The 72,089-nt window shown below is 35.1% G+C and overlaps 4 protein-coding genes across 4 annotated transcripts; 1 reads left to right on the top strand and 3 right to left on the bottom strand.

Moving 5' to 3' along the window:
• Positions 1-28,536: 28,536 nt before the first annotated feature.
• LOC139841484 (uncharacterized) lies at positions 28,537-29,790 on the bottom strand. Its single transcript, XM_071831701.1, has 3 exons — positions 29,383-29,790; positions 29,081-29,312; positions 28,537-29,000 (listed from the first exon to the last, which is right to left on the bottom strand). Exons 1-3 carry the CDS (start codon positions 29,788-29,790, stop codon positions 28,537-28,539), a joined length of 1,104 nt encoding a protein of 367 aa, XP_071687802.1.
• A 467-nt stretch (positions 29,791-30,257) lies between these two features.
• LOC139904490 (uncharacterized) lies at positions 30,258-32,345 on the bottom strand. The gene is made up of 3 exons (XM_071886411.1): positions 32,041-32,345; positions 31,204-31,521; positions 30,258-31,103 (listed from the first exon to the last, which is right to left on the bottom strand). The coding sequence occupies exons 2-3, from the start codon at positions 31,519-31,521 to the stop codon at positions 30,405-30,407; spliced, it is 1,017 nt and encodes a 338-aa protein (XP_071742512.1). The 5' UTR covers positions 32,041-32,345; the 3' UTR covers positions 30,258-30,404.
• Positions 32,346-32,489: 144 nt separating this feature from the next.
• Positions 32,490-38,116, top strand: LOC139904489 (mitogen-activated protein kinase homolog NTF4-like). The gene is made up of 6 exons (XM_071886410.1): positions 32,490-32,762; positions 32,892-33,021; positions 34,385-34,522; positions 36,420-36,752; positions 36,912-37,092; positions 37,700-38,116. The coding sequence occupies exons 1-6, from the start codon at positions 32,539-32,541 to the stop codon at positions 37,876-37,878; spliced, it is 1,185 nt and encodes a 394-aa protein (XP_071742511.1). The 5' UTR covers positions 32,490-32,538; the 3' UTR covers positions 37,879-38,116.
• A 409-nt stretch (positions 38,117-38,525) lies between these two features.
• LOC139843677 (APO protein 4, mitochondrial) lies at positions 38,526-40,439 on the bottom strand. The gene is made up of 2 exons (XM_071833797.1): positions 40,173-40,439; positions 38,526-39,772 (listed from the first exon to the last, which is right to left on the bottom strand). The coding sequence occupies exons 1-2, from the start codon at positions 40,436-40,438 to the stop codon at positions 39,052-39,054; spliced, it is 987 nt and encodes a 328-aa protein (XP_071689898.1). The 5' UTR covers position 40,439; the 3' UTR covers positions 38,526-39,051.
• Positions 40,440-72,089: the final 31,650 nt, after the last annotated feature.

Genomic DNA, 72,089 nt, shown 5'->3' with positions numbered 1-72,089 from the left:
AGGGTTGTTATATCGACGATGTTCAACAGCGGGTGCAAGACGAACCGATAAGAGTGGCCTAAGTGGATTATAAGACTATTTGTATTACCCAAAAAATTTTGTGAGTGAAGTGAAAATTTTGTGAGAGAAGTTGAGACAATGTTGGAACTTCCAAGGATTTTCTCTGATTGCGCGTCCTTTGACCGCACTGACTCACAAGGGCAAGAAGTTCATTTGGGAACCCGCACACGAATCAGCATTTCAAACTTTGAAGAAGAAGTTAACCTCCGCACCTATTCTATCACTTCCTGAGGGTAGTGACGACTTTGTTGTTTATTGCGATTCTTCAAAAAGTGGTTTTGGTCGTGTACTGATGCAACGATCAAAAGTTATTGCCTATGTCTCCCGCCAATTGAAGATTCACGAGCGGAACTACACTACTCACGATCTTGAACTTGGAGCCGTTGTCTTTGTACTCAAATTGTGGAGACATTATCTGTATGGAACTAAGAGCACTATTTTCACCGATCACAAGAGTCTCCAGCACATCTTTGATCAGAAGCAACTGAATATGAGACAGCGTCGATGGATCGAGACGCTCAACGACTACGATTGTGAACTCCGTTATCACCCTGGCAAGGCCAATGTTGTAGCTGACGCTTTAAGCCGAAAGGAGAGGACGGCACCTCTTCGTGTTAGGGCTCTGAACATCACCATCCATTCGAACCTCAGCAGTCAAATCAGAGTAGCCCAAGAAGAGGCTCTCAAGGAGGAGAACATATCTCACGAGCATTTGAACATACTTGTCTCTCGATTCGAGGTTAGAGAGTCTGGACTCCGATGTTATGCCGGAAGAATTTGGGTACCTTATTATGGAGATCTACGAAACCTGATACTTGATGAAGCATACAAATCGAGATATTCGATTCACCCCGGTGCGGGTAAGATGTACCACGACCTTAAAGAACAGTATTGGTGGCCGAATCTTAAGAAGGACGTTGCAACTTATGTTGGGAAGTGTTTGACTTGTTCGAAAGTTAAGGCCGAACATCAGAGACCTTCTGGGTTACTTCAACAGCCGGAAATCCCACAATGGAAGTGGGAAAGGATCACAATGGATTTCATTACTAAGCTGCCGAAGACGGTGGGCGGATGCGATACTATTTGGGTTATTGTTGACCGCCTTACCAAATCTGCACACTTCCTAGCGATGAAGGAAACTGATACAATGGAAAGACTTACTCAGCTGTACATCAAGGAGGTTGTATCTCGTCATGGTGTACCTTTATCGATCATTTCCGATCGCGATCCCCATTTTGCTTCTAGATTTTGGCGTTCTTTGCAAGAAGCCATGGGAACTCGTCTCGACATGAGCACTGCTTATCATCCCCAGACTGACGGGCAAAGTGAACGAACGATTAAGACCTTGGAGGACATGCTGCGTGCATGTGTCATTGATTTTGGAAAGGCCTGGGAAAGACATTTGCCACTCGCTGAATTCTCCTACAACAACAGTTATCACTCTAGCATTAATGCTGCACCTTTTGAAGCATTGTATGGCCGTAAGTGCCGATCTCCTATTTGTTGGGCCGAAGTAGGCGAAAAGCAAATCACCGGACCCGAGGTAGTCCACGAAATGACGGAGAAGATTGCTCAGATTCAAGCTAGACTTAAGACTGCCCGTGACCGCCAAAAGAGTTATGCCGATCTTAAACGTAAGGACTTTGAATTTAATGTTGGTGATCGTGTAATGTTGAAGGTTGCACCTTGGAAAGGTGTGATCCGTTTTGGAAAACGTGGAAAGTTGAACCCACGATACATTGGTCCTTTCGAGATCTTGGAACGTTTTGGACCAGTTGCATACCGTTTGGATCTACCAGCACAATTGAGCTCAGTTCATCCTACCTTCCATGTATCGAACTTGAAGAAGTGTCTTGCTGCACCCGAACTTATCATACCATTGGAAGAACTTACTATTGACGACAAACTCCACTTTGTGGAGGAACCAGTTGAAATTATGGATCGTGAGATCAAAACTTTGAAACGCAACAAGATTTCGATTGTACGGGTACGATGGAATGCCAAACGAGGACCTGAGTTTACTTGGGAACGAGAGGATCAAATGATGCGAAAGTATCCTCACCTTTTCCCGACTCCTCCATCTACCTCAGCTTAAAATTTCGGGACGAAATTTTCTTTAACAGGTGGGTAATGTAACGACCCTGGATTTTCCAACGTTTATTTATTAATAATTGTTATTATTAATACGTGTGATAAAACGAATGTATGTTATTACATTTACTTGTTACCATGATTGCCCGTACTTGACTTTAATTGCCCGAAACGTCTTTGTGACACACGAAACTTCACGAATAATATTTTCAAGTATTATTTACATTCATGATTAGCTTTATTAATCATTTTAAGTAACTATGGTGATTAGTTAGTTACTTGGGCTTTAATTGGGTTTATTTGTTAATTAAGTGAACTTGGGCTTTGTTAGTGTTATGGACTTATGACTTTGGGCTTATAAGCCCACCCTACATTATTAATGGACTTAGTTAGCCCATGTCATTCACTTGTAAGTATTATTTAGTGAAAGGAACTAGTTAGTTAAGAATTGGAATCTAGTTTGCATGTAATCCCCATGAAACCCCACCTATTAACCACCTTTGTAAGACTTTTCATGCAAGAGACCACTAAACAACTCTCCCCCCCTCCCCTTGATGAAAACCAACGGCCATATGGCCATATGGGGAGTTCAAAATCTTTTTTTTTTACTACTTATTCTCATGTATCTTCATTTCACTCACACACACTTACTTGCTACTTCACTTTTCTCTTATCTTTTCTCTCTTTTTTCTCTAAAAGATTGTAAGTAACTTGTGACTTTTCTTCTCTTCTTTCTCTTGCAAAACCATAGCACTAAACCCTCATCATCATCATTCTTTTGTTTAATGTTACTTGTCTTTGATTATTATTTACTTACTTGTAGTTACTAGTTGTTGTTCTTTACTAGTTTCAAGAATCTAACTTTCTAGTTTGATTCATCCTTTATCTTGTTTTAACAAGAACAATCAAGAACTAAACTCTCTAGTTTAGGTTCTACATATAATGTTTCAAAGATTATAAAGTTCTTGTGTTGATTAAAGACATACTTGTAAGTCATGGAAGTAAACTTAAAGTTTACTTTACTTAAAGATCAACTTTGGTTGAATCTTTAAAAGTATGAACAACCATGAATCTTTTCTTGTTTATTTAAGTTTACTTCTTCAATTTATGCACTTTAATTTCATGTAGTTAGTTTATATGGTCAAGTACTACAAGTTAGTCTTGATCTCATATCTCTTGAACAAATTAAGTTTACTTTGAAAGTTCAAGAACACACAAATAAGTTTTCTTTAAATATAACTTTGGATCTAGACTTTTGAGTCTTGGATCTTCAAGATCAAACTAAGAACTATGTTCTACTACTTATGATCTTGATTAGTTAGTTAACTTTCAAGTTTATAGTTCATGTATGTGTTAGATCTAAAACTTTGATGTAACTTTGGTTCATCAAACTTCATACAACTCTTAAGTGAGTTGTGCTTCATGTCTTAGACTTGCACATGGGTTATGATGGTCAAGACTTGGTTAAGATGATGTAGATACATCAATGTGTTGTACACTTGAAGTTATATGCATCAAGGATGAGAACCATGATGAACATCAAGCACCAAGACCACCGGAACCCTTTTTAAACTCACTGTTCTGTCCAAAACCTACTGACCTGATGCTTCTGGAACAGACCAGTAGACCTGGGCTGTTCTAACCTTGATTTTTAGATAGAACTTTTCGAGTAGATAACTTTTCATATAGGACTCGTCTTAATCCGAGTTACGGTTTAGGATTTATGGCCCTCCGATCGTTACTATGTCCTTTAATGTTGTGCAGAAATTTCTGACCTACTCGCACTTAGACCGTTGCCACGGTCAAACCAAGACGAGTTTGCTTCTGTAAATGTTACCACACTTAAGGGACTCATAGACGAAGCCGTGACCACTAGTCTCACCTTAATTCAGTAAGGGTAGAGGCTGTGGTGACTGACTGAAGTCAGACTTTGTTTTAAGCTACTTTCATAAACGAAACCTACTTTACGCCTTTTGTTTAATGATGATTGATGATGACCCTTAAGACCTTAAATACATACTTTTAAACCTATTAAGACGATTTACTAACTTAGTACTATTTGACTTAGGTTGAGGACTTCAGACCATTTACTTGCACACCTTTCCCGACTACTACTTCACCGCTACATATCATTGTGAGTTATAGCATTCCCTTTTTACCTTAAACTTATTTTGGGAACTGAGAATACATGCGGATTTTATGTTTTACATACTAGGCACGAGTACTTAAACTTATATATGGGTGGGTTATATAACGGCAGAAACATTCCCTTTAGCTCGGTAACGTTTAATCATTGGTTTTTGAACCGTGAACGCGAATCTTAGATATGGATCCATAGGGTTTGACATTCCCACTCGGGCTAGTAGCGCTAGCATTTAATGAGTGTTTGAAACTTCGTAGACATACGCACTTGCCAAGTGTACTTTCAGGGGGTATAAATGTTAAGTTAGTTACCAAGTGCCCACGGTTAACATATACTTTATCATACTGTTTTGAAACGCTCTTTGTAGCACTGAAATCTCGTGGCCTACCTTACATACTGTTATACTTAAACTATAGCTCACCAACCTTTGTGTTGACGTTTTTAAGCATGTATTTCTCAGGTGCTTGAGGTTGCTTCCGCTGTGTACTAGTCGTGATGTAGAACCCGCTGCTTAGAGTTGTTATCGCATGACTACTTATCTTGCATTCAAACTTATTTACTTTTGAAACTATGTTATGTAACGACCTTTGGGGTCACGTACACTTATTTATTTGCTTCTACTTAGTGAAGCATGCTTTTGAAATGTAAAACATTTGATGTCGGTTATGACATCACCTTTTTATCGTGAATGCAACTTCTTTAATTACATCATATGGTACTTAACCTTGTAATGATCCTGTTGTTTATGATTCGTACACGATAGTTTTGTACGGGGCATCACATTTGGTATCAGAGCTTTGGTTGTAGGGAATTAGGTTGCATTAGTGAGTCTAAGACCGACCCGAGTAGGATTAACTAATAGGACTAATCTACAACTTGCTAGTTTACGTGTTTCCGCTGAACTTACTGCATGCTGCTGCTTACTTTTTCCACTATATGCCGTATGCTACTACATGATTTCACTACTGCATGATGCTACTTGCTTTTGACTGCATGCTACTTTCATACGAATTGCTGTTATTGCCATGCTAGTTACCGTTATACATGATTTAAACTGTTGGCCTATTATTTGCTTGCTTTATGACATACTGACATGGAAAATTTATTTTTCCTTGTTCAGATGTCGGATGTTCCACCTGCTAGCATTTCGGGCAGTACAGACTCAGACCCCATCGCCCTACCTACTGCTACACCTGCTGCTGCTACTGCCGATACACCGGCCCCGACACCCACTAGTGATCCTGGTGCTTCTACTTCCAGAGCTGGTACTAGTGCACCTGCCCCAGTGTCTGCTCCCGGACCCTCGAGGTCACAGCCCTGCATTGGAGGTATTGAGATCCCCGCGGAGTTCGGGGAAGGGCCGTTTCGTAACCACATGCGCACACCACGCACTCCCGACGGACGTTTAGTTGTGATTCCTCCAGGCAGACACAGACAGATGTTGGCCACCTTCGGACGCTTCGGATTACCAGCTCAGCCACCAGTGTCACCACCACACGATTCGGATGACTCATCATCCGCCGATTCTTCATCATCAGATGACTCCCGCGATGATGAGGATCCTGCTGATAGACCTATTCAGGCACCCTCCACCCCGCCGAAGAAGCGGTACCATTCCGACGGCACCGTCATTCCAGGGGTGAATGGAGGTCGTGCTTTTACTGACGCTTTTAGCCATCGTCGTAGGGTTACTGCTCGTAAACGAGTTGTGCCATACCCTGCCGACCCACAGATACGTAAGGTTCCCCGTTATGTATTGACTATTCCTGGAACCGTATCACCTAGATTTAGATACGGACCACTTACATCTAGGGACGTACCGTCTACATCCGGAGCCGGACCATCTACATCAGCACCACCGGCACCACCCGCACCACCCGCCCCACCTGCACCGCCTGCCCCACCAGCTCCCTCTAACGAGGAACTGATGAGGGAGACTGAGACTCTTCGAGCTCGAGTCACTGAGCTTGAGGAGCAGTTGGCTCAAGGAGCAGTTCACCCGCCTTCACCGTAGGACCTTGTATTTAGATTTCATGATGTAATCTAGATATAGTTTCATGTATTTCATATGTATTGTACGAACTTATTCAGATGTATGAAACTTATTATTATTAATGAATGGAACTTTGCATTATTTAATTCTTGCACGATGTTCTATTTGCATTGCTGTACGATGATTCTGTGGTATTTGTACCTAGATGCATTATTTAATAACATGTGATGTTTTGATTCCATGTTGGTCACTATATACTGTATTACTACTACTTGCATACTGGATTTTGACTTGGGTCAAAATTTTTGTTTAGAATATCATGGCTAACGGAAGATCCACACCTACCGCCGCCCAGATTGAGGACATGATCAACGAACGGTTAGCTGCAGCCCTAGCAGAAAGAAATCTCGAAGCTCCACTGCCACCACCACCTGTTATTCCACCCGTTCGAAATGGGTGTACATACAAGGAATTCCAGAGCTGCAAACCGCATAACTTCAGCGGCACCGAGGGACCAGCTGGTTTCACCAGATGGTTCGAGAAACTTGAATCAGTATTCCGAGTTAGCAACTGTTCGGAGGATAATAAGACCAAGTTTGCATCTTGCACGCTATCTGACGGCGCGCTAACGTGGTGGAACACGTTAGCTCAAGCGAAAGGTATCGATGAGGCGTATGCTACGCCATGGGAGGAATTCAAGGCGGCTATGATTGATGAGTATTGTCCGAGAACCGAAATTCAGAAGATGGAAATTCAATTCATGCAGTTGAAGGCCGTAGGGAACGACCTTAACCGTTACAATCGTAGGTTTTTGGAGTTAGCACTGATGTGTCCGACCATGGTCACCCCCGAATTTAAGCGCTTGGAGAAATACTTCTCGGGACTTCCTAAGTCCATCAAGGGTAATGTTACCTCATCCAAACCACCGAATGTTCCCGAAGCAATGCGCATGGCGCATACTCTCCTGAATCAAATCATCCTTGACGAGCCAGATAAGGCTAAGTTTGAAGCCGGTAGTAGTGAAAAGAGGAAATGGGACAACAACCACAACAACAACAACAACAACAACAACAACAACAACAACAACAACAACAACAACAACAACAACAACAACAACAGGGAGAGAAACTACGATCAAACCCCCGCCAAGAGGCACAACAACGGTGGAAACCCTAATCCCAACAACAACACCAACACCAACCCGAACTACAAAGGAACCTTACCACAATGCAAGCGGTGCTACAAGCACCATACTGGATATTGCAATGTTGTCTGTGAGAAGTGCCAACGGGCTGGGCATATCGGAAAGGACTGTAAGGTGTCATAACCCGACCTTAACCATAAGGACGAATACAATAACATATGATTTCATCGCGAGGTATTGACCTCTATATGCGACATTTTTCAAAAACTGCATTCGTTTTTACAATACAAACCATAGCTTTTATTACAAATACAAGGTTTAAACAACTTAATAATGATTATAGTTTAGCAATAATCTTAGACTTACAAACTTTACATGTGATAATAACAATACGACCTCCAACATATTTTACATTACAAATCCTCCGATATGCAGTTTTATTTTTGACACAAATATGCATACTCAAGATCTTGCTTAAATTCAACATGTTGCAGCGGAAGCTTTTAGTTATCACCTGAGAATAAACATGCTTAAAACGTCAACATAAAGTTGGTGAGATATAGGTTTAATGCCGGCAGCATTATAAATATAGACCACAAGATTTCATATATAAAAGTTTCAATAAAAATATTCTAAGTTGTTGAGCACTTGATAACCATACTTAACATTTAATCAACGTCGCATATTCCCTTTATTATGAAATCTTACTACACCGTACCAAGTGTAGTCACCGAAACGAAGTACTGTGCAACCGTTGAATACTGGTTGTCCAGTCCGGTTGGGGTTGTCAGGCCCGATAGATCTATCAACAGGATTCGCGTTTACAATACCGCATGTAAATAGTAGTTACCAAGTTACAGGGAGATATGCCAGTGGTACAACTCAACGTAGAATATATTTTTAAGTACTTGTGTCTATAACGTAAATCATAAAATGCATGTATTCTCATCCCGAAATATTTAGAGTTTAAAAGTGGGACTATATACTCACCTTTTCCTTGAAGGTATTTAACTCGACTTGGTCTCCGATAGATATCACGAACCTAACCATATATATGATATATCAACATATTTTCTTTTTAAGAAATAAACGTTTCATATATATACTTTTAATACTTTTAATAATTTCTTAGTCCGTAGTTAGTAGTCCGATGTTAGTAGTCCACAATTAGTTGCTAAAAAAAATAAAGACCCCATCGTATTCATGTTGATCGGAATTAATCTTGACCCACGGTACCGTGTTGTCAAATGACGTGTTGCGTACATAAAGTACCGTGTTGTCAAATGACGTGTTGCGTACGTACATGAGGTCTTATGATTAATCTTCTCGTGTTGTTTACGGGTGGTCTTGAAATATATAAAATTAAATCATGAGTAAATATATATGAAATATCATATTAATTAGGAAAGATATGATTTATTTAATTTTTCTCCAATTATTTTCGTTGTTAAACAAGCTTTGGATACCTGATCTTATTTTAGTCGTAGTTTCTTCGTTACAACTCCGTTTTTGTTGATTCAACTTGCCACTTCCTTGGATCGAGTCAAATTTTAAGAATATGAACTGTAAATACCTTGGTTTACATTTGGAATCACAGGTTATAGTCCAAACTCTAGGTGAATCTTATGAAAGTAATCATTTTTGTCATAAAAACAACATTTAATGGTCATTTTTCTAAAAATACTTATACTTTGAATTAAACCATGAAATTTTTATGTGTTAACATATTCATAATAAATATCATTTTTCCAGAACATGAACTTCTAATTCAAAGTTCAAGATGGTTTTTAATTATCCAACCCAAAACAGCCTCCGGTTACACTCCGACGACATAGATTCAGTTTTAAGGTGTTCTTTGTAAAAACAAGTTGTATCTTGTTAAATTAGCATATCATTATGATATATTACAAGTCTTGAAGTATTTTAAAAGTTAAGTTAGAAGGATCTATTTAGTTTGCGAACAAATTTAAAATCATTCAAACTATGTTCTTGTTGTTAAAATTTTATATCACAAAATAAGATAGCTATATAAATATGAATCGAATAAAATTATGAACAAGGTTACTACCTCAAGTTACTTGGACAAGATTGCTGTAAAAGATGAGTAAAATCCTAGAACCAAAAGAGTGGTGGAGTTGAATCAAAAGGTTGGAAGTAAACTTGTAAATTTGGAAGGATTTTTGAAGTGTTCTTGGAAAAATTTTCTTATGATGTTTAAGTGTTGTTTTTGAAGCTAGATCTTCATGGTTGTTTGCTGAGATGTTTAAGGTGTTTAAGGCTCATGAATATGTGTGTGTTTAGCTAGGAAATGAAGGTAAAAGATTGAATTAGAAATGGAATGGGGGGGAGGTCTTAAAAACGTGAAAATGGGGAACATGGACAAATTTTCATTTTGTTATTTTGTAAAATTAGTCATGCATACTTCCAATTCTAATTACCTAGCCTTAAGGGCATGAACAAGAGCTGAATAGATGTTGATTTAACATGGATATACCAATAGTAAATACATCTAGAAGATGGGTATGATACCGGTACATATACCCTAGGTATACGTATAGAAATCTTTGAGAAAACGGAACGAGAATTCAAATATAGCTATCTTTTGTAAATATACTTATATTGTTTTATGTATGTAAGCCCTTTAAAAGTGATTAAATACATATCTATACGATGCATGTATAAGTATTATAGATTATAAGTATTTATGTCAAAAAACGTTACGTATAGTTATCGTTTTGAAAACTTAAGTTAGTAGTTTCAAAATATACCTACAACTCATTGTTATTAGTACACAATGAGATGTTAAACATCCTTAGATCATGTTAAATATATATAGATACATATATATACCCAGACGTATAATTATCGTATGTTATATAGTTCGTGATATCATCGGTCAAATTGGACGGTCAAACGTTGTGTAAAACTCTTTTCAAAAACATAAATCTCAACAATTTAGATTGCTTATCATGTTGGTAAGGTTTAATTTATGTAAATATTAATCTTATATGCAATAAACGATCGGAAAAATCCTGGTCGTTACATTACCTACCCGTTAAATAAATTTCGTCCCGAAATTTTAAAATTGTACCTATTTTGCGTCATCGGGAAACAAATGTGGGTACTTTTGTTTCGTTTGATCTTCTCGTTCCCAAGTAAACTCGGGACCCCTTCGAGCATTCCAACGAACCTTGACGATTGGTATGTTGCTCTGCTTAAGCCGTTTAACCTCACGGTCCATGATTTCGACTGGTTCTTCTATGAATTGTAGTTTCTCGTTGACTTGAATTTCTTCAAGAGGAATGGTGAGATCTTCCTTTGCAAGACATTTCTTAAGGTTTTAGATGTGAAATGTATTATGTACTCCGGCGAGTTGTTGTGGTAATTCGAGTCGATAAGCTACCGGTCCAATGCGTTCGATGATCTTGAATGGGCCTATATACCTTGGGTTCAGTTTACCTCTTTTTCCAAAACGTATTACACCTTTCCAAGGTGACACCTTTAACATAACCATGTCACCGATCTGAAACTCTAATGGTTTCCTTCGGACATCGGCGTAGCTCTTTTGGCGACTACGGGCTGTTTTCAATTTCTCCTTGATTTGCACTATCTTCTCAGTAGTTTCATGGATGATCTCGGGTCCAGTTAATTGTCGATCTCCTACTTCGTTCCAACAGATAGGGGATCTACACTTCCTTCCATACAGTGCTTCGAATGGTGCAGCTTTAATGCTCGCATGATAACTATTATTATACTAGAATTCTGCTAATGGTAGATATTTATCCCATCCGTTTCCAAAATCGATCACACATGCCCTAAGCATGTCTCCAAGAGTCTGAATTGTTCTTTCACTCTGCCCGTCAGTTTGCGGATGATATGCGGTACTCATATCCAAACGAGTTCCTAGGGCCTCCTGTAGTGATTGCCAGAACTTTGATGTAAATCTACTATCACGATCGGATATAATGGAAATAGGTATTCCATGCCTTGAAACAATTTCCTTTATGTATAATCGTAATAGTTTCTCCATTCTCTCTGTTTCCTTTATAGGCAAGAAATGTGCAGATTTGGTGAGACGATCAACTATTACCCAAATGGTGTCATAACCCCAGGCAGTCTTAGATAATTTTGTGATGAAATCCATGGTAATACCATCCCATTTCCATTCTGGGATTTCTGGTTGTTGAAGTAATCCTGACGGCTTCTGGTGTTCTGCTTTGACTTTGGAACAAGTTAAACATTCCCCAACATATGTTGCAACGTCTGTCTTCAAATTAGGCCACCAATAATGCGTCTTAAGATCTTGATACATCTTTCCAACTCCAGAATGTATCGAGTATCTTGTCTTATGTGCCTCATTCAATATTAACTTCCTTAATCCACCCAACTTTGGTACCCAAATACGGTTTGCAAAATATCGAATTCCATCTTCCCGCATAATGAGTTGTTTCCCATACTTCTTCATTATTTCATTTCCTATGTTTTCTTTAGTAAGAGCTTCTCGTTGAGCCTCTTTGATTTGTGAGTTGAGATTCATGCGAATTTTTATGTTCATTGCTCGTACTCGAATTGGTTCTCGTTCCTTTCTGCTTAAAGCGTCGGCCACTACATTCGCTTTCCCGGGATGATAGCGAATCTCACAATCGTAGTCGTTTATCAGCTCGACCCACCTAAGTTGCCTCATGTTCAGCTATTTCTGATCGAAAATATGTTGAAGGCTTTTATGATCAGTAAACACAGTGCATTTAACTCCATATAAATAGTATCTCCATATCTTCAATGCAAACACTACTGCCCCCAATTCTAGATCATGCGTCGTATAATTCCGCTCGTGAATCTTCAATTGTCGGGATGCGTATGCAATAACTTTCTTTCGTTGCATAAGGACGCAACCAAAACCTTGTCGCGAAGCGTCACAATATATCTCAAAATCATCGTTCCCTTCAGGTAACGATAAAATAGGTGCCGTGGTCAACTTCTTCTTGAGTAATTGAAATGCACTCTCCTGCTCAAAGGTCCATTCGTACTTCTTCCCTTTTTGTGTTAACGCTGTCATTGGTTTAGCTATTCGGGAAAAATCTTGAATAAACCTTCTATAATAACCGGCTAAACCCAAAAATTGGCGTATCTGCGTTGGTGTCTTAGGAGTCTCCCATTTTTCAATGGCCTCAATTTTAGCTGGGTCAACCTGAATTCCTTTGCTACTAACAACATGGCCAAGAAATTGCACTTCTTTCAACCAAAACGCACACTTAGAAAATTTGGCGTATAATTGTTCTTTTCTTAACAATTCTAATACCAATCTTAAATGTTGTTCATGCTCTTGCTCACTCTTGGAATAGATAAGAATATCGTCAATGAAAACGATAACAAACTTATCTAAATACGGACTACAAACTCGATTCATGAGGTCCATGAATACAGCTGGCGCATTCGTTAATCCAAACGGCATGACCAAAAATTCATAATGACCGTAGCGTGTCCGAAAAGCAGTTTTCGGAATATCTTCTTATTTGACGCGTAGTTGATGATAGCCCGACCTTAGGTCGATTTTCGAGTAAACACATGATCCTTGCAATTGATCAAATAAGTCATCAATTCTCGGTAGTGGATACCAATTCTTGATAGTTAACTTATTTAATTCACGATAATCTATACACATTCGGAAAGATCCGTCTTTCTTCTTGACGAATAAAATCGGAGCTCCCCACGGCGAAGTGCTAGGTCGAATGAAACCACGGTCCAGTAATTCTTGTAACTGGCTTTGTAACTCTTTCATCTCAGATGGTGCAAGTCTATATGGAGCACGAGCCACTGGTGCAGCTCCTGGTACTAGATCTATTTGAAATTCTACAGATCTAAATGGAGGTAATCCCGGCAACTCTTCCGGAAAGACTTCAGGAAAATCTCTTGCCACAGGCACGTCATTGATGCTCTTCACTTTCTCCTTCGTTTCGACTTTATTAACATGTGCTAAGATAGCATAGCACCCTTTCTTCAAGCACTTTTGAGCTTTCAAATAACTAATGAGTTTTAGCTTTGAGTTACCCTTCTCTCCATAAATCATTACTGGCGTTTTATCCTTACGAGGAATGCGAATTGCCTTCTTGGCGCACACAACTTCAACTCCTATTTTGGACATCCAGTCCATGCCGACTATTACATCAAAACTTCCTAATTCTACGGGTATCAAATCAATCTTAAATGTTTCTCCGGCTAAATTTATTTTACAATCACGGCAAATTTTATCGGCTTTAATTAGTTTACCATTAGCTAACTCAATCATGTACTTAGCATCTAGAGGTAATGATGAACAATTCAATTTAGCGTAAAAGTCTCTACTCACGTAACTTCTATCGGCACCAGTATCAAATATAATAGATGCGGATAAGTTATTAATGGTAAACGTACCCGTAACAAGCTCCGGGTCTTCACACGCCTCTCTAGCATTAATAACAAATGCTCTTCCACGTGCAGATCCATTATTCTTCTCTGGATTCGGACACTGGCTCTTATAATGACCCTGTTTCCCACACCCATAACAAGTAACAGTGGCCAAGGCAGTTCTATTTGCATTGGTGGCAGGAGTCTTGGTACCATTTGTATTTGTAGCGGGAACCCTACAATCTTCAGCAAGATGACCTTTTCGATTACAATTGTTGCACACCACGTTACAATAATCAGAGTGATGTTTGTGGCATCTGTTACATAAAGGATTTCGTCCTTTGTAACCTGAGTTTGAACCGCTACCCGCACCTTGCATGGTTTCTTGTTTCTTGTTGGATTGTTGATGATTACCTTCCCACTTTCTTTTGTTTCCCGATGTCTTGACATTGGTGTTCTTATCCAGAATAATCTGGTCCATCAATTCATTCGCCATGGTGATAGCTTCATGAATAGTCTTGGGTTTGGATGCTGTAACATTTGCCTTGACCTTTTTAGGCAAACCGTCTTTGTACAGTTCAATCTTCCGTTCTTCGGTTGGTACCAATTCGGGACATAGCAAAGCTAATTCCATGAATCGCTGATTGTAGTTGGTGAGTTCAGTACCAACAGCTTTCAGGCTTCGTAATTCAGCTTCCAACTTCCTAACCTCGTTCCTTGGACAATATTCATTGATTAGCATTGTTTTGAATTCTTCCCAAGGAGTATCATAAGCTACATCTCCTCCTACGGCCTTCACATAGTTTTTCCACCACGTGAGTGCACTATCTTGTAGGGTGCACGATGCATACTTGGTCATGTCCTTCTCAATATAACCACTGATTTTAAACACAGACTCAATCTTTTCGATCCACCGGGTTAAACCGACCGGTCCTTCTGTTCCACTGAATGATGAGGGCTTGCAACCTTGAAAAGTTTTGTAAGTGCACCCCACACGAGGATTTGGGTTAACTGCAGCACTTCTTGCAGCCTCGACCCATAACATTCTGTCGTTCACTCGCTGATTGATGAGTTCCTGGATTTCTTGTTCCGTCATTCGGTTCAATCGCGCCATAATCTTCAATAAGAATGAAAAAAAAATAATTATTCACATGGAATATTATAGATGTGGTATGTATTTACAGTACATCGTAGCTTATTAATAATATGAACCAGTTATTATTATAAAAGCCTTTTCTTCTTATTAGCATTTTATAATTATATCTAGGGTAGTACCTACCCGTTAAAGTTCATACTTAATAGCTTAGTACGAAAATCAATTACTACCACCCAAATAATACTTAACCATGGAAAATTATTGCATTTCACACTTCACTATTTTACATATGCTTATCTTACATCAAACATTAAGCAAACCACACTAGTAATATTATACAAAACATTATATGATCCCATGGTTTAAAACAACAGCGCATCATTTAACCCAAAGCGTTTGTGTTCAAAGAAATCGCTTAAAGGTTATCCTGGTTGTCTCCCTGCGTTTTGGCTGAGGAACCGAAGAACTGGATGTCGGGATAGAACTAATAGGAATAGCGAGAATAGGTGTGGAAGTATCTGGTGGAGTTGGTTCCACAACATCCTCTCTAGACTCGGAATTTAGATTTTCCATTTCAGTAGCCTTTCGTTTCTTTCCTCGTTCGAACTTGTCTTTCGTAATTTCCTGTATTTCTTCCTCCTCAGGATCACTTTCCGGTTCCTCTTCAATTGATTCATCTGGAACTTGTGAGTCCTCCCCAAAGGTGTCGTTTTCATCATCGGATAGATTAATGACTGGAACACCATCTGAAGAGTCTGGTTCGGAGTCGCTGAATGTGATAATAAGTTCTAAGCCAGACATCTATCACATAACAACTAGCACGTTAATACTACATAATATTTACATATTAATTTTTAACCAACAAGGATAAGCAATAGTTTTCGAAATCAAACACGGTCAAAGTCCAGACTCACTAATGCATCCAAACAAACACGATAAGACAGACTAATGCAAATTCTCTGGTTCTCTAAGACCAACGCTCTGATACCACATGTCATAACCCGACCTTAACCATAAGGACGAATACAATAACATATGATTTCATCGCGAGGTATTGACCTCTATATGCGACATTTTTCAAAAACTGCATTCGTTTTTACAATACAAACCATAGCTTTTATTACAAAAATACAAGGTTTAAACAACTTAATAATGATTATCGTTTAGCGATAATCTTAGACTTACAAACTTTACATGTGATAATAACAATACGACCTCCAACATATTTTACATTACAAATCCTCCGATATGCAGTTTTATTTTTGACACAAATATGCATACTCAAGATCTTGCTTAAATTCAACATGTTGCAGCGGAAGCTTTTAGTTATCACCTGAGAATAAACATGCTTAAAACGTCAACATAAAGTTGGTGAGATATAGGTTTAATGCCGGCAGCGTTATAAATATAGACCACAAGATTTCATATATAAACGTTTTAATAAAAATATTCTAAGTTGTTGAGCACTTGATAACCATACTTAACATTTAATCAACGTCGCATATTCCCTTTATTATGAAATCTTACTACACCGTACCAAGTGTAGTCACCGAAACGAAGTACTGTGCAACCGTTGAATACTGGTCGTCCAGTCCGGTTGGGGTTGTCAGGCCCGATAGATCTATCAACAGGATTCGCGTTTACAATACCGCATGTAAATAGTAGTTACCAAGTTACAGGGAGATATGCCAGTGGTACAACTCAACGTAGAATATATTTTTAAGTACTTGTGTCTATAACGTAAATCATAAAATGCATGTATTCTCATCCCGAAATATTTAGAGTTTAAAAGTGGGACTATATACTCACCTTTTCCTTGAAGGTATTTAACTCGACTTGGTCTCCGATAGATATCACGAACCTAACCATATATATGATATATCAACATATTTTCTTTTTAAGAAATAAACGTTTCATATATATACTTTTAATACTTTTAATAATTTCTTAGTCCGTAGTTAGTAGTCCGATGTTAGTAGTCCACAATTAGTTGCTAAAAAAAATAAAGACCCCATCGTATTCATGTTGATCGGAATTAATCTTGACCCACGGTACCGTGTTGTCAAATGACGTGTTGCGTACATAAAGTACCGTGTTGTCAAATGACGTGTTGCGTACGTACATGAGGTCTTATGATTAATCTTCTCGTGTTGTTTACGGGTGGTCCTGAAATATATAAAATTAAATCATGAGTAAATATATATGAAATATCATATTAATTAGGAAAGATATGATTTATTTAATTTTTCTCCAATTATTTTCGTTGTTAAACAAGCTTTGGATACCCGATCTTATTTTAGTCGTAGTTTCTTCGTTACAACTCCGTTTTTGTTGATTCAACTTGCCACTTCCTTGGATCGAGTCAAATTTTAAGAATATGAACTGTAAATACCTTGGTTTACATTCGGAATCACAGGTTATAGTCCAAACTCTAGGTGAATCTTATGAAAGTAATCATTTTTGTCATAAAAACAACATTTAATGGTCATTTTTCTAAAAATACTTATACTTTGAATTAAACCATGAAATTTTTATGTGTTAACATATTCATAAGAAATATCATTTTTCCAGAACATGAACTTCTAATTCAAAGTTCAAGATGGTTTTTAATTATCCAACCCAAAACAGCCTCCGGTTACACTCCGACGACATAGATTCAGTTTTAAGGTGTTCTTTGTAAAAACAAGTTGTATCTTGTTAAATTAGCATATCATTATGATATATTACAAGTCTTGAAGTATTTTAAAAGTTAAGTTAGAAGGATCTATTTAGTTTGCGAACAAATTTGAAATCATTCAAACTATGTTCTTGTTGTTAAAATTTTATATCACAAAATAAGATAGCTATATAAATATGAATCGAATAAAATTATGAACAAGGTTACTACCTCAAGTTACTTGGACAAGATTGCTGTAAAAGATGAGTAAAATCCTAGAATCAAAAGAGTGGTGGAGTTGAATCAAAAGGTTGGAAGTAAACTTGTAAATTTGGAAGGATTTTTGAAGTGTTCTTGGAAAGATTTTCTTATGATGTTTAAGTGTTGTTTTTGAAGCTAGATCTTCATAGTTGTTTGCTGAGATGTTTAAGGTGTTTAAGGCTCATGAATATGTGTGTGTTTAGCTAGGAAATGAAGGTAAAAGATTGAATTAGAAATGGAATGGGGGGGAGGTCTTAAAAACGTGAAAATGGGGAACATGGACAAATTTTCATTTTGTTATTTTGTAAAATTAGTCATGCATACTTCCAATTCTAATTACCTAGCCTTAAGGGCATGAACAAGAGCTGAATAGATGTTGATTTGACATGTATATACCAATAGTAAATACATCTAGAAGATGGGTATGATACCGGTACATATACCCTAGGTATACGTATAGAAATCTTTGAGAAAACGGAACGAGAATTCAAATATAGCTATCTTTTGTAAATATACTTATATTGTTTTATGTATGTAAGCCCTTTAAAAGTGATTAAATACATATCTATATGATGCATGTATAAGTATTATAGATTATAAGTATTTATGTCAAAGAACGTTACGTATAGTTATCGTTTTGAAAATTTAAGTTTGTAGTTTCAAAATATACCTACAACTCATTGTTATTAGTACACAATGAGATGTTAAACATCCTTAGATCATGTTAAATATATATAGATACATATATATACCCAGACGTATAATTATCGTATGTTATATAGTTCGTGATATCATCGGTCAAATTGGACGGTCAAACGTTGTGTAAAACTCTTTTCAAAAACATAAATCTCAACAATTTAGATTCCTTATCATGTTGGTAAGGTTTAATTTATGTAAATATTAATCTTATATGCAATAAACGATCGGAAAAATCTGGGTCGTTACACAAGGTCACCACTTTGAATGGGAAACCGAACACCAATGGACCGAAGAAGTGCTACGAATGTGGACAGACGGGCCATTTCAGAAACGCGTGCCCAAACAAGCGAAAATACGGAGGACCACCCTGAGGTAGAGCCTTCAATGTTAATGCAAGGGATGCACGCGATAACCCCGACTTGGTGACAGGTATATTCAAAATCAACAATCTTTTAGCTTCTGTCTTGTTTGATACTGGTGCGGATAGAAGTTATGTATGTAGACATTTTTGCGATAAGATTAATTGGTCATTAGTCCCGTTAAAAGAAAGTATGCTTGTCGAGGTCGCAAATGGAAAACTTGAAAAAGTTGACCACATTAGTCGAGGAGCTATTATCAACATAGCTGGTGCAGAGTTCAAAATTGATTTGATACCTATCAAACTGGGAAGTTTTGACGTGATCGTTGGTATGGATTGGTTGAGCAAGATAAAGGCCGATATTATCTGTGGAGATAAAGCACTTCGCATACCACAAGGAGATGGCGAACCACTGGTTATCTATGAAGAGAGATGTACCTCGAAGTTGAACCTCATTAGTTGCGTGAAAGCGCAAAAGATTATGAAGAAGGGACGTTTTGCTGTCCTAGCACATGTGAAAGCGGTAGAAACTGAGGTGAAGAGCGTGAACGACGTTCGAATTGTGAACGAATTTTCCGATGTCTTCCCAGAGGAATTGCCTGGATTACCGCAGCAGAGAGCAGTAGAGTTTCAGATTGACTTAGTACCAGGAGCTGCACCTGTAGCTCGCGCACCTTATAGACTCTCACCTTCCGAGATGCAAGAATTATAGAGTCAACTACAAGAGCTTTTAGATCGTGGATTTATTCAACCAAGTTTCTCGCCTTGGGGCGCACCTGTGTTGTTTGTGAAGAAGAAGGATGGATCCTTCCGTATGTGTATCGACTACCGTGAACTCAACAAATTGACAATCAAGAATCGATATCCACTTCCACGAATTGATGATCTTTTTGATCAACTACAAGGATCGAGCGTTTACTCAAAGATTGATTTGCGATCCGGATATCACCAGTTGAGGGTGAAGGAAAGTGACGTGATGAAAACTGCATTCAGAACCCGCTATGGTCATTATGAGTTTCTTGTGATGCCATTCGGTTTGACAAATGCACCTGCCGTGTTCATGGACCTCATGAATCGTGTCTACAAGCCTTACTTGGACAAGTTTGTTATCGTCTTCATAGATGATATCCTCATCTACTCTAAGAGCGAAGAAGAACATGAGCAACACCTCCGATTAGTGCTTAAACTCTTAAGACAAGAGCAACTTTACGCCAAATTCTCCAGGTGTGAATTTTGGTTGAAGGAAGTACAATTTTTGGGTCATGTTGTAAGCGACCAGGGTATCAAAGTTGATCCCGCCAAGATTGAAGCCATCAGCAAGTGGGAGACCCCCACTACTCCGACGCATATTCGTCAATTCCTAGGTCTCGCCGGTTACTATCGAAGATTCATCGAAGGATTTTCTCTGATTGCGCGTCCTTTGACCGCATTGACTCACAAGGGCAAGAAGTTCATTTGGGAACCCGCACACGAATCAGCATTTCAAACTTTGAAGAAGAAGTTAACCTCCGCACCTATTCTATCACTTCCTGAGGGCAGTGACGACTTTGTTGTTTATTGCGATGCTTCAAAAAGTGGTTTTAGTTGTGTACTGATGCAACGATCAAAAGTTATTGCCTATGCCTCCCGCCAATTGAAGATTCACGAGCCGAACTACACTACTCACGATCTTGAACTTGGAGCCGTTGTCTTTGCACTCAAATTGTGGAGACATTATCTGTATGGAACTAAGAGCACTATTTTCACCGATCACAAGAGTCTCCAGCACATCTTTGATCAGAAGCAACTGAATATGAGACAGCGTTGATGGATCGAGACGCTCAACGACTACGATTGTGAACTCCGTTATCACCCTGGCAAGGCCAATTTTATAGCTGACGCTTTAAGCCGAAAGGAGAGGACGGCACCTCTTCGTGTTAGGGCTCTGAACATCACCATCCATTCGAACCTCAGCAGTCAAATCAGAGTAGCCCAAGAAGAGGCTCTCAAGGAGGAGAACATATCTCACGAGCATTTGAACATACTTGTCTCTCGATTCGAGGTTAGAGAGTCTGGACTCCGATGTTATGCCGGAAGAATTTGGGTACCTTATTATGGAGATCTACGAAACCTGATACTTGATGAAGCACACAAATCGAGATATTCGATTCACCCCGGTGCGGGTAAGATGTACCACGACCTTAAAGAACAGTATTGGTGGCCGAATCTTAAGAAGGACGTTGCAACTTATGTTGGGAAGTGTTTGACTTGTTCGAAAGTTAAGGCCGAACATCAGAGACCTTCTGGGTTACTTCAACAGCCAGAAATCCCACAATGGAAGTGGGAAAGGATCACAATGGATTTCATTACTAAGCTGCCGAAGACGGTGGGCGGATGCGATACTATTTGGGTTATTGTTGACCGCCTTACCAAATCTGCTCACTTCCTAGCGATGAAGGAAACTGATACAATGGAATGACTTGCTCAGCTGTACATCAAGGAGGTTGTATCTCGTCATGGTGTACCTTTATCGATCATCTCCGATCGCGATCCCCGTTTTGCTTCTAGATTTTGGCGTTCTTTGCAAGAAGCCATGGGAACTCGTCTCGACATGAGCACTGCTTATCATCCCCAGACTGACGGGCAAAGTGAACGAACGATTCAGACCTTGGAGGACATGCTGCGTGCATGTGTCATTGATTTTGGAAAGGCCTGGGAAAGACATTTGCCACTCGCTGAATTCTCCTACAACAACAGTTATCACTCTAGCATTAATGCTGCACCTTTTGAAGCATTGTATGGCCGTAAGTGCCGATCTCCTATTTGTTAGGCCGAAGTAGGCGAAAAGCAAATCACCGGACCCGAGGTAGTCCACGAAACGACGGAGAAGATTGCTCAGATTCAAGCTAGACTTAAGACTACCCGTGACCGCCAAAAGAGTTATGCCGATCTTAAACGTAAGGACTTTTGAATTTAATGTTGGTGATCGTGTAATGTTGAAGGTTGCACCTTGGAAAGGTGTGATCCGTTTTGGAAAACGTGGAAAGTTGAACCCACGATACATTGGTCCTTTCGAGATCTTGGAACTTGTTGGACCAGTTGCATACCGTTTGGATCTACCAGCACAATTGAGCTCAGTTCATCCTACCTTCCATGTATCGAACTTGAAGAAGTGTCTTGCTGCACCCGAACTTATCATACCATTGGAAGAACTTACTATTGACGACAAACTCCACTTTGTGGAGGAACCTGTTGAAATTATGGATCGTGAGATCAAAACTTTGAAACGCAACAAGATTCCGATTGTACGGGTACGATGGAATGCCAAACGAGGACCTGAGTTTACTTGGGAACGAGAGGATCAAATGATGCGAAAGTATCCTCACCTTTTCCCGACTCCTCCATCTACCTCAGCTTAAAATTTCGGGACGAAATTTTCTTTAACAGGTGGGTAATGTAACGACCCTGGATTTTCCAACGTTTATTTATTAATAATTGTTATTATTAATACGTGTGATAAAACGAATGTATGTTATTACATTTACTTGTTACCATGATTGCCCGTACTTGACTTTAATTGCCCGAAACGTCTTTGTGACACACGAAACTTCACGAATAATATTTTCAAGTATTATTTACATTCATGATTAGTTTTATTAATCATTTTAAGTAACTCTGGTGATTAGTTAGTTACTTGGGCTTTAATTGGGTTTATTTGTTAATTAAGTGAACTTGGGCTTTGTTAGTGTTATGGACTTATGACTTTGGGCTTATAAGCCCACCCTACATTATTAATGGACTTAGTTAGCCCATGTCATTCACTTGTAAGTATTATTTAGTGAAAGGAACTAGTTAGTTAAGAATTGGAATCTAGTTTGCATGTAATCCCCATGAAACCCCACCTATTAACCACCTTTGTAAGACTTTTCATGCAAGAGACCACTAAACAACTCTCCCCCTCCCCTTAATGAAAACCAACGGCCATATGGCCATATGGGGAGTTCAAAATCTTTTTTTTTTACTACTTATTCTCATGTATCTTCATTTCACTCACACACACTTACTTGCTACTTCACTTTTCTCTTATCTTTTCTCTCTTTTTTCTCTAAAAGATTGTAAGTAACTTGTGACTTTTCTTCTCTTCTTTCTCTTGCAAAACCATAGCACTAAACCCTCATCATCATCATTCTTTTGTTTAATGTTACTTGTCTTTGATTATTATTTACTTACTTGTAGTTACTAGTTGTTGTTCTTTACTAGTTTTAAGAATCTAACTTTCTAGTTTGATTCATCCTTTATCTTGTTTTAACAAGAACAATCAAGAACTAAACTCTCTAGTTTAGTTTCTACATATAATGTTTCAAAGATTATAAAGTTCTTGTGTTGATTAAAGACATACTTGTAAGTCATGGAAGTAAACTTAAAGTTTACTTTACTTAAAGATCAACTTTGGTTGAATCTTTAAAAGTATGAACAACCATGAATCTTTTCTTGTTTATTTAAGTTTACTTCTTCAATTTATGCACTTTAATTTCATGTAGTTAGTTTATATGGTCAAGTACTACAAGTTAGTCTTGATCTCATATCTCTTGAACAAATTAAGTTAACTTTGAAAGTTCAAGAACACACAAATAAGTTTTCTTTAAATATAACTTTGGATCTAGACTTTTGAGTCTTGGATCTTCAAGATCAAACTAAGAACTATGTTCTACTACTTATGATCTTGATTAGTTAGTTAACTTTCAAGTTTATAGTTCATGTATGTGTTAGATCTAAGACTTTGATGTAACTTTGGTTCATCAAACTTCATACAACTCTTAAGTGAGTTGTGCTTCATGTCTTAGACTTGCACATGGGTTATGATGGTCAAGACTTGGTTAAGATGATGTAGATACATCAATGTGTTGTACACTTGAAGTTATATGCATCAAGGATGAGAACCATGATGAACATCAAGCACCAAGACCACCGGAACCCTTTTTAAACTCACTGTTCTGTCCAAAACCTACTGACCTGATGCTTCTGGAACAGACCAGTAGACTTGGGCTGTTCTAACCTTGATTTTTAGATAGAACTTTTCGAGTAGATAACTTTTCATATAGGACTCGTCTTAATCCGAGTTACGGTTTAGGATTTATGGCCCTCCGATCGTTACTATGTCCTTTAACGTTGTGCAGAAATTTCTGACCTACTCGCACTTAGACCGTCGCCACGGTCAAACCAAGACGAGTTTGCTTCTGTAAATTTTACCACACTTAAGGGACTCATAGACGGAGCCGTGACCACTGGTCTCACCTTAATTCAGTAAGGGTAGAGGCTGTGGTGACTGACTGAAGTCAGACTTTGTTTTAAGCTACTTTCATAAACGAAACCTACTTTACGCCTTTTGTTTAATGATGATTGATGATGACCCTTAAAACCTTAAATACATACTTTTAAACCTATTAAGACGATTTACTGACTTAGTACTATTTAACTTAGGTTGAGGACTTCGGACCATTTACTTGCACACCTTTCCCGACTACTACTTCACCGCTACATATCATTGTGAGTTATAGCATTCCCTTTTTACCTTAAACTTATTTTGGGAACTGAGAATACATGCGGATTTTATGTTTTACATACTAGGCACGAGTACTTAAACTTATATATGTGTGGGTTATATAACGGCAGAAACATTCCCTTTAGCTCGGTAACGTTTAATCATTGGTTTTTGAACCGTGAACGCGAATCTTAGATATGGATCCATAGGGTTTGACATCCCCACTCGGGCTAGTAGCGCTAGCATTTAACGAGTGTTTAATACTTCGTAGACATACACACTTGTCAAGTGTACTTTCAGGGGGTATAAATGTTAAGTTAGTTACCAAGTGCCCACGGTTAACATATACTTTATCATACTGTTTTGAAACGCTCTTTGTAGCACTGAAATCTCGTGGCCTACCTTACATACTGTTATACTTAAACTATAGCTCACCAACCTTTGTGTTGACGTTTTTAAGCATGTATTTCTCAGGTGCTTGAGGTTGCTTCCACTGTGTACTAGTCGTGCTGTAGAACCCGCTGCTTAGAGTTGTTATCGCATGACTACTTATCTTGCATTCAAACTTATTTACTTTTGAAACTATGTTATGTAACGACCTTTGGGGTCACGTACACTTATTTATTTGCTTCTACTTAGTGAAGCATGCTTTTAAAATGTAAAACATTTGATGTCGGTTATGACATCACCTTTTTATCGTGAATGCAACTTCTTTAATTACAGCATATAGTACTTAACCTTGTAATGATCCTGTTGTTGATGATTCGTACACGATGGTTTTGTACGGGGCATCACATATTAACACTGGACCAACCATGATAAAAACGGAGTATTTGATATAATTTAATAATATTAATATTAATATTAATATTAATATTAGAAACCATAATGAATTAGACATTTAAGCAACCGCCCCTGTAAAACTCTCTGAACAAAAGATTTCGACCACCCACCCTACCACCCAAAACCACCATCCTACCACCCAAAACCACCATCCCACCTCCCAAACCATCATTCCCAAAAATCTCAGCCCTCTTACCACCCAAAACGTGAGGTTCCAATGGTCGTGTGTAGGAACGAAAAGGTATTTTCCATGTCAAAGCCGAATGGATATTCGTGTGCTAAATCGGGTGACAATCGGGTAACATCGTTTATGATCTTCAATTTTCCGGATACGTGGTCTCGTGACGATTGTTGGAAACTATTCGAGAACTACGGTACTCTTACAGACGTGTATATAGCTCGAAAGAGACTATCGAGTGGACAACGTTTTGGATATGTACGATTTGAGGACATTAGTGATGTTGAATGCTTCACTAAAACCTTAAACAGCATCCAAATATGTGGAAGGTGTATCCGAGCTTTTATAGCTCTGGAAAGGAAAAGTGAAGGTTCTAAAATCTCTGAGAATTTGGATGCTAAGGGTCACCTAAATGTCGATGACAAGGGGGACTTTCCGAATGCCCCTTGGAATCAGCCTCCTTCTAACCCGGTAAAATGGGAAGGAAAATATTTTATTGAAACTCTTACCAGAAAAGACCGTGACCCCATGGAGTCTCAAAGTCCGACGAGTAATCGCATTGAAATTAAGATTGGCGGTAAATGGCTCGAATTTAATTTCCCTAAATCGATGAACAATAACAATCTCGTGTTTAGCTATAACAAGGATCGGGTATCTTGGACTTTGATCGAAATCGATAACAAGAGTATTGATGTTGTTGATGGAAATAAAGGGCATGTTAATATTGAGACTGAATCGAAAGCGAAGAATACATCGTCTCAATCTTTCACCTCTGAAGGTTCACAGGACACCTCCGGTGAGGACGTGTCCGATTGTCTTTTCAAAAAGTCAAATGTCACAGTTTCGTTGGATAGTGATTCTCCTAATTCGAGCAATAAAAAAGATATTAGTGGTTATGTGAGCATGAATATACCTCTGGAGGGATCGTTGAGCCTTTCGTCGGAAGATGTGGTTGAAGAAGGCGAATTTGTTCCAGCTTCTATGCCGAAAGTCGTGTCCAATGATGGCATGAAGACGGCAGATGGTGACTGGTCGAGCCACACAGATGCACGTGCTAATCTTGCGAGCCCCAAGATCGACTGTGTTTCTCCCGATGGCAATGAATGCACGCGTGAAAAGGTTTGTAAAGATGATTTTGATTTTCAAGAAACCTCCTGTGAAGATGAGTGTGTTTTTCAAGAAAGGCCTATTAATGTGGGTTTTTCTCCCGAGAATTCACCTACCAAGGATATAAATATGGGATGTTTTAATTCTGCAACCAAGGATACAAATATGGGACGTTTTAATTCTGCAAATGATGATGGGCCAGTAAACCCAATCAAAAACGGTGATGGGCCATTGATCGAAGATGGGCTTGTGTCTAACACACTATCAACTAGTAGCTCAAATAATAATATAATTAGCCCAACTGCATCTAACGATGGGCCTGGTTGTGGGACTAATTTGGACGTCGAGAGCGGTGTTGACACATCTTCTGATCTCGGGGATAACTCGGATATTATTTCAACACCTATCGCGGTCTCCCGATTTCGTGGTAAGATGAGGAAATTCCAGCCGTTAATTAAAAGTCATTTCCTCAATCATGTTTGGGGAAGAACAAAGTGGAAGCGTAATAGATGTCGGGTTAAATATCGATGGCAAGATAGATATTTTATTAATGATGTGATGAAAAATTTGGAGGATGTCGATGGTGAAGTTGATTGCTGCTCTTGCTGCTGCTCGTGTTCCTCATCATGCTCTGCCTCGGATTCGGAAACATAGTCTTTTTTGATTACTGTAGTGTCCGTGGTTTCGAGTTTGTTTATGTTTGTAGAATTCCGTGTATGGTTTTCGTGTGGGTCCTTCGTAGCATTGGTTAGGGACTTCAGGGTATAGCCCTGCTCGTGTCGTTTAGGTTTTTTCGTGTTTTTGTTGTTTGTGTGTTTGGGTCCCCGTGTGTTATGCTAGCTTCTTGCTAGTTTTGTTTCTTCGTTCTTTAATATACTTGCCTTTAAAAAAAAAAATTATTAATACTAATATTAATATTAATATTAATATTCATTAATATTTAGTATATTAAATAAATAGAAAAGGGCCCCGATTTGGCACAAACGAGTCGGAGCTGAAAAACAGAAAGCTTAAAAACCAAAACATCTCTTCGGGTGTGTTTGGTAGAAGAGCTTATGAGAGCTTATGAGAGCTTATAGGAGCTTGAGCTTATGATTTTAATAAGCTCCAAGTAATAAGCTTCGTTTGGGAGACATAAAAAGTAGAGCTTATGAAAAACATAAGCTCTAGAAAAATAAGCTACTTCTAGTAGCTTATGAAAAAAAGTAGAGCTTGGGTGTGTTTGGATGAAAGTAGCTGGAGCTGGAGCTTATGAGATAGAGCTAGAGCTGGAGCTTATTATTTTTTATAAGTGTTTGGTAAACTAGCTGGAGCTTATTTTTCAGTTCATAAGCTCTACTTTTTTTTTCATAAGCTACTAAAGGTAGTTTATTTTTTCAGAGCTTATGATTTTCATAAGCTCTACTTTTTTTCTCTACCAAACGAAGCTTATGACTTGGAGCTTATTAAAATCATAAGCTCAAGCTCCTATAAGCTCCCATAAGTTCCAACAAGCTCGTCACCCAAACACACCCCTTATGAACTAGAAAATAAGCTCCAGCTAGTTTACCAAACACTTGTAAAAAATAATAAACTCCAGCTACCAACTTTAAAAATAAACTCCAGCTCCAGCTCTAGTCCATAAGCTTCAGCTCCAGCTATAAGCTCCAGCTCCAGTTAATTTCGGGTATGTTTGGCAAAACTAGCTGAAAGCTGCAAGCGTTTAGCTGCAGGCGTTTAGCTGCAAGCGTTTAGCTGCAAGCGTTTAGCTGCAAGCGTTTAGCTGAAGTTTTTTAAATGTATTTAATTGTTTGGCAAAGTAGCTGGAGCTGTTATAAAATAAGTAAAATGACAAAAATGGACACTAGAAAAAATAATTAAATATCATTATTTTAGTTTAATAAAACATAGTCATTACCAAATAACCGAAAACATATATATATATATATATATATATATATATATATATATATATATATATGATACTACTAATAACGAAAACATATATAATACTAGTAAATTATTAATGACGATCATTCCATATTGAAGCAGCAATATTGTTACGAACATGTTTCATCTCATTCCTTCTTCCTTCAAATAGTCCTTCGGTGCGTGTGTCATGATTATTAACATCATTAAGCTCATCTCGTGGTATGTAATTTGGATGTTCATCGATTATTGCAAACATGATATCTTCTTGACTATTAGTACGAATGTAGTTATGCAATGCAAATGTAGCCGTGATAACATCAATTTGTGTTTGCACACTAAACCTTGGCATTTCACTAAGTATGTGAAACCGTTTCTTCAAAATTCCGAATGACCTCTCAATATAACTTCGTAGAGATGAATGTGAACGGTTGAATGCTTCTTGCATATTATTTGGGGGCTCTTTTTGAAATTGAGATTGATGGTATCTTGTCTTGGGATATGGAACAAGGTATCCCTTTCTGTCCGGGTATCCTTTATCAACCAAATAATATCTACCTGATAATAAAGTTTAAACAAATCATGTTGGAATTTGCAGAAAAGTAACATGAAACAATAACATAGATATGTATATTTACCTTCAGGTGGTTGCGGGAAGTTCATTGACTTATTTTGGATTGAGTGCATAAAAACACGTGTGTCATGTGCTGATCCCTCCCATCCGACTGATACATATGTAAAACACATATCAAAATCACACGTTGCCATTACATTGAAAGTAGGTACTCCTTTTCTACCAATATAAGGTAGTTGTTGACTCTCTGTAATGCATGCCCTTATATGTGTACCATCGATACATCCAATACAATCCTAAATATAATTTCAACATTAGAGAAGTAACAATTCAAATAAATAAAAACGACATTAATAAGTGCATTACCTTGAAATACGGCATGTATCTTTTGTCGTTCATGATTTGAGGTGGTACTAGTTGAAAAGTTGGATCTTTTGGTCTTATAATGTTGCGTGCCAGACCTTGGAAACCTTTATCTCTACCAATTATCGACTTTAGAACTTCATGAAATGCTCTACTAATAGTCTCCCCTGAACGTTGAAAACGCTCCATAACATCTCTATTAGATAATCCCAATGCCAAGGTATACATAAATATCCCCACCATCTCAAATGTGGACATTTTATCAGTTGACTGCAATCCATAGTTTGTTTCAAGTTCTCCACATAATTTTATAAACAAATCTGGATGCATTCTAAATGCATTTACAGATCGTATTGGATGACCATTTAAAACTTCCATCACCCAAGCCTCACCTGTTTGAGCAGAAGTCATGCATGGTTCTTTGTGTATATACTTATAATAATAAGTCGCAGCAAGATCACTTGTATAGCATGAATCCAACAACAAATTAACACAATGTAATTTGTGTATCTTCTTGGTTATCTCACTATCCATATTAACCCTGTCAACAAATATATATATATATATATATATATATATATATATATATATATATATATATATATATATATATATATATATATATATATATATATATATATATATATATATATACACATACATATATACACACATACATATATATGTGTGTATATATATATGTGTGTATATATATATATGTATGTGTGTATATATATATGTGTGTGTGTGTATATATATATATATATATATGTGTGTGTGTGTGTGTATGTGTGTGTGTATATGTGTGTGTGTGTGTGTATATATATGTGTATGTATATAACAAGATATTACGGAAATACTTTCCCTAGCAATTCACTAACACAAACTATTCTCTAGTAAAAAAATTATATAAAAAATATACCAACTAATATCCAACATATTTATGTCACTAACACACATAGGGAAAAAAATAAACCATTAAAATAACAATTGAAAAAACAAAAAAAAACATGCTAAAAGAAACTTCAGCTGTCGCTCCTTTCCTTTTGCAACCAAGCTAGCCTGCCATTATCACTCCGCAAATTGATAAATATTTCTCTTTTTATCGGATTTTCAAATAATCTAATTGCAAACAACCACAACTCCCCTGCTTCTGTCAGTAATCCTACATCAACCATTCGGTCAAGCACACCTACAGCAGCTCCAACAGTAAACATAGTACTTTGATCGAGTTTGGAAGAATCTGCTTCTAACATTTGTAGAACACGTTGTTGAGTGACACTACTTTGCGCTAAATGGTTCTTAAGCATTAAAGATCCCGATGATTCTCTTCCTTTACGTTTCATGTTAGCTGGTTTGGGTTTTGTGTTTATTTTAGTAGTCATATCAAATTTTTTAGCAACCTCACTTGGGATTGGTGCCGACGCATTTTGTTGAGTGGCCTCATTATAAAAGTTACGAAAAAAGTTGGGCTCTTCTGTTTCTAACTCCTCTAGATTGAAAGGTGTGTCATTGTTTACTTGATAAGCATCTACATCACAACCCACCTCAACATCATCATCGACAAGGTTCTCAACATGCACCTCATTGATTATACTCGAGTCCATTGAAGGCGCCACACAATTCGACCCACTTGCAACTGCATCGCCAAATAACTGATCCCATTCATCTTGTAGTTGTGCTGATGGCTGATTTTTCCTAATTGCTGCGTATTTAGAGTTTTCCTATACACAATATAATTGTGAATTATTAGTTAAATTAAATGACTTATATTATGTAAGCTTTATATGTTATTTAAAAATTAAATAAATTATATTATCTTACCGCAGTTTTAGTTTTCCACCATTCATCAGAACAATTAAGTTGCTTCGTACTTTCATTCCAACCAAGACCAGTCTCTCCGTTCTTCAGTGACTTCCAGAGGTTGTAATCCTTTCTCATACTATCATACTTGTTCTTTAGAGCTCTATCACTGTTGAATTTGTGTTTTATAGTTCTTTCAAAATCTGGTTGAAGGGATACCCATTTAAATGGAGAAGTTTGACCATGCTTCGTGATATATTTATTTAAGAACTGACAAAATTCCAGAACCATCTCTTTTGTCCAGTTTTCTTTTTTTGCATTCTCAGGTTTTGAGGCCATCTAACAACATGATGAGATTCGATTAATACTTTAATACTTAATTTAAACTACTTGATTATCTTAACCTTATAAAAGCATCATTAGTTTCTATCATTATCTATATCAGTTTATACATACATTTATATATATAATTATCTATTTCCATTATCATATGAATGAGTACACGTAAACAATGAAACACCTTACACGTAAACAAGCATACACGTACAGGCCACATAATGCTTCTACTATTCTAATCATACCCAAACACACAATCCAAGTAACCCCATTCTATAATATTATTTTTATAGACTCCAAATGACTACATGTTGTCTTGAATAAAATAATTCAATTTCGCACTCAACAATTTGCTTCAATAATGGCTTCCACACCCCTTCTTTCATAACCACATATCTCGTTATTAAAAAACTAGAGTTGCATGAAACTTCTTGCACAAAAACACTCGTATTAAATTGTACTCCAAGATTGATACAATACACAAACACATCGATCATGAATGATAAACATGAACTTACATACCGTGAATGATGCAAGCGACTGTGGAAGAAGAAGACGTTAGTGATCAACCAGAAGGATGCAATCGCCGCCTGCTCGTCGTATGAAAAAAAAATTAGGTCGTAAGGTTAATTTACGTAAAGGGTATATAAGGTTATTAATGGGCCAAAAGCTTTTTTTTTTTCCTAAACGCTAGATGTAGGAGCGTTTAAATATGGAGCTGAATGGAGCTTTTTAAAATTTTCTAAAAGCTAAAAGTCAGTGCAACCAAACGAGGTTAAAAAATTATATAAGAGCTTTTTCATAAAAACTAAAAGCTAATAGCTCTAAAAAGCTTCAAAAAGCTTGTCGCCAAACATACCCTTCATCTGAAGACACCCTTCATCTTAGATTTTACAGTATTTCATTTCTAGGGCTTGTAAAATTTTATATATATATATATATATATATATATATATATATATATATATATATATACTTTTTCTATTGTTTTTAACTTGTTATTTTAATTAATCAACCAAAATGGATCCAACAAATCAACCTACGGATACCGAAATGTCCGACGCCTCTGCTGCTCCTCCGCCACCGCCGCAGCAACCGATGGCCGGAGTCGATACTATTCCGGCGATACTCAGCCACGGCGGTAGGTTCATTCAGTATAACATATTTGGCAATATCTTTGAAGTTACTGCTAAGTATAAACCTCCTATTATGCCTATCGGTAAAGGCGCCTACGGCATAGTTTGGTACAGATCATTATTCATCTCCTTTTCAATTGATACACACACAATACACACACACACACACATATATATGTGTGTGTGTGTGTGTAAGTTAATTGACTGATAGATTTGTTTACTTTATGTGTACGGCAGTTCGGCTTTGAATTCAGAGACGAATGAGCATGTTGCTGTCAAGAAGATAGCGAATGCTTTCGACAATAAAATCGATGCGAAGAGGACTTTAAGAGAAATTAAGCTTCTTCGTCATATGGATCATGAAAATGTCAGTGAGTAGTGGCTTATTTAAGCTTGTGATTTTAATAATTGCTATGATTTTCGAGTGCAATTACTAGTGTGTATATTTAAAATCAGCTGAAGATAGGTGCTGCTTGTTAATTGTAAACATCAGTAAACTGAAAACACCTGTGTGCCCTATGCTATCCTAGAAATTTATAGATTGTAAGTTAATAATTAGAGTATGTGCAGTAATTAAATTTTCAACTGAATGGTTGTTGAAGATCTAGCTTAGCTGGTGATAGAGAAAATTACATCCTCAATATGGAAATGAAGATAGAATAACCATATTTTTTTCTAAATCTGTTATTTGTTGGTACTGGTGATATAACATTTTTCCTGTTGATGTGCATGAATAGCGTGCATTTGACTAGATCGGTTGTTGATTACTGCTTGATCATATGAGCTGTAAAAGTTCATGAAATTTGTAGGCTTTATTTGTTTGAGCAATGATTAGGAGGCTTTATTACCTGCCATACGATCAGGGTGCTTATCGGCTGCCACTTTTTTTACATATAAAATAAATAATCATTTCATCTAACTTCATTGTCTAAGTCCTTTTTTTGGTACATGTGGGGTTTTTGTTTTGAAAGAGTGAAGCAGGAATTGTAAAAATCTTGACTATCCCCAAAACTTATGATTTCATAATTCAGAAGATGTGACATACGTATAACTACAAACGGAGCATATAAGTTGTTGTCCATAAATATGATTATTCATGTTAGACACACTTTAAAGTTAGGGTATTGAAGTTTATGGTACCTATGAATAAATAGAAACGTAAGGATAGTAATTATGCTTAGATATTAAGGAGACGTGTTTGAGACTTCCGATCACATACTTGATTGTTAATCAAAAAGTGGAAATAAGCCAGTGTCTTCTATAGATAATTACGTATATTTTCAAGCATAAAAATTGTTTGGTTATAATACTTTATTATGGTAAAATAATTTTGTGCCAGTAGAATTTAGATTGTTTAAAAATCTTTGTAGTGCCCAGGTGGAGGAGTTTTGACTGTAGTCGCACCTTTACTATAACAGCATTGCAGGCTAATTATGTATATTCAGTTTACTAATCGCTATGCAATTATATCTATACATATCAGTTATACACACAATATGATTGCATATTCCTTGTAGTTTGCTTGTTGCTCATGACTTAAGGTCGTGTTTTGTTGTGGCTCTTTTCTATCTACATAGTCCATGAGTGCTGTATAACTCCTCATTGTTACGATCAACTACTATACTGTTCTTGGTTTCTTTATGTCTCAACCAAATCTTGAACAATAGAGTTCTAAATTGAACTGTAGATGTGAGTTTCTTTGACTGATGTTTTGTTCCCTTTTCATGTAGGTTGTTGCTATCAGAGATATAATTCCACCTCCAGAGAGGATGGCATTTAATGATGTCTACATTGCTTATGAACTCATGGATACTGATCTCTATCAAATTATTCGTTCAAATCAACCATTATCGGAGGAGCATTGCCAGGTCTATTTTTCTTGCTGTACTCTCTGGTTTTCTTTATTTTGATATCCATTTTGACTTTGAATACGCTCCTAACTGTTTAGGGTGTTTTAATAGACCTGTATCCTAAACCTCTTTAGTTAGCACCTTGTTAGTTTTTATATATGGACCAATCTACGTGTTGTCTCTTTCTTTATCCTTTTGATTTCTTCTAATTTCAGATTCATACTAGTAGATGAAACATCGCATGAGATATTTCAGTCATGTTGGTATTTTCATTGTTTACTTAGTGATAATCACTTTAAGTGCTGGAGCATATGCTAACGTTCTTCTGGTTTCTCCATTCTTCAATTTGACTTGGATCGAAGAGTGTTTTTTTGAACTTATCATCTTTTACTATTATTATTCTCGAGCCTGATAAGTTCGAAAGGATATTAGGGGTAGACTTGGTAGAAATTCTAGCTGGGTTTTCAATTTGATTATCTAGATGTATTAGATAATCACGTGATTTATAAATACGTATCAAAGGCCTTATGAAGTTGTGGCTATGGTAATAACAACAAATAAGGACAAAGTTCTCAGTTTTGCAGGTTATAATCTATGATTAATCTCTTTAGTAAACTATCACCTAATGAACTTAGAAGTTATGAATCAAATAGACATCGTTTTTAGTGGGATGAAGGAGCGAGTAACATGCATGAGCTGTAAAATCAATACCGAGGGGCATGTCGTGACTGTTGACACAACACACATTTTTTATGTTAGAGATTCATCCACCTTATTGTATAGTGAAATGATTTAAGATGATATATAAGGGAAGTGGCTACTTTGAAGATGATCATTAAGGGACAGTATTAGGATGTGGAATGAGACATTAACATGCATGTGAAGTGCAACAAAGGAGTGGAGAAAGCAGAGGGGTGTAAGCTTCAGGCTGGAGATACTGGATATGCGAATGAGAGGTATAGAAGAATGTTAAGGAGAAAAAAGGATTTTAAACTCTCACTGTAAACAGTTGTGATTATCATTCAATGGAACTATAGGACTGATCATGAAGCATAGTTTTAGACATGACTCCGATATACTTGAGGATCCTATAGATTTATGGCCAGATCATATAAGAGGTGTTTTGTTATGTGTGAGTGTATGACTCATAGCGAGGTATTGAAGCCAAAACTACTAGTATATATTCATCTAGAATTTGCATGTGCTAGCCTGCTAGGATGACTAGAAGTAATGTGGTAGGCTATTGAGAAGATGTATACAATGTAGTGATTACAGAATTTCGAAAGGTATATGATTGCATGATAATATTTGTGAAAACATGTGACCATATATATTTTCCATTGCTTTATCATTATACCAGATGTTAACCTTGATTATTTACACCTTTGTTTATCTTATCTATCCCATGAAATACTGTTATCTTGAATAGAAAACACACATTTGGATTGAGGCTTTTATTAGAGCACAATATGCCATATTAATAAGATCTGTTGTAGGGCTGCCTCTGCTTTCTTGGTTCTCAGTGGAAAAGGAAAGATTACATATCGTAATGTTTATAATTTGCTGGTCACTTGATTGTTAGTTTTGTATTGGAAATTTGGGAACTTCAGAATCTGAAGAGTGTAGGTTAAGTCGAAACAGAACAGTCTAAAGAAACACATTTATAGCACTATTAGAAGGGTAGCAGAAAGGTTTGATTATGGTAACAAGGCAAGAACTAGTTTAAGAAACTATTTCTGTGTAGTTCATATTAACCATCAGAAAAGTAAGATAGTGGTTGAAATGACAATAAGCATGTAAACCTTAACTATTCATTAGCAGTAACAAATAATGCACAAATTATACAGTACTAGTTATGTTATTGACTTATTGTTAATGAGTCATTAATCTATAATAATTATCTTTTGTGTTGCAGTATTTTCTGTATCAGATTCTGCGTGGGTTAAAATACATACATTCTGCAAATGTGCTGCACAGGGATTTGAAGCCAAGCAATCTTCTCCTGAATGCTAATTGTGATCTGAAGATATGTGATTTTGGATTAGCGCGTGTTACATCTGAAACTGATTTTATGACAGAGTATGTAGTTACAAGATGGTACCGTGCACCAGAGCTGTTGTTAAACTCTTCTGATTATACAGCCGCTATCGATGTATGGTCAGTCGGATGCATATTTATGGAATTGATGGACCGCAAGCCGTTATTTCCTGGTAGAGATCATGTACACCAGCTTCGATTACTTATGGAGGTGATTTTTTTCTTAATATTGAAAGTAATATAACTAGTTTAATACTTGTGAAAGAACAAAAATGGGGTTTTCAGCTTCCATTTCTGATGAATTAATAGTATCCGTATTAAATGTAGTGCAGTGTGTATACAACTTTCATAATGATTTTTAACCTTGCAGCTAATTGGAACTCCATCAGAAGCTGAATTAGGGTTTCTGAATGAAAATGCAAAAAGATACATCCGACAATTACAACATTACCCACGACAATCATTCAATGACAAGTTTCCTCAAGTTCATCCTGCTGCTATTGATCTTATTGAAAAGATGTTGACGTTTGACCCGAGACAGAGAATTACAGGTGTGCATTTTTCTTGGCTCCTTTTTATGTTATATCTATATCCGTACTGTAGTTTTTCAAAGATTGTGTTTCATACATTATATTACTATTATGCGGAGAGGTTTCTGGCAGACACGTACGGTTATATGCGTACTTTTATATAATCATGTTGAAGCATTATTTACTTTTTTGTTTGATATCAACTCTGAACCCCAAAAATGTAGAGCATCCATATTTATTATTTCCTTTAAAGGACTTAGCCATAGACTTTTAGAAGGGGCATCTGTATATAGTAGTGAGGTACATTGGTTAGTTTCTTGACAACCATAATGTTTCGAGCTCAGAGCCCGACTCTTGACTTTTTAAACTTCGAAAAATAGACGCCAAGGCGTTCTTTGACCTTTTCTTTTTTAGTTATTTGACCTGTTACAGATAAAACTAAACCTGAATGAACCTGTCAGAAGTAAGGGTCAAAATGCCATCTCTTCTAGTACTATGGTAGCTGGATTCATCATGCTCTTCTTTTGCAGATTTTTAGTTTGTTATCTAAGATCTCGGTTAATAACAACTCAGTATATCTACTGTATGATCCTGTTACTAACGAAACAGGTCGAATTATTTGTTTCAGTTGAAGATGCACTTGCCCATCCTTATTTAACATCACTACACGACATCAGCGACGAGCCGGTTTGCTTGAACCCTTTTAACTTCGACTTTGAGCATCACGCCCCAACCGAAGAACAGATGAAGGAGATGATTTATAGGGAGGCTCTTGCATTTAATCCAGAGTACCAGCAGCATCTTTGAAAAGTACACCATTCTGTATTTGTTTGTTGTGTGGTTTTATTTGTTATTAGTGTGGTACTTGTGACTAGATGATATCATCTGTTTGTTGTATATAAACATTTTCATCTAAAACCTGTTGTTGAGTTGTTTGGTTAGCCCCTTAACTTCGCAACCAATACAAATTAGAATCTTGTGTCGTATGTATTATCATTATCATTATCATCGTTATTAAAACAGATGACTTTTTTTCGTCATTTTTTTAAATGAAGGTTCACTTTAGCTTTAAATTTTAGTGTGTACCACATACTAGATCCATCTTGTGACTTACATCGATCTTCTAATGTCTTTATAATGAATGTATGTTTATGGACGTATATGTTTTACAAAATGTCCAACTCCCAGTTGACATAAAGGGTCGTAACAATCACTAGATAATTCAGTTAGGCTGCTGTAATCATTCGTTTTGTTCTCACTTCGAAAAAATATCAACAAGGGTTCCTTAATACGCGTTCAAGTCAACATCGTTTAGCTAAATGAATGTGAAAAAGGTAGTCTGGCTCTTGGTCACTGTTAGAACGTGCGAAATCACTTTTATCTACAGTATATTCGTCTCATGAGAACTACATCTTGTTTAAACAACATGTGTACAGTTTTTATTAATCCCTCGGTAAAGATCTCCTAACCAACGACCACAATTAACCGTTAATGAGGAAATATCTAACAATAAATTCAAGGTACAAGCACATACTTCCAGCATCTAAGCAAAAGCATACATCAATTCCTCAGGCACAAGTTGCTCTGCGAACTTGTCATCAATTCCTATTATGTAATTGCAGTATGAACATAACAAATGTTACTACAGTTAAAAAGGAATTTTTCTACTTAAAAGCTGCACAACAATCTAAAATTCAAGAAAACAAAATGTCTAATGCAATCTTCAGACACAAAAAGAGACCAGATCTATCAATCACTACGGCATCCATTGCAGAAGCTGTTTCAATGATTCTGTTCGATGGTCGTTTGTTCAGATGCACAGATTGATCGAGCTTTCTGATGACACCACACAACAAATGTTTAGGATAATGTTTCAAGATTTCAGTAATTGTTTCGACACGTCTTCTGATAATCCTTTAACAACAATTAGTAGCATACCATGGCCCACAACTAATATCCAGTTTGACTCGATCCCAAAAGTCAACCTCGCGACTTAAACGGAACATCTGCTGATAATCCTTGCATCTTCATCGCACAATAATACTTGGGAGGTGCAACTGCCCCCGCCTTTGTACACAAATCAACCACTGCAGGCGCATGTCCATAAAACGACCGCCATTTGTCCTCAAGAACCACAGGATCTTGAGGCCTTCGAAACCACACAATCTTCGGAGGTAACAAATCATCAACTTGAGCTTTCGTCCAATGATGGGTCCCACGCCAGCTCTCATACTTAAACACCCCACAAAGACGAGCTTTATGCCCAGACGGGCCCACATGAACTTCCGAACAATACTTGCAAACTTTCGCTGAATAAACCATCAATAATTTCTCGACACCCGATCGTACCACCTCCCATGCCATTAACGTTCCTTTAGCCACTAACGTTAAATCATCACGTGTTAACGTTTCAGCACCTATACAATCTATCTCGTTAGTCGATATTTTTTTTCCGTCAAGTTCTGCACCTGCTTGTATAGCGAGTTCAATAACTGCGGGTACACGTTTATAGTCAAAGCGTTCGTCATGTTTTATTACATCCTGGGACATGTTTTTTAGATGAAAAGTGTCTACAGGGACAATTATATCATTTAAGCCCCCTTTGATCCATTCATGAAGCTTGTTCTTAGCGTGGCGTTTATAACCGTGACAAGTCTTGATTGCATGACCCGTTTTCCCGATATATACTTCTGAACAGAATCTGCGTATAACGACGGTGTGCGTTTACAACATCAATTAAAAAATTGACAATCAAAGTGGAAAAATAAAATGGGGCATTTTGAATTTTTCACCATTAGATTTGATAAATTCATCCCAGTTATGCATTGAATACTTGTACAATACAAGTATTAAAGCATAATTGTAGAATGTAATGCTGAAATATCACCGTCCTAACAAAAATCCCCAAACCTAATTATTTGAACCCTAAAACTCCCAATAATCAAGATAATTTTCACAAGAACTAATCATTTACCACATGAAAACGAAATAATCAAGCTAATAACTTTTCAATTACAGTGCCAAACGCCCCTTAACCGTAAATTAAAACGACAAATGCAAAAAATATATAAATTAATTAATAAAGAGAGAGCGAGAGGTACTTGCAAGACCAGATGGGGATGACTTGAAGAAGGGTGGATACACCTTGTATCAGAAGTTGTCTTGATCTTAAAACATCATAAGCAACTGGAATCATTGCTTTTATTGGGTAATTTTTTGATCTATTTTCAATTCTTTGAAGAATCATTGGTCTCAATTTTCTTAAATCTATCTTCGGATTCGATCGGTAGTGTCGAGTACTCATTCCAATTGAATTTTGGGTCATAACTATGCTGCACCATATTCTGGGATTGTTCATAGTTATCATAGAATATGTGTTTGTATTTTGTATGTATAATTAGAAGAATATTCGATACTACGTATTTGATTTGATGATGTTAATGATCAACAGTGAAGTGAAACAACAGGTCTGAATGATTTAGGGCTCATTGTTCAGATAATACTTTGTATTTTTTCGCCGGAAAAAAAAAAAGGTCTGAATGATTAAGGCAACAAATGAATTAATGAAGTGGGCTTGGTTTGTAAACAAGAGAGATGATGTATCATGTGATGGGTTTCGATATAGCTTGGGCTTAGAACACATAACAATAGCCCATAATCAAAAGATTTAGTGGATTATTACTATATTAACTATTATTATACAAAAACGGTGAATAATAATCAGGGGTATTTTCGTCATTTCACTTTTTTTAATTTTTTTTTTTTACTTTTTCCCTCCTTTTTCCAAATAAAGCCCCCCAACTTTGTTCAAAAAAAAAAAAAAAAGACCCCCAAATAGGGGGGTAAAGTGTCAAATAACTATTTTTATAAAAAATCTTAACTAAACTCTACCCAAATATTCAACGGGTCATATCTTCTCGCTCGCAACGAGTTAATTTTTTCCGACAACATCGTTAAACTCGAAATAATTTTAGGAACACAATGTCACTAACTATAGGCAAAACGGACGATTTTTAAAAAACGATAAATATTTGAGGTATTTTTCATACACGTTGATTTTGCGATAAATTTTTAAAAGTCGACAATTTCATGACGAAACGCGGAGATGTAAAATAACATTTAAATCTTTGACGGGTTATACCTTTTAGTACTCGAGTTGCGCTTCAACGACAAAATCGTTAGTCACGAAATAATTTTACAAACTAAACACAATAAAATACATTGAAAATCGAACCCCCGGCGCGAAGCGAGGGTTCGATAACTAGTTAAGACCAAAGTATAGGGAATTTAGTGAAAACGAGGATAAAAACTCGCGCTTTGCTGCGGGGTGATTTTGGTCGGTTAACGGTCGAGTGATTGAATGTTTAAAAAAATGGATAACGATTGTTTAATCAAACGTTTAAAAAATAAAAAAAATCAGTGATCATTGCTATCGTTGTTTCCGCTGATTGTCGATTAAATATTAGTTTATGGTTTTAGCACAATTTTTCTCTTCAATGAGTGGATCTATGTCGCTGAGTTCATTTGATTTGATATACATATTGTGTTGTTGTATACGTTGGTTTTTTTTTTTTAATTGTGTTTTTGGTTGACACGTCATGTTTGATATTGTATGGGTGCTGATTCGTACACCACCAAAATTATCCATACACCACTAAATATGTAACACAGTGTTGTACTGTACAACTCTCTAAAGTATATTTAGTGGTGTATAGATAATTTCAAGTGGTGTACGAATCAGTCCCCATATTATATTGAGTACACTATTCTATAGTGTATATGTACGTTTATTCTTGTTGTGAGATGAAAACGATTTTTTTTTTGCAAAGAAATATATTTAAGTTTAAATTAAATATAAAGCTAGGCCCAACCCAAATTATACTTAAAGGCAATTTTATAATTTAATTTCTGAGTAGGCCCAAAGTACCAATCAGGTTACGGACACATAAAATACAGGAACATATCGTGAAATTAATTCATTTTGTTAAAAACCTTAGATCAACATCAACACCATATGGAAAAGAAACCTCCTTCCTCCCTCATATATTCACCACGAAATCGACGATAATCACCTCTGACTATCCTCAATCTCCCTTCTTTCACGGTCTTCAACACCACAAAACTCACCGCTGTCATAACTAAGGGTTTTTAACGCTGGTGGCCGGTGGCGGTGACCGACGGTTGTAGCATGTATCACCCAGGGGCGGATGTATATAGTGCTCAGTGGTGGCACGTGACACCACTGAAATACACGATGTAGTGGAAATTTTTTGGGGTTTTTAACTTGTGACACTACTGGATAGTGTACATTTTTTTAAGTGATACCATTGAAATAACACACCTAGTAGAAATTTTTTGAGGGTTTTAACGGGTGACACCAGTGACTATCAATCCTAGAACCGCCCCTGATATCATCACTAACAACCGGCTTCAGATCCGATTGATGTTTCCAATTGTAACTGCCGATTGCAGTTTCTGTTTTTACTTTCCAAATGAGAGTCATGAATATTGAGGTTTATGATTGTATTTTTTTTGTTTAAGTGGTTGTGTTTGTATATTTCTTTTGTTTACTTTATTTATCTGCATTTTGTTATAATTTTTGTAGATTTTTTGTGCCGTTGGTCCCTCGATTATACTCCAAAAAGTGGACAGCATCCCTTTTGTTTTTTTCTGCTTACAGCATCCCTCTATTTCTAAAATTTGTGTTTCAGTGTCCCTCCGTCAACCATTCGTTAGAAATGAAAGTATTTCGTATGCCCGAGAGACATATTAAATTAATGTGGCTAATATGTTTTGATCCAAGTCGGGTCATACCCAATAACAAGCTTACCGACACCTTATTCGTATTTGATCTTAACGATTGGATCGTCGATTAAATTACGCGACACTTGAATTTTAAGAAAATGGTTTCTAAAACAATAACACTTGATATGTATATATATATAAATCATGGAATGATTTATATAATAAGGATTTAATTATTTATAGGTTAAATAATTAATTAAGTTATGTTGCATTTTATAAAATTGGTTTTATAAAATAAAGTATACATGACAAATAATATGGAATTTTATATAATTGGTTTTATAAATAATGTATACATAATTTATAAAATGCAAGTTTATAAAATTTGTTTTATAAAATCTAATTTTACAAAACAAGTTTATAAAATATGCAAGCTTATAAATTATGTCAAGTATTATTTTATAAACAAAGAGGGGAGTGGCCTTGGAGTTGTAAGTAGGCATGCTAAAGACTCCATTACTTGGTCATACTTTCCCAATTCCATATACAAACATCTTGACTCACTTTGAGACCATTACATGCAATTTACATATCAAAAAAACTGCACCAAAAACCTCTCCAAGCAGCTGCCTAGCCGTGGCCTTTTGGAGGAGAAAAGGGGTTCACAGTTTGGTTTTTGCAAGCTCCATTCAAGTGTTAATTAATCCTAACCAAAGTACAAGGTGTTGGTGTTAAAAGCTTGGGGTATTACAACTTGAGGCTTCAAGTTAGAAGCTCCATTCTCCATCATCTTCATCATCATACACTAACAAGCTTGGAGTATGTATAAACTCTTTACTGCTTGTAGTTTGTAAGCATATTTCATAACTTGATCCTAATTGGGATTTAACTTTAATTGGTTAAAGATATACAATGTTCTAAAATGGTAATTTCATGCTTCCGCTTTATTTGATTCTTAAAAATGATTTAAACATTATAGAACTTGTTAAATCCCAATAATGGTATCTAGAGCCGAAGTTGTTGAAATATGCTTCGAGGTGGTTATTAAACTCACTATATATTTTGCATTTTATGTACATGCATGAAAGTAAAATGCAAAGATTAATTGTTTGGGTGGGTTTCTCTTTTTGGCCGAATTATTGGGAGGTTCCAAATGGGTTTGGAACTTGCCATTTGGTCATATTTTGTTGTATGTTAATGTTCACAATTATAGCCTTGACCTTGTGTTTGAATGGTTGCATGTTTGATTTATTATTCATTCATTTGGTTTGTAATAATATTTATTCAATTGGTTTGTAATAATATTATTTTGGTTATGTAATTTATTTTATATTTGGTATGTAAAATAGATTAGGTTGTAATTTCATTTTTTAGACAAAATGTATTAGGATATATTTTGTAAAAAGATGAAGATACAAGATGAAGACTTGAAAGAACACAAGAAGACGCATTTGGATGCAAGATTAAGTGGGAGATTTAAAATCTCCTACTTTGTATTATAACCCCTTAACCGGTGGCATTTGTTTTCGGCTAAACAAATGTCTACCAAATTGGCTTGATTGTGAACATATTTGTTTTGCATGCATGGTTGTTTATTGTGTTTGTATGTTTGGTTGCTACTAGTAAATCACAAGTTAACAACTAGCAAAATGACAATTTAATTGGTTAAATTAGACATTATTAACGACATACAAAACGACAATTTAAATGGTTAAATTGAAATGACAAAAGGACATTAACAAATGGTTATTAAGAACACTAAAAGGATTATAATAATTGGTTATTGAAACACATATAAAATGGTTGATATCAAGTAATTGGCTTAATTACAAGACATGAAAATGGTTTTTCATATGCACCATACACTAAATGCATGTTGGTGTATGGCATAAAAGTTTTCTTAAACTAGAAATAATGAAAACTTAAAATCCCTTATTAACAAGGCAAACAAGTTAAACGCCATCCTTTTGTGTGACACTTAAACGTATTAGGGAACTCATAATGGGATAAAGGTCATCTAACCGTTATGAGCAAACTAATATGATTAAGGTGAATTTTGCACACTTGTTGGATAAAGGTCACATAACCACTTGTATGTTAAATTTACACGTTTACACAAGTAGGACGACTTGATTTGGAAATCATGAACTTAAGGTCACCGAAGCATGAGGAACAAATAGGCGTTGATGGGATAAATATGCCATGCAAAAGGATTGCATGATCCCATAACTTAGAAGTTGCAAAAGGATTGCAATTTTCATATAATGACTACCTAGCTAAATCAAATGACGGGATAAAGGTCACCTAACCAAAATTTGGTTTACCGTTGGATTCTAAATTTAATAAATATCAATTGGATTTAAATGGTATTGATTGTTAAATTAAAATTGATACTTAAACAACTTTGTTAAATTTTGTAGATGGCTGCCAATAACAACAACATTCCAAACGCACCAATCAACTTTAACAACCTATCGTTGAGGTCAATCCTCGAAAAGGAAAAACTCAACCATACGAATTTCATGGATTGGTTTCGCAATCTAAGAATTGTCCTCAAACTTGAGGATAGGGCGTATGTGTTGGAAGACCCCATTCCCGATCAACCCGACGAGGATGATACGGAAGGCATGGCTTATTGGGATAAGTATTGCACCGATTCGGTGCAAGTCGCTTGCCTTATGCTTGGGACTATGATACCCGAACTTCAAAAGGACTTCGAGCATCATAGTGCATATGACATGATCACACAATTGAAGGAGATGTTCCTTCAACAAGCTCGTGTCGAGTACTTCGAAACGGTTTGAGCGCTTCATGCATGTCGTATGGATGACTCCTAATCTGTTTCATCTTATGTCCTTAAGATGAAAAGCCTAATTGATCGAGCAAACCGTCTAAATTGCAACGTGTCTAATGAACTAGCCGTGGACCTTATCCTTAATTCTTTGTCAAAAAGGTTTGACACATTCGTAATGAATTACAACCTGAATGGTTGGGATAAGAGCATTGGCGAATTACATGCCATGCTTAAGACGGCCGAAGCAAGCATGGGTAAAAGGGCTTCACCCGTGCTTATGATCAATGAAGGCGGGTTCAAAAACAATAACACTTCTAAGCCAAAGGTGGCTAAGAGGAAAGGACCTGCCTACCAAGGCAAGGGCAAGGGAAAGGGGAAGATGGTTACCCCAACCAACAAGAACAAAAAGCAAAAGGTTGCCGGAAAAGCAAACCCCAAGGAAGATCCATGCTTTGGTTGCTGTGAAATGGGTCACTGGAAACGCAACTGCCCGATCTACCTAAAGGAGTTGAAAGAAAAGAGGGATGCAGGGCAAACCTCAGGTAATGTATATATGGTATACATTGAACTTAGTATTACTTCTTCTAATACATGGGTATTAGACACATGATGTGGAACTCATATTTGCAATTCTTTACAGGGGTTCAAAAGAAGTAAACAAGGAGCGGGAACAACAAGTCTCTTGATGGGAAATGGTGCAAAGGTGCACGTAGAAGCTCAAGGAGACTTTGTTTTAAAGCTACAAACTGGGTTAGAGCTTGTTTTGAAAAATGTTTTGTATGCTCCTGATTTGACTCGAAACATTATTTCTATTTCCCGTTTAAGACAATGTGGTTATGATTTTAATTTTATTAATGATGATATCCATGTTTCTTTAGATAATGTGTTCTATTTTAAGGCTTCGCCTTTGAATGGTATTTATGAATTGGTTTATGACGACACATCATACAATAGCTCAATATAACATGCAAACACCAAGAAACTCAAAAGGGATTTGAGTGATTCCTACTTATGGCATTGTCGCCTTGGTCACATAAACAAGAATCGAATGCATACACTTCAAAAGAATGGACTTTTGAAATCAAATGAACTAGACTCATTTGATGTATGTGAATCTTGTTTACAAGGCAAAATGACTAAAGCACCTTTCAAAGGGACCTATGAAAGGGCTAAAGACCTATTGGGATTAATACATTCGGATGTATGGGACCCTTTAAGCCCATGGCTAGGAATGGTGAAAGATACTTCGTTACTTTCATTGATGACTTCAGTCGTTTCGGATATGTGTACTTGTTAAGACATAAGGACGAAAATTTTGAAGCATTCAAAGAATATCAAAATGAAATACAAAATCAACTCAATAAAACAATTAAGGTACTTCGTACCGATAGAAGAGGTGAATACCTAAGCGATGCTTTCCAAGATCATCTTAAAAGTTGTGGGATTATCTCGCAACTTACTCCTCCTAGAACACCCCAACTTAATGGAGTATCCAAAAGGAGGAACCGAACCCTAATGGATATGGTTCGATATATGATGGCTAGAAGCTCGTTACCTCTATCATTTTAGGGTTATTGTCTATGCTCCGCGGCTCGTATTTTAAATATGGCCCCAACCAAGAAAGTGGAACGAACACCTCATGAAATGTGGTTTGGAAAACCTCCATCTCTATCATACTTAAAGGTATGGGGATGTGAAGCTTACCCTAAGCGTTATGTCCCTAATAAGTTGAATGCTCGATCCACGAAGTGTATCTTCATAGGATATCCCAAGGATGATATGGGATACTATTTCTATGATCCATCCGAGCAAAATGTATTTGTTGCTCGGAAGGCTGAATTCCTTGAAACTAAGTTCCTAATGGAAGGTAGCAGTGAAAGGAAGATAGATCTTGAAGAGGTTCAAGATCAAGTAGATGATACACAATTGGTTGACATTGGCACTCAACATGAAAATGTTGAGAATGATCAAATGGATGATCAAAGTATACAAGACGTTCGCAGATTTGGTAGGATTAGTAATCCTCCCGAGAGATATGGGTTTCTCATGGATGGTTGCTATGTGGTTGATTTGGATGAACCAACAAACTACCAAGATGCTTTATCAAGGATTGATAAAGATAAATGGCAGGAAGCCATGAACGCTGAGATGCAATCCATGTATGACAACCAAGTTTGGGAACTTGTTGCACAACCTACTGGCTCAAGGCTAGTTGATTGTAAATGGCTTTTCAAGATAAAAACCAACATACATGGAAACTTGGATACATACAAAGCTAGACTTTTAGCAAAAGGTTTCACTCAAACTCAAGGGGTTGACTATGATGAAATTTTTTCGCCTGTGGCAATGCTAAAGTCTATTAGGATATTATTTGCCATTGCTGCTCATTATGATTATGAAATATGGCAAATGGATGTCAAGACCGCTTTCCTAAATGGATATCTTGAGGAAGATGTCTATATGGTTCAGCCTGAAGGTTTTGTTGATCCGAAATATCCTAAAAAGGTATGCAAGTTAAAGAAGTCGATCTACGGATTGAAACAAGCATCCAGAATGTGGAATCATCGTTTTAATGAGGAGGCCAAGAAATTTGGCTTTATTAAAAATGGTGATGAAGCTTGTGTATACAAGAAAGCTAGTGGGAGCACTATCATGTTCCTTGTACTATATGTAGATGATATATTGTTATTTGGAAATGATATTCCGACAATTCAAGATGTTAAAACTTGGCTAAGTAAAGGCTTCTCCATTAATGATCTTGGAGAAGCACAATACATTTTGGAGATTGGGATTTACAGAGATAGATCGAAGAAATTGATAGGTTTGAATCAAAGTGCATACATTGAAAAGGTCTTGAAAAGGTTTAAGATGGAGAACTCTAAGAAAGGTTTGGTACATATTCAAAGAGGAACGCTCCTTAGTTCATCTCAGTGCCCCACCACGAAAGATGAACAGGAGAGAATGAAGAATGTCCCATACGCGTCTGCTATTGGGTCAATCATGTATGCGATGATATGCACTAGACCGGATGTGTCATGCGCTCTTAGCTTGACAAGTAGATACCAGAATAACCCAGGAAGTAGTCATTGGATTGCGGTTAAAAGTATATTGAAATACCTTAGGAGGACTAAGGATATGTTTCTAATATATGGGTCTGGTGAGGAGGAACTCGCAGTAAAAGGTTACGTGGATGCGGGTTTCCAAACTGATCGAGATGATTCTCGATCACAATCCGGTTATGTCATCATGTTAAATGGAGGTGCGGTCTCTTGGAAAAGTTCAAAACAGGATGTTGTTGCATTATCCACTACAGAGTCGGAGTACATTGCCGCCTCATTGGCAGCTCAGGAAGCTGCATGGATGAAGAAATTCATTGACGACTTAGGAGTTGTCCCTTCCATTCAGGACCCTCTTGAGATCTTTTGTGACAACGAGGGTGCGATTGCTCAAATCAAGGAACCTCGTGCTCACCAAAAGACCCTTCACATTGAGCGGAGATTCAACTACATAAGGGATGAAGTTGAAAAGGGAAAGATATGTATTCGCAAAGTTCATACAGATCTTAATATAGCGGATCCACTCACGAAGCTCTTACATGGTGCAAAACATCAAGGACATGTTAGTGCATTAGGGCTTCGATATTCTAGTGATTGGTTGTGATCTGTTTTATGTATTGTAAAGGGACGAAGTGGTTTAAACTCATTAATATAATTATGGTGTTAATTTATTAATCTTGAGTCATGTTCCGATTTTGCATATTTTATCCATGAATAAGTAATTATTCTAAATTCCATAGTCGATCAAATTTATGGGAACAAGTGTGAGGTTTAGACTATTATGAACTTGGATTGGTATACATTCACGGGATGAATGTGGGGCAAGGTTGCAACCAAGGTTCATAGATATTTGTGGGATACAAATATTGGAAGACCCGCCCTTAAGATTTACTAAATGGAGCCTTTGTGGTTGATCACATGTAATCTTGAGTAAAGGCGAATATCATTGTATCCTCTGACCTGAGATACATATCGGGTTCAGATATTCACTAAGTATTATGCCTTGATTCTTTCCTTCGCTATTCTGAAATATGGTAGTCCATAAGGAAGATCTCAGGTGTAATACAAAGTACATATCTAGGACGTATGTCGTCAAGATAGAATTTGTCCCTCTTATTCGTTGAGAGTCAGATGTCTAAGGCCTGATAAAGTTAAATCTAAAAGAGAATGATCATTATGTGTCTCTTGGATTTAACATGACATCTAGAATGAAAGGATTAATGAAAGATTCACCTATTCATATTCGAGAGGGGAACTTGAAAGTGATGATGTTATTGAATGGCACAAAGTCATAACATATTAGGGGTGATGGACGGTCGTTAGGTGGTATCCATCACTTGCATTAATTTGTTATGTTTCTCATGCAAGTGGGAGATTGAAAGTATTTCGTATGCTCGAGAGACATATTAAATTAATGTGGCTAAGATGTTTTGATCCAAGTCGGGTCATACCCAATAACAAGCTTACCGACACCTTATTCGTATTTGATCTTAACGATTGGATCGTCGATTAAATTACGCGACACTTGAATTTTAAGAAAATGGTTTCTAAAACAATAACACTTGATATGTATATATATATATATATATATATATATATATATATATATATATATATATATATATATATAAATCATGGAATAATTTATATAATAAGGATTTAATTATTTATAGGTTAAATAATTAATTAAGTTATGTTGCATTTTATAAAATTGGTTTTATAAAATAAAGTATACATGACAAATAATGGAAATTTATATAATTGGTTTTATAAATAATGTATACATAATTTATAAAATGCAAGTTTATAAAATTTGTTTTATAAAATCTAATTTTAAAAAACAAGTTTATAAAATATGCAAGCTTATAAATTATGTTAAGTATTAATTTATAAACAAAGAGGGGAGTGGCCTTGGAGTTGTAAGTAGGCATGATAAAGACTCCATTACTTGGTCATACTTTCCCAATTCCATATACAAGCATCTTGACTCACTTTGAGACCATTACATGCAATTTACATATAAAAAAAACTGCACCAAAAACCTCTCCAAGTAGCTGCCTGGCCGTGGCCTTTTGGAGGAGAAAAGGGGTTCAAAGTTTGGTTTTTGCAAGCTCCATTCAAGTGTTAATTAATCCTAACCAAAGTACAAGGTGTTGGTGTTAAAAGCTTGGGGTATTACAACTTGAGGCTTCAAGTTAGAAGCTCCATTCTCCATCATCTTCATCATGATACACTAACAAGCTTGGAGTAGGTATAAACTCTTTACTTGCTTGTAGTTTGTAAGCATATTTCATAACTTGATCTTAATTGGGATTTAACTTTAATTGGTTAAAGATATATAATGATCTAAAATGGTAATTTCATGCTTCCGCTTTATTTGATTCTTAAAATGATTTAAACATTATGGAACTTGTTAAATCCCAACAAGAAATGCCCGTTAAGTCATAACATGTGCACTGCATGTGAGGGTAAAATAGTCTTTTTTCTTTCTTTCTTCTTCATCTAAATCTGAAGCTTGCTTAACATGTTCTTCCCCAAATTTACAAACCCTAATTTTAAAAAAAAATTTAAACAAAAAACTAAAACTTAAACCTAAATCCACCCAAATAAAACATAAGTATATAATTGTGATCTTCTACAGCTCGTTTGTACTTGTAACCATAATTTGTAAAACTAAATCCACACAAAATAAAACATAAGTATAACATCAATTTCATGATCTACCTACATCAGTATTACAAATAGTCATCGGTGGTGGCGGTTGTGGTTGCAGGTGTCAATCACACATCTTCAAGTGTGCGAATTTGATTGAATATCAAGCTAAGCGAATCGAGCAAACATCCTTGTCCGAATCATAACTGCTTCTTATCATAACCGTCTTCATCTTCATGAAGATGAAGAACAAAAGTTCTTCAAACTTAAATCTGATGCAATATCACTTCGAAATTGAATCTGTAAGCTTCCAATAGCAGCGATTAACAATGTATGTGAAGAATCATTCACCAAAATATCTTAGAATTCACAAAATTAAGATGAACAGGTCCGAAAATTTCATATGAACATGAATATTGAATTTCGTTTTCGGACACTTTCAATAAGTGATTCCTTTATGAAAAATTCTTATAATCACCATTAGAACCTTCGTGAATCATCCTTCTAACCTGAAACACATTGATTCATCCGAATCAAAAAGTTGACCAAAAGTGTAGAATCGTTGACCTTAAGATCGTGAAATCTGTAGCACTTTGTAATCTGATTTGAAGATACACGAAGCTTCAGGAAGAGATCGTGACTCTGAATAACCATTGATGTTTGAGCTAAGGGGTATAAAATATTATTAAATTTTACAAGGAAATACTATTAAATACGATACAATTTTACACAAGATATTTATTTATTTATAGAATGGATATACTTAAACCTTGCTACAATACTTATAGACAGTGTACCTAATCGTACAGTAGTGTAGTTTTTAGTAAGTCCGGTTCGTTCCACAGGGAAAATCTTTAAACAAAGCTTAACGCTATATTAGTTTTAATTTATAAAAATACAAAAATATATAAGTAATATTATTATTATAAAGGGGGTTTTTTACCGTTTAATGACCGGTTTGTCGATTTTAAAACTTTAGTCGCAGTTAAAACCTAATGTAAAAAAAATTAAATAAATAAAAGACTTAATTTAAAGCGTAAAGTAAATAGCGATAATGAAATTGCGATAAATAAAAGTGCGATAAAATAAACTTGCGATAATTAAAAAGTACGATAATTAAAAGTGCAATTAAATACAATAACAATAAATAAAAGTGCGATAATTAAAAGTGCAATTAAATATAAAATAAAGGAAATTAAATATGAAATAAAGGAATTATGCTTATTTAAACTTCCGTAATCATGATGTTTGACGTGTTGATTTTAGTTTTATGCCCATGGGTTAATTGTCCTTTGTCCTGGATTATTCAATATGTCCGTCTGGTTTTTGTCCATAACAGTCCATCAGTCATAAATATAAAGTGCGAGTGTCCTCGTCAAATTATCCTTATACCCGAAGTTAAATATTCCAACTAATTGGGGACTTAAACTGTAACGAGGTTTTAATACTTTGTTTAATAATTACACCAGGATGTCGACTGCGTGTAACCCAAGGTTTTAATACTTTGTTATCAATTATGCCAAGTGTCCTTGTACATAATTTCACCCCTGTTTTAATAATTCCATAGACTATTAATTCATTCCCGTGTCCGGTTAAATGAACGATTATTCGTACATATAAATATCCCGCCCATCGTGTCTGATCGAGTGTATATGGTTATTTATAGGGACGTCCAATTGCAAATCTTTATATTAAAATTAATAAACTATCATTTAGTTAAACAAATATAAAGCCCATTAATAGCCCATAGTCTAATTTCCACAAGTGTCGTTCTTTTGTCCAAACCTCAATTATGGTACAAAGCCCAATTACCCAATTTTAGTATTTAGCCCAACATCATGATTACTTCGATTTAAATAAGCATAATAATAACTTAGCTACGAGACATTAAATTAAAAAGGTTGAACATAACTTACAATGATTAAAAATAGCGTAGCGTTACACGGATAGAATTTCGACTTACACCCTTACAACATTCGCTAACATACCCTTATTATTAGGATTTAAAATTAAAATTAAAATTAAATATATATATATATATATATATATATATATATATATATATATATATATATATATATATATATATATATATATATATATATATATATACGTTTACATAGAGATATTAAAGGATGGAAAAAACGTTTAGAATGCGCGAGCTTTTATAGGCATTTTTGTCAAGGATATCTCCGCGAGTCGCGGCACTTTTGTTCTTCAAACTCCGCAACTCGTGGAGTTCGTAAAACCAGCTCACACAAGTTTGGATCCTAGTCTGTCGACGGTTTTAATATAAATAATATATATATATATATATATATATATATATATATATATATATATATATATATATATATATATATATAATTTATATAATTAATTATATATTATATTATATTTATATACATAGTTAACTTGTAATTTTTAGTCCGTTGCGTCGAGCGTTGAGAGTTGACTCTGGTCCCGGTTCCGATTTTTCGAACGTCCTTGCGTACAATTTAATATCTTGTACTTTGCGTTTTGAATCTTGTACTTTTGTAATTTTGAGACGTTTCTTATCAATAATTGGAACCTCTTTGATTGTATTTTGTACTTTTGAGCTTTTTGGTCGTTTGCGTCTTCAATTCATCGAATCTATCTTTTGTCTTCACCTTTTATTATTTAAACGAATATCACTTGTAAATAGAACAATTGTAACTAAAAGCTTGTCTTTCTTGAGGAATAATGCTATGAAATATATGTTCGTTTTTAGCATTATCAAATATTCCCACACTTGAGCGTTGCTTGTCCTCAAGCAATATATTCTTGAAATACTAGAATCACTTCTATATTCTTCACACTTTGTACATCAGTGATTTCTACACGGCGGTATAAATAATGGTAGTAACGATATGGTTTACAGTCCCACATGACTATAAAAATTTAGATCCTTTAAGGAAATTGGATCTTTATGAAAACATTTGATCTTTTTGAAAATTCAATCTAGTTTTTACCCTAGATAAGTTTTCCGGAATCACCCTTCACCGATGTTTGCAAAATATTTTTGTGGGTTTGGTGGGTTTCAGATTTGAAAACTTTAGCTCAAAACTTGTGGTTTTGTGTCACCCACTTGCTAACCTTGTATTGGGAAAGCAACACGTCCAGTATACTTGCTCCGAATATTACCTTTAGATAAACTACCGTCCAGTTGTAAAGGAAAGCGTTAAACAAGCAACTGTTAAGGCAATGTCCCATGACATGCTTTTAATTATGGTCTATAACGTGTCGGACGCAATTACTATCCTTTGTAGGAGCAATAGTAAAGCTCACCCTTATAATTTTTCGGTCTGGCACAAGGTCCTGTCTTTGACCATGCTATGCAACCACCGTTCTTATGGTTGACACCCGATTTGGTTCAGGTGACCTAATGAATTCCAGGTGAATTCCTAGGATTTTACATTCAATGGTAATGAACGCATTGAAAATGGGTTTTCAGAAAACAAATCGGTTTGTAATTTTGATCAAAATATTTTCTCGTTCAAGCTCGAGTTTAGATATCATTGAATTCCATGAGATTGTAATTCTCAATCTTTAAGGTCAATCTCTAGGATTGAGTATTATCAGTCTTAAAAGCTGATTTTTTATCTTTTAAGGAGATTATCCTTTTCTGGGGATCTGATTCGTTAGTCTTATCCAGCTAATTTGCACGGCATCCTCCCCATTTTACAAGACAGATCCTCTCTTGGTTAGGATAAGTCTGACCACTTGGCGACCCTGTTTGATGCTGAGGTCCGTGGATTTCCTGCTGATTTTAGTGATGACTTTTCTAGATTTTTCGTCAACCTACAGCTGGTCTGGACGACAACTTCTTGACCTAAATCAAGAAGCGCGTTTCTTTTTCGGAAGACTTTACTTCCTTTAAATGATGGAATTGATTCATCGTGTAGATCCATCTTTCTTACAGTAAATCGGGTAAAACCTTTTAGATTAGTCCAAAGAAAAAGTATCTTCAATTATTTGTTACAGAAATATGTGACGTATGTTTAAAATAACTTGGTAAAATTTTTCCCACACTTGGCTTTTATTTTCCTTTTTATTGTCCTCTATTCCATTTTAAATGAATTTTAACATTTTGGTTTGTTTCTCAATTTATGTCCTTTCAGAGGTAATAATAATTTCGGTGTTAACACCTAGGTTTATCGTTTTTAAATTCATTTAGTTGAAAATTTTGAACAATTTTACTAGAATTGGGTAGTCAGTATATAAGACTAGGGCTGTTCTTTATTATCAGAGAGCACTAGATTCTAATACAACTACTGCGTTACTAGTATTTTTAATGGTAACCAAGTGTTTAAGATAAAAATTTTAAAAATCCGAAAGAATTTAACCCCTTCCCATACTTAAGATCTTTCAATGCCTTCATTTGCAAGAAATCAGTAACAATTTAAATTATTGAGGGTGATTAGCGTAGAAAAATGATTAAATTTTACCAAAGTTTCCAAACATATTGGTGTTTGTGTTGAATGATAAATGATGCATATCATTTGTTCATTCCGTCTTGTTGTTATTTCACATATATTTTTTTCTTTTCATTTTTTTTTATAAAACCTTATACTTTATAAAACTTATAATTAATTAAATTCTAAAAATTTTGTTTTCCTTTAGGAGCGAGGGTGTTTCGGATTGATGTCCTAGTCCGTCCCTCGACAAAATTTTAAAATTTGTCAATTTAAAGCGCGGTTTTAAAAGCAAAGATTTTTGGGTTTTTTAATGTTTTTGGCATACTTTAATTCAATAAGATTAAAAATAATGATAATAAAAGTTCTCATCCCTCCCTCGGGTAAAGCAATTTCGGTTCAACGACCTAGTCTTCAACTCACGATGAATTTTAAAAAAAATCATATTTTTAACTTAGCGAAATAAAGTAAATTTTTGTTTTTAAATTCACACCAAACTTAAATTTAAAATGGATAAAATTAAAAATTCACACCAAACTTAATTAAAAATTCATATTATAAATTCACACCAAACTTAAATTTAAAATGCATAAAATTTAAAAATTCATATTAATAAAAACTTTACATCAAACTTATATTATATTTTTGTTTTTATAAAAATATTAATTTTTCAAATATTTACAATTTTAAATATATTGATTTAAAAAGTTTACAATATCAATTTAAGATTTATATATTAATTTTAAAAACATTGTAAAAATAAAATTAAAAATCTTTTTGGCTTTTATCCCACTTTAATCAATCAAATATTATAGAAAAACATATGCCCCTCTTTTCGGTAAAGTAATTTCGGTTCCATGACCTAATTTAACTCATGATGAATTTTTGAAATATTTTGAGTTGATTGATTAAAGATATTTATACCTTAAGAATAAACGTTAAATTTCGCAGTGATGTAATAAATTTTTGTATGATATCAAGAATTTCGGTCGCAAGACCTAATTTCATTGAATATCAATTTAATACTTTATAGCGAACAAATTAGCGTTTATTATCAAAAGGTTAAAAATAAAAATAAAAATAAAAATAAAAACTGTACAAACTTACCTGTGAAATAGTATTCTTAGTGATATGCTCTAGCCCACTCATAAGATAGTCGGACTAATTGATTTTCCATGGCTACATAGGCGTAACCTCGAGCATTCAATGTTTTTTCTTCTAAACATATGAACGGTCCATCTCTGCATAAAGTAACAAATTCGGTGTTTGAATAGGTTTGATTATTTGAACATTTACCTTCGTGTGACCATTTTCCGCATTTGTGACATTTTTCAAAGTGTCGTGCTCTTCTTTTCGCTGCGGATTTTGATTTTTCTTTACCAAATTGTAACTTATTATCTTCGCATCTGGATTCTTTTCTTACTCCGTCCAATTTTTCTCTGATTACTGATACCAGTTCACTCGGTAGTGTGTCATTATTACGTTTAGTGATCAAAGCGTGTAGCATTAGACCATGGTTTAGTTCACAGGAAGTCTTCATTTCGTAAAAACCTAAAAAAATAAAAATTCAGAATGGGGGGAGAAGACTAGTTCTTTAGGGTCTGCTAGGGAAAGACCATTCGGGTTCCATTTTTTAGAACTACACGAAAATAGAAAATCTAACTCTAACAGAAATACATATTATCCTTTAAAGACTTGATTCTCCCCACACTTAGTTAGCTGTGGTATCGAAATTGTGATTAACTTTATTGTCGACTTCCATCGGACTATCTATGTAATGTTTAACTCTGTGACCATTAACCTTAAATTCAATCCCATTTGAATTTATTAATTCTATCGTTCCGTATGGGAAAACTCTTTTGACTATGAATGGTCCAGACCATCTTGATTTCAATTTTCCAGGAAATAGCTTGAATCGTGAATTGAAAAGAAGAACTCTGTCTCCTTCTTTAAATTCTTTTGAACTTCTGATTCTTTTATCATGCCATTTCTTCGTTCTTTCCTTATAGATTAACGAATTTTCGTATGCTTCATATCTTAATTCTTCTAATTCGTTTAATTGACTTAACCGTAGACGTCCAGCTTCATGTAAATCAAGATTACATGTCTTCAAAGCCCAAAATGCTTTGTGTTCAATTTCTACTGGAAGATGACATGCTTTTCCATAAACGAGTCTAAAAGGTGTGGTTCCAATTGGAGTTTTGTAGGCTGTTCTAAAAGCCCAGAGTGCATCCTCCAATTTAATGGACCATTCTTTCGGATTTGATCCTATGGTTTTCTCTAAAATACGTTTTAAAGCTCGGTTGGTATTTTCAACTTGTCCACTTGTCTGTGGATGATATGCGGTGGAGATTTTATGAGTTACTCCATATCTTTTGAGAACTTTCTCAAGTTGATTATTACAGAAATGAGTTCCCCGATCACTTATTAAAGCTTTCGGTGTTCCAAACCTTGCAAAAGACGTTTTAAAAAGTTGACTACAACTCGTGCATCGTTAGTTGGGAGAGCTTGTGCTTCCGCCCATTTAGATACATAATCAATGGCAACGAGAATGTAGAGATTATTATGAGATTTTGGAAATGGACCCATAAAGTCAATACCCCAAATGTCAAATACTTCACATACTTGAATGACATTTTGTGCCATTTCATCACGTTGACTTATTTTTCTGGCCCTTTGACAAGCATCACAGGATTTGCAAAGAAGGTGTGCGTCTTTGTAAATTGTAGGCCAATAGAATCCAGCATCATAAACTTTTCTTGATGTTAGTTGAGGCCCATAATGCCCTCCTGTTGGTCCTGTGTGACAATGGTTTAAGATTTTACTAGCTTCATCTCCGAATACACATCGGCGTATTATTCCATCGGGACAACTTTTAAACAAATGTGGATCTTCCCAGAAATAGTGTTTTATATCACTGAAGAATTTCTTTCGTTTTTGGTACGATAATCCTTTTTCAAGGAATCCACATACTAAGTAGTTTGTATAGTCTGCAAACCATGGAATTTCATTACAATCTATCTTCAATAGATATTCATCAGAAAAGTTGTCTTGTATGGCCGATTCATTTAGAACTTCTAATTCGGGATTTTCAAGACGAGAAAGATGATCAGCGGCGAGATTTTCTGCTCCTCTTTTATCTCGGATTTCAATATCAAACTCTTGTAAGAGTAAGATCCAACGGATTAATCTTGGTTTGGCATCTTGTTTCAAAAATAGGTATCTAAGAGCAGAATGGTCAGTATAGACCACCGTTTTTGCTAGAACGAGATATGAACGAAATTTGTCAAAAGCAAAGACAATAGCAAGGAGTTCTTTTTCAGTAGTTGTGTAATTCGTTTGTGCTCCTTGTAATGTCTTACTAGCATAATATATAGGTTGAAATCTTTTTTCAATCCTTTGTCCTAAAACGGCTCCCATTGCAAAATCACTTGCATCGCACATAAGTTCAAACGGTAGATTCCAATTTGGTGTTATCATGATCGGTGCATTAGTGAGTTTGTCTTTAAGAATATTAAAAGATTTGATACATTCTTCTGAAAAGATGAATGGAGCATCCTTTTCTAGGAGTTTATTCATAGGAGTGGCAATTTTAGAAAAATCTTTTATGAAACGTCGGTAAAAACCTGCATGTCCTAGAAAACTCCTAACTCCTCTAACATTGGTGGGATGTGGAAGTTTAGCAATTACATCTACTTTAGCTCTATCCACTTCAATTCCTTCCTTTGAAATTTTATGACCAAGAACGATGCCTTCTTTAACCATGAAATGGCATTTCTCCCAATTAAGAACTAGATTTGATTGTTCGCATCTAATAAGCATTCGTTCAAGATTAACTAAACATGATTCAAATGTATCACCGAAGACTGAAAAGTCATCCATGAAAACTTCCATGCATTCTTCTATCATGTCGTGAAAAATTGCCATCATGCACCTTTGAAAGGTTGCAGGGGCGTTGCAAAGTCCAAATGGCATGCGTTTGTAAGCAAAAGTACCATAAGGGCACGTAAACATGGTTTTCTCTTGGTCTTCAGGTGCTATTAGAATTTGAAAATATCCGGAAAAACCATCAAGAAAACAATAGTAACTGTTTTCGGCTAACCTTTCCAACATTTGATCAATAAAAGGTAAGGGAAAGTGATCTTTTCTGGTGGCGTCATTTAATTTTCTATAATCAATACATACACGCCATCCTGTTACAGTCCTAGTAGGAATAAGCTCATTTTTCTCATTTGTGATGACAGTCATGCCACCCTTCTTAGGCATGCATTGAACTGGACTTACCCATGGACTATCAAAAATTGGATAAATTATATCTGCATCTAGCAATTTAATAATTTCTTTCTTAACAACATCTTGCATATTAGGATTTAGTCTTCGTTGGCGTTGCACATACGTTTTATGACCTTCTTCCATAAGGATTTTATGTGTGCAATACGAAGGACTTATTCCTTTAATATCATGAATCTTCCATGCAATGGCTGGTTTATGAGCTTTCAACATAGAAATGAGTTGAGATTTTTCATTTTCATTAAGAGAAGACGATATTATTACAGGTAATTCAGATTCACCATGTAAATAAGCGTATTTCAAATGGTTTGGAAGTAGCTTTAACTCTAATGTCGGTGGTTCTTCTATCGATGATTTATATCGATATCTGTCTTCTTCTTTTAGCATTTGAATTTCTTCTGTTGTTGGTTCATATCCATTAGCCATTAGTGTAGCTAACATTTCAATTTCATCAATTGGTTCAGTACTTTCTCCTAAAGAACATTCTCCTATTCCTTGTAATTCTGGAAATTCTTCTAACAATTCTGCATGTGAATCTATAGTTTGAATATAATAACATGTATTATCTGCAGATTGTGGTTGTTGCATTGCTCTATCAACTGAAAAGGTAACACTCTCGTCCTCTATACTTAGGGTCAGTTTCTTACCAAACACGTCTATCATTGCTTTAGCCGTGTTTAAGAATGGTCTTCCTAATATGAGAGGAATTTGAGAATCTTCTTCCATGTCCAGAACAACAAAATCTACTGGAAATACTAAAGTACCAACTTTAACTAGCATGTTCTCCATTATTCCTCTAGGATATTTTATTGATCGATCGGCTAGTTGTATACTTATTCTTGTTGGTTTCAATTCTCCAAGGTCTAGTTTAGCGTATAGTGAATACGACATTAAATTTATACTAGCACCTAAGTCTGCCAATGCTTCTATTGAACTAAGACTACCCAGAAAACATGGAATTGTGAAACTTCCTGGATCAGATAGTTTTTCTGGTATCTTATTCAACAGTACTGCTGAACAATTAGCATTCATAGTAACAGCCGAGAGTTCTTCCATTTTCTTTCTATTCGAGATTAGATCTTTCAGAAATTTAGCATATCTAGGCATTCCTGAAATTACATCAATGAAAGGAAGATTTACATTTATTTGTTTAAACATATCCAAGAATTTGGATTGCTCGGTTTCAAGTCTTTCTTTTCTCAATTTACTTGGGTAAGGAAGTGGTGGTTGGTATGGTTTAACATAAGGTTTAGCCTTAACTGTGTTATCTTCATTAACCTTTTCAACTACTGGTTCTTTTTCCTTATCTTGTTCAGGTTGTGGTTCTTGTGGAGTAGGAATAGCTTCATCAGAAATTTCAGGTATTTCAGGTGGTTTAAGTGTTGTACCACTTCTTGTGGTAATGGCTTTAGCTGTTTCATTTCTGGGGTTAGCATTTGTATCACTAGGTAGACTTCTCGGTTTTCTTTCACCTATTAACCTTGCTAGGTTACTTACTTCTTGTTCCAAATTTTGAATAGAAGCTTGTTGATTTCTAAATGCTTGAGCATTTTGTTCATTGGTTTGTTTTTGAGATGTGAAAAACTGTGTTTGAGTTTCAACTAGCTTCGTCATCATATCTTCTAAATTTGGCTTTTTATCATCGGTTTGTGGTGGTTTGTTTTGAAAATTAGGTCTTTGCTGATTGTAAGTATTATTGGATACTTGTTGATTGCTAGGACCTTGTTGGTTGTTGTATGGAATATTTCGGTTATAATTCTGGTTTTGATTGTAGATTGGTCTTGGCGGTTGATAATTATTCTGATAATTATTTCCAGGCCTTTGGTTTATGTATGAAATATTCTCTCTTTGTTCCATTGTTAGTTCAATACTGAGACAATCTTTTGTCAAATGTGGTCCTCCACACTGCTCACAACTAATTCGTATTGAGTGTATATCCTTAGTCATCTTTTCCATTCGTCTGTCGACAGCATCTATCTTTGCTGAAATGGAATCTAAGTCATGGCTAGAATCGGCTCTAGCTGCTTTAGATGATCTAACGATATCTTTTTCTTGGTGCCACTCATGTGAGTGGAAAGCAGTGTTATCAATAATTTTGTAAGCATCAGTTTCGGTTTTCTTCATAATAGAACCACCAGCTGCTATATCGATGTCTTTCCTTGTAGTGATGTCGCATCCTTGGTAGAATATTTGTACTATTTGACAGGTGTCTAAACTATGTTGCGGACATCCTCTCAATAACTTTCCAAATCTTGTCCATGCCTCATATAGAGTTTCATTCGGTTTCTTTGTGAACGTAACAATTTCTCCTTGAAGTCTTACGGCTTTAGATGCCGGAAAGAATTGTTTAAGAAAATTTTCAACTAAAACGTCCCATGTATCAATCACCCCTTCAGGTAACGATTCCAACCAATCTTTGGCTTCTCCCTTTAAAGTCCAGGGAAATAACATGAGATATATCTGTTCATCCTCAACTTCTCGGATTTTAAATAGTGTGCAGATCCTATTAAAGATACGAAGATGTTCATTTGGATCTTCCTTCGGCGCACCACTAAATTGGCATTGATTAGTCACCATGTGTAGGATTTGTCCTTTGATTTCATAATCTGGCGCATTAATGTCAGGATGAGTAATTGCGTGACCTTGGCCAGTGCGTTTAGCTCTCATTCGGTCTTCCATACTTAAAGGTTCCAGATTTTCCATGATTGAATTTGTTGAATCGGAATCACTAGAGGATTCTGATTTAATGGTTCGTTCCTCAACAATCTCTGTTTGAATGATTGGTGGTTTCGGAGGAAAAATTAATGGTTCAGGATCTATGAATTGTCCCTGAATATTCTCCGGATTCTCAATTGTGAGGTCGGGTTCAAAAAATGGATTATCGGAAATTTGAACTGGAGTACTTGGTCGACTGGATGACGATTCTAAAGAAAAATCGACGGCGGTAATATTTGCTAAATGTCTTGATCGAGTTACAGGTGGTGAACGTACAAAAGGTGGTGAACGTCTTGCTCGGTGCATTCACTGAATATCCTATTAGTTTTTAAAAGGAAAAAAAAAATTATATAAGTTATCCAATTAATAGACTTTTCTGATGTTGCCCACGTTTCAAATAGCCAAAAGATGCAGCAGAGGGGCAGGATTCGTTTGGTCTCAATATAATTGAGTACTGTTTGGCTCCAATAACCCGGTCCACGTACAAATCCAACTATTACTACGAACCAGAAAATTTTGATGTCTATCAATTTAACCACTTAAAATAAATTTTCGTAATTTTAAGAAATTTAGAGAAGAAGTAGAAAAAAAAAATTCTATGTCCTAAAAACTAGAATGGCGAGAAATAAGAAAGAAAAAGAGCGCGTCGAAAAAGGTCGAAAAAGAAACGGGTTGAAAAATAAAAGGCGTCGAAAAATAAAAATAAAAAAATAGCGCGTTGAAACTTAAAAAGGAACTAAAAACTAAAAATTAAAAGTTGCGTATAAAAATATTAAAGCTTAAAAGAAATACTATATCCCAAATGGCAATAACTTAAAAAGGTACTAAAATATAAAAATGGCGTCGCAAAATTCTAAAGCACCTAAATCTTAGTTTAAAGAAAAAGCACTTAAGGAATTTTACGGCAAAGCCTAAATATCTAGAAATAAAAATAACTATGGCAAAAACTATATTTAAAACTAAAAACGAACGAAAAATACAAATATTACGAATAAACAAATACAAAATATAAAAATAAATTTAAAGTTGTAAAAAGTACAATTTTTATAAAAATATTATTTTTATATTATTTATTTTATAAAACTATTAATTTTATATTTTAATTAAACTAATTAAACTAAATATATAAATTAAATCTAAAGACTAATAACTAATTAAATAATAAAACTTAATTAGGGTTTATTAAATAATAATAATAAAACACCGTAATTAATGCAGTTAGGGTTTCCTCTGTGACCTGTCTGGGCGGCTCCACGATTCGCAGTGAACCCAGTTCAAAACCCCCGCAAGTCGCGGAGATTGCAGGTTCAAAAGAGACAAGTCAAGTTTCGACAGGTCAGTTTTTATTATATTTTTTTTCTTTTCTGTTTTATATTTATATAAAATATTTATATTAATTAAATAAAAACTTATATTTTAAAAACTAAAATCAAAATAGAAATACTTTATAATTTTATAAAAATCTTAAAAATAGATTTATATATATATATATATATATATTTTTTGGTTTTTAAATTTTTATATATATATTTTTTAATATTTAAAAAGTATATATTTTACAAAAACTAATTAAAACTTAATAAATTTTTTTTTATGTGTGTGGCGTTTCGCTTCGGCGTTCCCCGGCAGCGGCGCCAAAAATACTTGATGTTTGAGCTAAGGGGTATAAAATATTATTAAATTTTACAAGGAAATACTATTAAATACGATACAATTTTACACAAGATATTTATTTATTTGTAGAATGGATATACTTAAACCTTGCTACAACACTTATATGCAGTGTACCTAATCGTACAGTAGTGTAGTTTTTAGTAAGTCCGGTTCGTTCCGCAGGAAAAATCTTTAAACAAAGCTTAACGCTATATTAGTTTTAATTTATAAAAATACAAAAATATATAAGTAATATTATTATTATAAAGGGGGGTTTTTACCGTTTAATGACCGGTTTGTCGATTTTAAAACTTTAGTCGCAGTTAAAACCTAATGTAAAAAAAATTAAATAAATAAAAGACTTAATTTAAAGCGTAAAGTAAATAACGATAATGAAATTGCGATAAATAAAAGTGCGATAAAATAAACTTGCGATAATTAAAAAGTACGATAATTAAAAGTGCAATTAAATACAATAACAATAAATAAAAGCATAATTAAAAGTGCAATTAAATATAAAATAAAGGAAATTAAATATGAAATAAAGGAATTATGCTTATTTAAACTTCCGTAATCATGATGTTTGACGTGTTGATTTTAGTTTTATGCCCATGGGTTAATTGTCCTTTGTCCTGGATTATTCAATATGTCCGTCTGGTTTTTGTCCATAACAGTCCATCAGTCATAAATATAAAGTGCGAGTGTCCTCTTCAAATTATCCTTATACCCGAAGTTAAATATTCCAACTAATCGGGGACTTAAACTGTAACGAGATTTTAATACTTTGTTTAATAATTACATCAGGATGTCGACTGCGTGTAACCCAAGGTTTTAATACTTTGTTATCAATTATGCCAAGTGTCCTTGTACATAATTTCACCCCTGTTTTAATAATTCCATAGACTATTAATTCATTCCCGTGTTCGGTTAAATGAACGATTATTCGTACATATAAATATCCCGCCCATCGTGTCTGATCGAGTGTATATGGTTATTTATAGGGACGTCCAATTGCAAATCTTTATATTAAAATTAACAAACTATCATTTAGTTAAACAAATATAAAGCCCATTAATAGCCCATAGTCTAATTTCCACAAGTGTCGTTCTTTTGTCCAAACCTCAATTATGGTACAAAGCCCAATTACCCAATTTTAGTATTTAGCCCAACATCATGATTACTTCGATTTAAATAAGCATAATAATAACTTAGCTACGAGACATTAAATTAAAAAGGTTGAACATAACTTACAATGATTAAAAATAGCGTAGCGTTACACGGACAGAATTTCGAATTACACCCTTACAACATTCGCTAACATACCCTTATTATTAGGATTTAAAATTAATATATATATATATATATATATATATATATATATATATATATATATATATATATATATATACGTTTACATAGAGAGATTAAAGGATGGAAAAAACGTTCAGAATGCGCGAGCTTTTATAGGCATTTTTGTCAAGGATATCTTCGCGAGTCGCGGCACTTTTGTTCTTCAAACTCCGCAACTCGCGGAGTTCGTAAAACCAGCTCACACAAGTTTGGATCCTAGTCTGCCGACGGTTTTAATATAAATATAATATAAATATAATTTATATAATTAATTATATATTATATTATATTTATATACATAGTTAACTTGTAATTTTTAGTCCGTTGCGTCGAGCGTTGAGAGTTGACTCTGGTCCCGGTTCCGGTTCCGGTTTTTCGAACGTCCTTGCGTACAATTTAATATCTTGTACTTTGCATTTTGAATCTTGTACTTTTGTAATTTTGAGACGTTTCTTATCAATAATTGGAACCTCTTTGATTGTATTTTGTACTTTTGAGCTTTTTGGTCGTTTGCGTCTTCAATTCGTCGAATCTATCTTTTGTCTTCACCTTTTATTATTTAAACGAATATCACTTGTAAATAGAACAATTGCAACTAAAAGCTTGTCTTTCTTTAGGAATAATGCTATGAAATATATGTTCGTTTTTAGCATTATCAACCATGTAATTCAATTTAAACATAGTTGAATCACTCCGGAGATCACAACGAGTTGAATTTTCGGTTAAGATGATGAACTCGATCCGATTTGATATGATTCCGTTGTTGTTAATGGATTCTGATGATCGATGAACATAGTTGAATCAATCCGGAGATCATGAATTGTTCTTCGTTTGTTGTATGAATCATCAAAAAGAATTATGAATTTGACTCATAATTAATGATGATGATATAGCACCCGTGACAATAGCAGCAAAGTACATATTTGTCTTTATAAAAAGACAAAATTATTTCATGACCCGTCCTAATCCATCTGGACGAATACATTACATTTGGTTACATCGAGAGGTACTTGACCTCTATATGATACATTTTACAAACATTGCATTCGTTTTAAAAGACAAACTTTCATTACATCGAAAGTTGACAGGCATGCATACCCTTTCATAATATATCCAAACTATAAATGACTTAGTAGTAATATTTATGAACTCGATGACTCGAATGCAACGTCTTTTGAAATATGTCATGAATGACTCCAATTAATATCTCTAATATGAGCAAATGCACAGCGGAAGATTTCTTTCATACCTGAGAATAAACATGCTTTCAAGTGTCAACCAAAAGGTTGGTGAGTTCATGAGTTTATCGTAAACAATAAAATTCATCATTTTGATAGACCACAAGATTTAAATACAGTACACCTATCTCGTGTACAAAACCATTTTCATAAATCTTAGTACCGTACACATATCTCGTGTACAAAAATATCATACACATAACCTGTGTATAAAATCATTCTCTCGATACATAACATTCACTTTTCATTCATTGTTTGGCTTGGTAACCGACCTTAACATATAATGCGCATAAATAATATCCCCAAAAAATAGAACATCTCGTCTGTATAATATATAAACCTCGAAATACTAAACACCACGTCCACTAGCTCTTTCGTCTAGTGAACATTCTGGGTGGGGGTGTTAAACCCGGTAGCTACCTTTATGATTGGCGTAAATTAGGGCCATACCCGTTTCTAATTCTTAGGTTACCAAGCAATAATAATCAGGGGAAATATTCACAATAATTAGTGGCAATTATAACATCCAACTAATTCAATAATAATTCACAGAACATCTGTCTGCATAATAATTCATTCGAGGAATGTTTTGCTTGTGTCTATCTCGTCAAACATTTATAAAAGCATTTCATGTATTCTCAGTTTAAAATATATTTCAAAAGCATTTAATAAAGCAGTTATAAAAACAGTACATGTATTCTCAGTCCCAAAAATGTAAAGAGTAAAAGGGAGCAAATGAACTCACTATACTGTATTTTGTAGTAAAAATACATATGATGTCAATGAACAAGTATAGGGTTGGCCTCGGATTCACGAACCTATATCATTTATATATATATTAACACATATCATGGTAATCGAATAAATTTACATATTATTATTGATATAGTTGTTATTTTAATAAATTATATGTTCCATTAATAACTTAATTAGATATATTTATTTTTATATACATTAAATAGATAACTAGTATTTATTACAAAAATCTCAATATAGTTATGTTTTATGTTAATAATATATTTTTATATAGAAAAATATTTATTTGATATATTAGTAATGCTAATAGTAATAATGATAAAAAATAATACTAATCATAGTATTAACAATAATGATACTAATATTTATATTACTAACTATAATGATAATAATACTACTAATAATAATAACTATAAAAATAATGATTTTACTAATAATAATACTTATTGATAATACTTAGTAGTAACAAAAATGATAATAATATTAATTATACTAATAATCTTATTACTAATATGGGTACTAATTATAATTACTTAATAACAACAATAATAATAATAATTAATAATAATAATAATAAAATAATAATAATAGTAATAAAATTATACCTCACAAGAATAGACAAAAAATATAGTTCCTCTGCCCGGGCTCGAACCCAAGACCTCTTGGTTAAACACAAACACTCCAAACCATTCCTTTGCTTGTTCATTTCGAATTTATATCACAGCCTAAATCTATTTAACCATATATTTCGTTTCCATCATCATTATTTATTTAAGCTTTTTGGCCCAACAGAAGAACTAGGTATCGGCCCAACAACTTAAACAAAGTTCAAGGCCCATTATTTAATTCTCACAGCCCAATCTCTAAATCAAAGTTCACAGCCCAAATAATAATCTTGCAAGTGGCTTGTTGGGTTTATGAAACTGCAACCCACTAATAAAAAAGAAAATTAATTGCACTAGCCTAGTTTCGAACCCATGACCTCTAGCTCAACACAAAAATCCTTAACCACTGCACCATCTGTTTGAATCTGTCTTAACTAGGATTTTAAATCCTATTAACTAGTTTCTTGCATTCATTTTCTTCTTCCTAACATTAACTATAATCATCATTATCTCATCATCTATATGTATCATCATAATCATAATCATATATCCTAATCATAATTATATATACTAATACTAACCATCATAACCATATAACATCCCTATTCATCATCATAACCTTGCCATCAACCATCCGTGTTCATCATCATTTTTATCTTCCATCATCGTGACAAAATCAGAAGTAGAAACAGTATAATAGCAACAGCAAGAAATCCACCGATCATAGGATCATATTATCATCATTTTCTATCACGATTCATAGGAACTATCATCATCATCGTTTACCTCATAATACCATCATCTTCTTCGTGATTTTTCTCATACTCCATCGTTCACATCATCATACATCCATATTATCATCACTTTCACGATTATGATCATCATCATCGTTTATCTCTCTATCACCATCACCACGTCATACTTTATTTAATACAATCACCATCATGTATCTTTTACTTCCTTTGATCACAGCTAAAGAAAAAAAATATTGAGACAAACGCTTGTAGATGGTAACGTACCAATCAAGCATAAACATGTATGGCCCAAAATTTATATATATGTGATACTCGGCCCAAGATGTATCATAAGTCCAAGAAGGATCATTTGGCCCAATACCCATTCCTACATCTTCCTACGGTACCCTATATCCTTCGCCATCCTTTGTGTCACTTTCTATGCAGTATGGGACCTAAAAATAAAAAAATATATTCATCTTTACAGCTGCTATGCACAATAACTTTTTCTAAACCCAAAGCATTTGAATAACCCGCGTGCATTAAACTTTTGTTGCTTAACCCATGAATCCCACATGTTCTTCCACTAACTCACTTACTAAATATATATAATTTGTGATTCGGTTGATGTGCTTACCAAGCAAAAATAGAAGAAATATGGTGGTTTGTTGAGCATAACAGTAGCCAAAATTTTTTTTTAGGTGATCGAGTTGTTGGTATTGATTTAGTGATCTTAGAGCCAAACTAATGATGAGGTGGTTAGGATAAACGAAGATAGTGAGGTTGGTTGATGATTCGTGGTGGTGATAGGTGAAAGATGGTGGTGGGTTTATGGTTGAAACAGAAGTAAGAGAAAGTGTAGCTGTGGTCGTTAATAACAAACGACAACAGAAAAAAATACGATGAGAAAGAGAGAAAAGATAGTGGCGGTTCAAGGGAAGTGGTGCTAGGTGGGTGGTGAAGGGTGTCGATCAAGTTAGTAAGGGTGAAGGTTGAGCCGAAGGTGAAACAGACAACGAGAAGGTTGAGGGTGAAGGCGGTGAAGGAATCCTTTCAAGACGAATGAGATATAAAAAAAATATGCAAATGGGTTTGTGGGTTTTTGTGAATTCTCTGGATATGCATATGCATAGGTATAGAATGTATCCTTATGATTAAATGAAGAAAAGAAAATCACTAATAGTGATTAGAATAGTAATTCTCAATTAGGCACAGTGACACAGTGATCACATAATAATTCAGTTCTCGTGATCTTTAATTGTAATCATACTGCCGACAGTTTTCCCCGGATGGTTATATCGTGTCTATTGCTAAACAGTTAACGTATAGTAGTGTTCCTAAAAATCCCAAATTTTTAGATTAAACATATTTAATTATTTCACTCATTACCTGTTTGAAACCTGATCAAAAAGGTTCAAAAATCATTTATTTTCTGTTTCGATTTATATGTACGGAGTACTAATATTTAAACTTAAAAAGGTAAAAATACATTTAACAAATCTAAAATCTTCGTAATCGATTTACAGTTCAACTTTTATTTTAATCCATCATAAACTTATATTAAATCAATATGAACGATAACGAAATGTCAACCGAGTATTACTGACGTTTACTAATTGTAATGACCCGGACTTTTTCGATCGATCTATACTTATAAGATTAATATTTACATAAATTAAACCTTACTAACATGATAAGCAACCCAAATTGTTGAGACTTATGTTTTTGAAAAGAGATTTACACAACGTTTGACCGTCTAGTTTGACCGATGATATCACGAACTATATAACATATGATAATTATACGTTTGTGTATATATATGTATATATACATATTTAACATGATCTAAGGATGTTTTAATATCTCATTTTGTATTAATAACAATAAGTTATAAGTATATTTTGAAACTACTAACTTAAGTTTTCAAAACGATAACTTTAAGTAACGTTTTTTGATATAAATACTTATAACCTATAATGTTTATACATATATCGTATATGTAATGTATTTAATCACTTTTTAAGGACTTAAATACATAAAACAATATAAGTATATTCACAAAAGATAACTATATTTGAATCCTCGTTCCGTTTTCACAAGATTTCTATACGTATATCTAGAGTATATGTACTCGTATCATACCTAACTTCTATACGTATTTACTATTGGTATATACACATCAAATCACCACCTAACTAGCCCTTGTTACTGCCCTAAGGTAGAGGTAATTACTTTTGTAAGATAGTATGACTAATTACACAAGATTACAAGCTTGGAAATTTGTCCATGTCCCCCCCCCCCCATTCACGTTTTTAATGGGGGTATTCTCACCTCATTTTGGTTCAACTTCTATCATCATTTCTCTAGCTAAACACACACACTTACTAGCCTCATGTCTCTCTAAGAACTCCAGCAAAAATCCTCTCAAGAATCACCTTAAACACCACCATAACAAGATCAAACAAAAACACTACAAAAATACAACTTTCATTTCAAGTTTATGTCTTAAGTTGCTTCCAATCTTTCATCCAACTCCATCACTCTTTTGGTTCTAGGTTTTTACTCCTCTTTTACAGCAACCTTGTCCAAGTAACTTGAGGTAGTAACTTTGTTCATAACCTTATTCGATTCATATATATATAGTTATCTTATTTTATGGTATACAATTTTAACAACAAGAACATAGTTTGAATGATTTCAAACTTGTTTGCAAACTAAATAGATCCTTCTAACTTAACTTTTAAAATACTTAAAGACCTGTAATATATCATAAATATTTTCTAATTTAACAAGGTATAACTTGGTTTTTCAAAGAACACCTTAAAAACTGTTTTTACGACGTCGGAGTGCAACCGGGGGCTGTTTTGGGTTGGATAATTAAAAACTATCTTGAACCTTGAATTGGAGGTTTATTTTCTGGAAAAATGATATTTACTATGAATATGATAACACATAAAAATTTCATGATTTAACTCAAAGTATAAGTACTTTTAG

The sequence above is a fragment of the Rutidosis leptorrhynchoides genome, chromosome 4 (genome assembly GCF_046630445.1).
Source record: "Rutidosis leptorrhynchoides isolate AG116_Rl617_1_P2 chromosome 4, CSIRO_AGI_Rlap_v1, whole genome shotgun sequence".
Taxonomy (NCBI): domain Eukaryota; kingdom Viridiplantae; phylum Streptophyta; class Magnoliopsida; order Asterales; family Asteraceae; genus Rutidosis; species Rutidosis leptorrhynchoides.
The sequence above is the reverse complement of the archived record's forward strand: the minus strand, read 5'-3'. Positions and strand labels throughout refer to the sequence as shown.

What these genes read in the sequence shown, in the direction of transcription:
- LOC139904490 (XM_071886411.1), bottom strand. Translation starts at nt 31,521, where the DNA reads ATGGCCTCAAAACCTGAGAATGCAAAAAAAGAAAACTGGACAAAAGAG. An exon ending in GGTGGAAAACTAAAACTGCG is followed by an intron (nt 31,104 to 31,203) that starts GTAAGATAATAT and finishes TATTGTGTATAG; the next exon opens with GAAAACTCTAAATACGCAGC.
- LOC139843677 (XM_071833797.1), bottom strand. Translation starts at nt 40,438, where the DNA reads ATGATAACTATGAACAATCCCAGAATATGGTGCAGCATAGTTATGACC. An exon ending in ATCCCCATCTGGTCTTGCAA is followed by an intron (nt 39,773 to 40,172) that starts GTACCTCTCGCT and finishes CGTTATACGCAG; the next exon opens with ATTCTGTTCAGAAGTATATA.
- LOC139904489 (XM_071886410.1), top strand. Translation starts at nt 32,539, where the DNA reads ATGGATCCAACAAATCAACCTACGGATACCGAAATGTCCGACGCCTCT. An exon ending in AGCTTCGATTACTTATGGAG is followed by an intron (nt 36,753 to 36,911) that starts GTGATTTTTTTC and finishes TTAACCTTGCAG; the next exon opens with CTAATTGGAACTCCATCAGA. An exon ending in CCCGAGACAGAGAATTACAG is followed by an intron (nt 37,093 to 37,699) that starts GTGTGCATTTTT and finishes TATTTGTTTCAG; the next exon opens with TTGAAGATGCACTTGCCCAT.
- LOC139841484 (XM_071831701.1), bottom strand. Translation starts at nt 29,790, where the DNA reads ATGACTTCTGCTCAAACAGGTGAGGCTTGGGTGATGGAAGTTTTAAAT. An exon ending in GATACATGCCGTATTTCAAG is followed by an intron (nt 29,313 to 29,382) that starts GTAATGCACTTA and finishes AATTATATTTAG; the next exon opens with GATTGTATTGGATGTATCGA. An exon ending in CTTCCCGCAACCACCTGAAG is followed by an intron (nt 29,001 to 29,080) that starts GTAAATATACAT and finishes CTTTATTATCAG; the next exon opens with GTAGATATTATTTGGTTGAT.